General features: G+C 50.9%; 1 protein-coding gene across 6 annotated transcripts; it reads right to left on the bottom strand.

Moving 5' to 3' along the window:
• Positions 1-18,368: 18,368 nt before the first annotated feature.
• On the bottom strand, positions 18,369-57,219 carry MEF2D (myocyte enhancer factor 2D). 6 transcript variants are annotated; one of them, XM_065901962.1, is made up of 12 exons: positions 56,998-57,219; positions 34,385-34,575; positions 33,570-33,773; positions 32,096-32,233; positions 30,871-31,081; positions 30,599-30,655; positions 28,857-29,047; positions 28,355-28,375; positions 27,066-27,195; positions 23,310-23,529; positions 22,553-22,859; positions 18,369-22,219 (listed from the first exon to the last, which is right to left on the bottom strand). In XM_065901962.1, the coding sequence occupies exons 2-12, from the start codon at positions 34,436-34,438 to the stop codon at positions 22,208-22,210; spliced, it is 1,545 nt and encodes a 514-aa protein (XP_065758034.1). In that variant the 5' UTR covers positions 34,439-34,575; positions 56,998-57,219; the 3' UTR covers positions 18,369-22,207. The 6 variants fall into 6 exon arrangements, with proteins under 6 accessions (XP_065758034.1, XP_065758027.1, XP_065758043.1 ...); XM_065901955.1 differs by lacking the exon at positions 56,998-57,219 and adding an exon at positions 52,892-52,981; XM_065901971.1 differs by lacking the exons at positions 32,096-32,233; positions 56,998-57,219 and adding exons at positions 31,904-32,038; positions 50,880-51,208.
• Positions 57,220-70,886: the final 13,667 nt, after the last annotated feature.

The raw sequence follows: 70,886 nt of genomic DNA, 5'->3' as shown, positions 1-70,886 counted from the left end.
AGGAATAAGGATAAAAAGTTTATGGAAGTTTCCTGAAGGGAGAGACTGACTGTGGGGGAAACTGGGTCTTGTTCTCATGGGCGGGGCCATGCTCAGTATATCTTTAATCCAATTTTCTGTTGATGGGCGGGGCTGTGTTCCCTCCCTATTGTTTGACCTGAGACCAAACTATGGTGGCGGTAATGAAGATAATGGCAACCTTCTTCAAAAGGTCCCATGCACTCACCACCGCATTCAGGGCCCCCAGCCCTGTAGCAGGCCACCGCCGACCCATGGCTCTGCTGGAGACTCCTGGGCACTCACAGGCAAGTCTGGGTCAGTCTCCTATGGGGTCACTGCTCCTTTCTCCTGGCTCCTGGTACACACAAGGTTCTGTTTGTGCCCTCCCAGAGTCTGTTTTCCCAGTCCTGTGTAAGTTCTGTAATCAAATCCCACTGGCCTCCAAGTCAAATTCCCTGGGGGTTCTCAGTCCCTTTGCGAGATCCCCAGGTTGGGAAATCTGTTGTGGGTCCCAGACCTTTCTTAACAGTGCAAGAATTTCTTTGGTATAATTGTTCTGCAGTTTGTGGGTCATCTGCTCGGGAGCTCTGTGGTGGGGTTAATGGTGACCTCCTCCAAGAGGGCTTGTGCCACACCCAGGACTGCTGCACCCAGAGCCCCTGCCCCTGCGCAGGCCACTGCTGACCCGGACCTCCTCAGGAGACACTCAGACACTCCAAGGCAGGTCTGGCTCAGTCTCTGTGGGGTCTCCTGGCGTGCACAAGGTTTTGTTTGAGCCCTCTGAGCGTCTCTGGTGGGTATGGGGTTTGATTCTAAATGCAACTTTCACCCCTCCTATCGTCTTGCTGGGGCTTCTCCTTTGCCCTTGGACATGGGGTATCTTTTTTCAGTGGGATCCAACATTCTCCTATCGATGGTAGTTCAGCAGTGAGTTGTAATTTTGGAGTTCTCACAGGAGAAGATGAGCGCACATCCTTCTACTCCATTATATCAGACAATAAGGAATCCCTGGTCAGGGAACTAAATCTCACATGTTGCGATTAAGACCCACAGCAGCCAAACAAATAAATAAATAGAAAATAAATGTTCTTTAAAAAAAGAGAATGGATCAAATGCTTATTCAATTGGTTCAAATCGGCCAAACTAAAATTTACACACAGCACATGACTACTTAGGACACCACCGAGTGTGAGGGGCAGAGGAAAAGGTGGGAGATACATCTAAGAAATAGTCCATAGCCTTTGAGAATGTAAAAGACTAGTTGGGAAGAGAAGCATTTACAAAAATGTTTCCGAGACAAGGGAAAATATGATGAAGAAAAGCAAAAACTACTGAGTGCGGACTGTCAGAGGTAGAGTTAAATGTCTCCTTAGGGGATCCGAAAGGGTTTTAGGTAGGAGGTGGGCTTCCCTGGTGGATCAGGTGGTGAAGAATCCACTTGCAATGCAGGAGACCTGGGTTCAATTCCTGGGTCAGGAAGATCCCCTGGAGAAGAGAATGGCTACCCACTCCAGCGTTCTTGGCTGGAGAATTCCATGGACAGAGGGACCTGGCAGGGTACAATCCATGGGGCTGCAGAGTCAGGCACAAATGAGCAACTAACACTTTCAACTTTACAATTTAGGTGGGAGATGGCATCTGAAATGGGCTTTAAGTGTGATTGGATTTTAACAGACCCATATGAGAGGGGAGTTTAGATAAAAAGAAAAGGAATTGAAGAGGAAAGCAGTAACATGAACAAAGACTGGGTTGGGGGGGGCGGTGCAAGGCACGTTGAAAGCTCGTGTTCTTGGTTAGATGGAACAGAAGTTCACAAAGAGCACTGATAGGATAAAAGGCTGGCATTAGAGGGTGGAGAGCCATGGATTCCAAACTAAAGAGTTGGAACCTTATTCAGCACCAAGAGCCATTTTTACTTACAAGGGGTGATATGTTTAAGTTTTATTTACTTATGGCTGCACGAGTCCTCATTGCTATGTGTTAGCTTTCTCTGGTTGTGGTGCACAGGCTTCTCACTGCAGTGGCTTCTCTTGTTGCAGAGCACGTGTTCTAGGCATGCTGGCTCAGCAGTTATGGTGCATGGGCTTAGTTGTCCCTCAGCATGTGGGATCTTCCTGGACCAGGGATCGAACCTGTGTCCCCTGCATTGGCAGGCGGATTCTTCACCACTGGACCCCCAGGGAAGTCCAGGAGTGATATGTTTAAAGCTATGCTTTAGAATGAAATCTGTCAGTGATAGTTGAAGAGGGTTTGCTGATTTCCAGGCAAAAGGAACAAAGGTTGACTGAAGAAGTTGGTGCAGAGACAAAGAAGGGAGAGATGTACAGTGAACATGCAGAAATTCAGGCAACCTGGAAACTGGATGAATGTAATGGACGAGCAGGAAGATATTATGTGGTGGAATATCACACAGAGACTTCAGCACTAACTAGACTCACTGAGCACCACCTCTTTCTAGTAGTTTCCTCATCTATAACAATCGGAATAGTACACCAATAATACATAAATACTGTAAGAGGACTGGACTTGACGGTGTAGGGAAAGAAACTGGCATATAGTAGGTATTAAATGCATGGTAGCTATTAGATTGGAGAAGGCAATGGCACCCCACTCCAGTACTCTTGCCTGGAAAATCCCATGGACGGAGGGGCCTGGTAGGCTGCAGTCCATGGGGTCACTAAGAGTTGGACACGACTGAGTGACTTCACTTTCACTTTTCACTGTCATGCACTGGAGAAGGAAATGGCAACCCACTCCAGTGTTCTTGCCTGGAGAATCCCAGGGACGGGAGAGCCTGGTGGGCTGCCGTCTATGGGGTCGCACAGAGTTGGACACGACTGAAGCGACTTAGCAGCAGCAGCATTGGATTATGATTTCGAACATGATGACTGAAAGTACAGTGACAGCATTGACTGAAATGGGAGACAGAGTGGGAGAGCAGGTTTTCCTATGTGGGGAGGGCAGAGGGTCGTTGTCTCACAGGTTCATTTTAGGACTTGTGGAATCTGAGCAGTCACATCCAAGTAGAGCTGTCTAGCAGTCATTTGGGTCTAGAATTCAAGAGAAAGACTGAATCATCAATGTAAAAAGATTATTGAAGCCACAGAAGTATGTGAAAAAACCCAAACAGAGAGGGAAGAGATAGAAAAGAGTTGAGGCACACAAACATCTAGAGGGAATGAAGAATCACAGATGTTCTCTTGGAGAGGAGAACTAGGAGAGGACAGAACAACAGCCAGAAGATGGCCTCAGGATGGAGGCCATGGTTCTGCATCACAAGCTACCAAGAAGTGAAGGAAGAGAACAGAGACCAAGACTTCCAATATAGCCTTGAGATTGTTTGGGACCTCAAAGACTGCTGCCGTTTCAGGAGAAAAAAGAGGCTGGAACACATAATTCAAGGAGTGAGAGGTAAATAAGAGTCAAAAGACAGCCTTCTCTAGTGGTACAGTGGGTAAGAAATCTGTCAACGCAGGGGACACAGGTTCGATCCCTGGTCCAGGAAGATTCCACATGCTGCAGAACAATAAGCCTGTGTGCCACAACTGCTAAGCCTGTGTTCTAGGGCCCATGAGTCACAACGACTGAACCTGCATGCTATGACCACTGAAGCCTGTGCACCTAGAGATTATGCCCTGCAAGGAGAGAAGCCACCACAAAGAGGAGCCCAAGCTCCACAGTGAAGAGGAGCCCCCTCTCTCCACAACCAGAGAAAGCCCAGGCGCAGCAACCAAGACCCAGTGCAACCAAAATAAACACATTTTTAAAAAAAGAGCCAAAAGACTCTTTGGAAAAGTTTTGATGATGAAAAGAGGAGAAAAGAGCGTAGAAGTTTGAGAAAGGAAAAAGGTTAATGGAACTCTTTTCTTTCTTTCTGTTTTTTTTAAACTCTTTTCTTGTGTAGGAGAGATTTAAGTATATTTGCTGGCAGAGGAAATACATTAATACTCTATTGATGGGAGATATTGCTAAAATAAAGCAAAAGTTCTAGGGGAAGAGGGAAAGGCAGGGGTGCTTTGGAAGGGTCAGCCTTCAAGAAGGAGAAAAAAGAACTTCTTAGAGGCAACAATTTAGCAAAAGAGGGAGATAAAAGAAAACACTGAAGAGTTACCAAAAACATATTTTGGGAAATCATATGGAATAGCCTAGAAACCACTGTGCACAAGAGCAGCAAAAGTCAGGCTAGAGACTCAAAGAAAGGGCGGACAGTTGAGAATTATCTCTATGGGAGATTTGGTGTAACTTTCCCCATTGGTTTTTCAAGTGAGTTGTGTATTTCAGGAGAGTTGTGAGAAGGAAAGGATAAATGATCTGGGGGAAAGACAAGGGCTGAGAATTGGAGGGCCAAATATAATCTATTAAGTCAGCAAAACTTAAAGGTGTTAACATCCAATGTTAGCAGAGGTACAGGCAAATAAATGCTACCATATACTTCTAGCACAACTTTTCCTGAAGGCCATGTGGCAATATGCGTTAAAAGCTTTTCAAACACACTCTTTGGCCGTCCATCTTCAGTTCTAAGTATTAAATCTAAGGAAATAAAATATGCACATATGTATCCAGTGCTATTTATAATCGAATGGGGGTGGTCTCTGGTGGCTCAGATGGTGCAATTCAGGAGACCTGGGTTCAATCCCTGAGTGGGGAAGATCCCCTGGAGAAGGGAATGGCAACCCATTCCAGTATTCTTGCCGGAGAATAATAATAGAATAAAGGAGACAGAATTTTCAGTGGGGTAGTAGAATACAGTATAGGAGATAATACTAGGCCGGCACTAAAAATTTAGAAAAGCATTTACTGACATGATAAAATAATCATGACATTAGTAAGTGGAAAAAAAATACACAAAATATATGTGTTCCTAGTCTTTTAAATGTTTATCTACCTACACACACACTTGGAGAAAGAGAGAGAAGGAGAGGGAGAAATGGAGAGAAAGAGAGAGATGACATGTATCTGGCTTGGGCAGCAGAGAAAGTGCTGTGATTATTAGCTATGATAAGCAACTTAGGAGAAATTAAAATTTCAGTCCTGGAGATACTGAGCTCCTGTTCAGTTTTTTTAAATTGTTTTATTTTATTTATTGGACACACAGCATGTGGAATCTTAGTTCCCCAACCAGGGATCAAACCCATGCTCCCTCCATTGGGAGCTCAGAGTCTTAACCACTGGACTACCAGAGAATCCCCCCTCCTGTTCAGTTTAATCAGTGAAATTCCTCAGCAATATGTTATATAGGTAGCTGGATACATAGATCTGAAGCTCAAGAGAGAGATTTAAGCTACTAACCTAGACTGGAAGTCATCAGATTTAGGTGGTTGCTTAAACCTCAGGAGTAGATGATATTTTCCTGTGAAGGAGTAAAGAAAGAGCAGCTAAAGACTAGTCCCCAACCCCCCAAGAAACAATACACAGTGAGCAAAGGGAGTATAGCCAGTAAAGAATAATGTCTGCAGGATCGCCAACCATCTGTAGCTCTGCTACCCCACCCCATTAGTGAAGACATGGAACCTTGCTTCCATCCTACTGATAAAATCCACAGAAGCACTCCGATATCACCATTCCCACCTCAAGTGTCTGTATATAATTATGACCTGTCCCTTTAACACTTCTGGCTACTTCAGAGGAGGAGAATTCCCACTTCCTTGCAAAGGCCAACCAGTCTCTTCAATTAGCTGATTTCTCAACTCTCTCTCATCCCCTCCGATGATACATGCTCAAGTGTTCCATTTCTCAAGCATTTTCAACATCTCCCAAGTTGTTGGTTTTGTCCCCTTTACCTACAAATATGCCACAACAGAATCTTCTCACTCTTAGGAACTCCAACTGGTACTATTTCTCCAATATTTCCTGCTTGATTTTTCTTCCCTGCAGGGCCAAACTTCTCTGCAAGATTTATACTCTCTGTCATTGCTTCACAAGCTCTTTTGTTCATAAACCATAGCAATACATCTACCGATTCCCTCTGTTGAAACTATCCTCTCAAAAGTTACCAATAATCTCCTTACCTTAAAATCTAATGGGTTTCATTTGGCCAACATAGTTTTTGAACTTTTTGTGAGTTTGATGATGCTGACTATCCTTTTTTGTCCTTTTTTCTCTTTTTGACTGTTTATTCTGGTGTCTACTTCCATAGTTTTATTTATTTTTAAACATTTATTTATTTGACTGCACCAGGTCTTAGCTGTGGCATGTGAGGTCTAGTTCCCTGCCCAGGGATCGAGATCCCTGCCCATGCTCCCCTGTATTGGGAGCATGCAGTCTTAACCACTGGACCACCAGGGAATTCCTTGTTGTTGTTGTTCCTTGCAAACATCACTGCTGGAGTGCTCTATCCTGCTCTGGACTTCAGAGGTCTGCCACACATCAGTTGTCCTAAGACTTCTTCTAGCTCATCCTCAGAAATGCCTTCACTCCACTCCTATGTTATAAACCTTGTTTCCAGGACACCTTGCCTACTTCTCTCTTGGAGAATCTTCTGTCTTTAGAGAAGGTCATCCTTCAGGAGCTTCCTAAAAAGTGACCATTATTCTTTGTTGAAAACAGTTCCTAGTTTAGTTCAGTAAGTATTGATGAACATCTGGTAGTTCAGTGCTAAGGATAATAACTGATCTCTGAGGAGTTTAGCCCAGATGGAGCATTTAAATGAATTTCACAACAGACTTTTGCCCTGGTCAGAAAGGCTTCAGTGGAGTGTGGAGGCTGACCTCAGACTATAGTGAATTGAAGAGTGAAGCCAACTTATAATGAGAAATAGAGAACAAAAATAAGAAATGCAATTAATTCTGTTAAGACATTTGTTGGAGAAGAAAAAAGTACCTAGATGGAATTATAAGACAGTGGAGCAGTGGAGAGACTTAAGCATGTTCTTAGACTGAAGGAAAGATGCAAGTAGAAAGGGAAAAGTTGAAATCAGAAGAAGACAAGGGGATAACTGATGGGGCAACACCCTGGAAGTACCAAGAAAGTTGGGAACTAGTATGAACAGGAGCCTCTTCCACTAAAATTATACTTAAGCATGTAATGAAATAGCCATCATAGTCAACAAAAAAGTCCAAAATGCAGTAGTTGGATGCAATCTCAAAAACGACAGAATGATCTCTGTTTGTTTCCAAGGCAAACCATTCAGTATTGCAGTAATCCATGTCTATGCCCCGATCAGTAATGCTAACAAAGCTGAAGTTGAACGGTTCTATGAAGACATACAAGACCTTCTAGAACTAACATCTACAAAAGATGTCCTTTTCATTATAGGGGACTGGAATGCAAAAGTAGGAAGTCAAGAAATACCTGAAGTAACACCAAATTTGGCCTTGGAATACAGAATGAAGCAGGGCAAAGGCTAATAGAGTGTTGCCAAGAGAACGCACCAGTCATAAAGCAAACACCCTCTTCCAGCACAAGAGAAGACTACACATGGACATCACCAGATGGTCAACACCAAAATCAGACTAATTATATTCTTTGCAGCCAAAGATGGAGAAGCTCTATACAGTCAGCAAAAATAAGACTGGGAGCTGACTGTGGCTCAGATCATGAACTCCTTATTGGCAAATTCAGACTTAAATTGAAGAAAGTAGGGAAAACCACTAGACCATTCAGGTATGACCTAAATCAAAACCCTTATGATTATGCAGTGGAAGTGACAAATAGATTCAAGGGATTATATCTGATAGACAGAGGGCCTGAAGAGCTATGGATGGAGGTTCATGACACTGCACAAGAGGCAGTGATCAAGACCATCTCCAAGAAAAAGAAATGCAAAAAGGCAAAATGTCTGTCTGAGGAGGCCTTACAAATAGCTGTGAAAAGAAGAGAAGCGAAAAGGCAAAGGAGAAAAGGAACGATATACCCATTTGAATGCAGAGTTCCAAAGAATAGCAAGGAGAGATAAGAAAGCCCTCCTCAGTGATCAATGCAAAGAAATAGAGGAAAACAATAGAATGGGAAAGACTAGAGATCTCTTCAAGAAAATTAGAGATACCAAGCGAACACTTCATGCAAAGATGAGCACAATAAAGGACAGAAATGGTATGGACCTAAGAGAAGCAGAAGATATTAAGAAGAGGTGGCAAGAATACACAGAAGAACTATACAAAAAAGATCTTCATGACCCAGACAACCACAATGGTGTGATCACTCACCTAGAACCAGACATCCTGGAATGCACAGTCAAGTTGGCCTTAGGAAGCATCACTACGAACAAAGCTAGTGGAGGTGATGGAATCCCAGTTCAGCTATTTCAAATCCTGAAAGATGATGCTGTGAAAGTGCTGCACTCAATATGCCAACAAGTTTGGAAAACTCGGCAGTGGCCACAGGACTGGAAAAGGTCAGTTTTCATTCCAATCCCAAAGAAAGGCAATGCCAAAGAATGTTCAAGCTACTGCATAATTACTCATCTCACACGCTAGCAAAGTAATGCTCAAAATTCTCCAAGTCAGGCTTCAACAGTACATGAACCGTGAACTTCCAGATGTTCAAGCTGGATTTAGAAAAGGCAGAGAAACCAGAGATCAAATTGCCAACACCCATTGGATCATCAAAAAAGCAAGAGTTCCAGAAAAACATCTACTTCTGCTTTATTGACTACACCAAAGCCTTTGACTGTGGGGATTACAACAAACTGTGAAAAATCCTTTAAGAGATGGGAATACCAGACCACCTGACCTGCCTCTTGAGAAATCTGTATGCAGATCAAGAAGAAAGAGTTAGAACGAGACGTGGAACAACAGACTGGTTCCAAATCCGGAAAGAAGTATGTCAAGGTTGTATACTGTCACCCTGCTTATTTAACATATGCAGAGTACATCATGAGAAATACTGGGCTGGATGAAGCACAAGTTGGAATCAAGATTGCCGGGAGAAATAACAATAACCTCAGATATGCAGATAACACTGCCCTTATGGCAGAAAGTGAAGAACTAAAGAGCCTCTTGATGAAAGTGAAAGAGGAGAGTGAAAAAGTTGGCTTAAAACCAAATATTCAGAAAACTAAGATCATGGCATCCTGTCCCATCACTTCATGGCAAATAGACGGGGAAGCAATGGAAACAGTGAGAGACTTTATTTTCTTGGGCTCCAAAATCACTGCAGATGGTGACTGCAGCCATGAAATTAAAAGATGCTTGCTCCTTGGAAGAAAAGTTATGATCAGCCTAGATGGCATATTAAAAAGCAGAGACATTATTTTGCCAACAAAGGTCCGTCTAGTCAAAGATATGGTTTTTCCAGTAGTCATGTATGGATTTGAGAGTTGGACTATAAAGAAAACTGAAGAAAAAAAAAAAAGAAAGAAAGAAAACTGAGCACTGAAGAATTGATGCTTTTGAACTGAGGTGTTGGAGAAGACTCTTGAGAGTCCCTTGGACAGCAAGAAGATCCAACCAGTCCATCCTAAAGGAAATCTGTCCTGACTATTCATTGGAAGGACAGATGCTGAAACTCCAATACTTTGGCCACCTTATGTGAAGAACTGACTCATTGGAAAAGACCCTGATGCTGGGAAATAGTGAAGGAGGAAAGAGAAGGGGACGACAGAGGATGAGATGGTTTAGAGCATCACAGACTTGATGGACATGAGTTTGAGTAGGCTCTGGGTGTTGGTGTTGGACAGGGAGGCCTGGCATGCTACAGTCCACGGGGTCGCAAAGAGTCGGACACGACTGAGCGACTGAATTGAATTGATGTATGATTTGAGGGTAGGAAGAGTCCTTCCTTGGTATTATACTACAGTGGCTAATGACTGGTGGCCCAACAAATCTGGCCTACAGATGCTTGTGTGTGTATGTTTACCTGCATAGAGTTTCAAAATAATCTGAATTGGTTGTCCACATTTAAAAATCATGAAATTTCAGAGACTTCCCTGGTGGTCCAGTGGCTAAGACTCCATGCTTCCAATGTAGGGGGCTGCATTCCATCCCTGGTCAGGGAACTAGATCCCACATACTGCAACTAAAGATCTTACATGCCACAACGAAGATCAAAGTTCCTGTGTGCAGCAACCCAGCACAGCTAAATAAATAAAACTAAATATATATTTATTTAAATCAAGAGATTTCAAACAAAAATTTGAAAGCTTCATCTAAAAAACTGGAAGAGGTGGCAATGCAAGCATTGGTAACCAGAGACTGCTGACTTCTTTAGATGGGCTGTGGCCTCTCCAGTCCCCACCACTTCCTTAGACTTACCACAGGACCACTTCACTTCTTTATGCTATCTGCCTGGCTCCTCCAGGCATCTGAACTTGTCATCCCTGCTATGATTCTCTCTCCTACTTCTGAGGCTGATCTATGTCACTTTCAATGGTTTCTCTTTCTTGCATCGGATAACTGGGTGTTGCTTCTGTTCTCAACCTTCTTCTACACATTTTCCCTTTGAGAATGTGTTTAACTATCACTTCTGGGTGGATGACTTGTAAATCAATATTATAAAATCTTTGAATTTTGAAGTTGGGAAGGAATTTAGAAATTGGGTAGCTCAATCTTCCCAGTCCATAGAACACAGTTGGTTAACAGACTTTTATCATTCAAAAGAACTTTAAAGATGAACAAGCTTAGGGACTTCCCTGGTGGTCCAGTGGTCCAGTGGTTAAGAATGTGTCTTGCAGCCTGGATGGGAGAGGAGTTGGGGGGAGAATAGATACATGTGTATGTATGGTTGAGTCCCTTTGCTTTTCATCTGAAACTATCACAGTTTCAGTTAATTGGCTAAACCCCAATATAAAATTAAAAGTGTTTTTTTTTTTTTTTTTTTTTTAAAGAATCCATTGTGCAATGCAAGGGACAATCCCTGGTCAGGGAAATAAGATGCCACAAGCCACAGAGCAATTAAGCCCTCGAACCTCAAGGAAGACCACTACTGAGCCTAAGCATCACAACGAAGATCCTGCATGCAGCCACTAAGACACGACTCAGCCAAAAAAAAAAGATGAATTAGCTTAATTTACAAATTAGGACCTTGAGGTCTCACAGAGATTAAACATTGCTCTTTCTACTTACCATATAACTCTGTGCAGTTCAAGACACATCTACTACTTTGTGCAAGACACTAGTGGGGAACGTAAACTTGAATGAGATAGAGTTCCTTCTCTCAGGGAACTCACTTCTAGCACACACATATGAAATAAAATGTGGCAAGTCCTATAATGGAGAAAGAACATATTAATGGGCAACAGATGACAGCAAAGCTTCAATGATGGCTATCTGTATATTTAACTATATGCATAGATTAAACTTTGAGAAGGGGATAGGGCACATTCTTCTTATTAGTTCTTGATTTGTGTATATGTTCCTTAGTATATGAGAATATAAACTCAGATGGATTAAGTAACTTGTCCAAGGTGACTCTGGTAGTTAAAGGCAGGCCACGTTTAGAATTGAGGTCTCCTAACTCAAATTCTAGTGCTCTTTCTCTTACATTTCAGTATGTCTTCAACTCATTTCTCCTGAGCTGTATTATCAACTGTCTGCTAGGCATTTCTAAATGAAGGTCTACTTCCTTGCTTTTCTTAGTAGAGCAAGTATTTATCCAGTTGATATGGGTCAACATCTGTAGCTACACACAACAATACACATAACAACAACTACAACACACCTCACACTTCTTCTGGCAAAAGGTCCTATTAATTTGTCCTTCAAAATGTCTCCTTTTGACACTGAATATTTAGCTGCACAAGGCTCCCCACAGGCTTTCTGCATTCCACTATTTGTTTCACTTCCTTTGTTCACTGGCCTCAAGAACTTTCAGCTGAGTTTCTTCGCCTCAAACATGGACCTAATAACACCTATCTCAGAGCGTTTCTGTGAAGATCAGCTGTGTAGACTTGCTCTGGTAACCAAGTGTGATATAGGTAAGGCAGCCCTGTCCCCAGTCTCCAATTGTACATTGTATTTTACGGTGGTGGGTAGTGGTGGTGATCTCACTATCATCTATTAAATCATATTTTATACATACAAAAGAATAGTTGTTGCATGTGTGTTATAACATAAAATATAATGAATACCCGCAAATCTACCATTTAACTCAATAATTAGAACATTACCAGCTAGGTTTTTTCCCCAGCCCATCCATAAACTCTTTCCAAGGTAACTACTAATGAATTTTGTTATCATACCTCTGCTTTTTAAAACATGTGTGTATACCCAAACAATATATTGCTTAATTTTCCTTGGTTTTGAAATTTATGAAAATTGTTTCAAATATTTGCAGTATTTGAAAATAATAAATCTGGGATTTATTATTCAATAGTAGGTTCTTAAGATGTAGTCAATTATATATACTTTTTTAAAAAATATATTTCTAATTATACATACTTTGAAACTTCATCCCCTTGACGCAGACACATCTTTCCCACTCTGAACGCCTCTAGTAGTCACTGTCTGTTTTTAAAATGGATTGAAATTGTACCATCACTTTTCCTATATCTTAAGTGGCATCACCTCAACTAGACATAACTTCCTTGGAGAGCAGGGAGGTGGCTTACCATGGTAGGCGAGTACTGCATGGGTGGGTCTGGGTTTCAGTCCCGGTGTCACCCTCATAAGGCAGTGTCCTCGGCCTCATCCCTTCGCCTTCCTGAGCCTCCACTTCTTTCTTTAACCTAACTGGAGGGGAGTTTGTTTGTGTTTGTTTTGTGAGGAACTCCTGAGACAGTGGAAACAACGCTCTTGGTAAACTTCGCTCTTGGTCAAATTAATATTGACATCACTGTTGGCCCCCAGTTTCCAGAAGGGCCTCTACAAACAGGGCTCTTTGGCTGTGTTTGGGGACGGCCGTGTCACCCCCGAGGGCAGGGACCAGGATTCGTCTTTTCTTCGGGAACCTCCAGGCAGTGCCAGATCTGGCCGAACTGCAGACGGAGGCTAAACAGCCGGGAAAACGGCCAGAGGGCGCTCCCTTCCCCTTGAATTGGGCAAGACGACAGGCAGTTAAATTCACGCCTGCGCACCTCTTCCTCGAGGCTTTGATGAGGCCCAGCCAAAATTGGTTCTCTCCGCTCGGGTTTTTTCCTTACAGGGCCTGAATCTTTTGTGTACGCATGCGTCTTGTCTAGGCTGCGGTTGGCTAACGGCCCCATCCGTCATTGGACGAGCCAATGGAGTGAGCCCCAAAACCCACTTCCCGCCCTTCGGTGGAGGCGGGGCCTAGGAGTGGCTCTGGGTCTTTGTCCGCACCCGTCTGCCAGTGTGTACAAACTGAGGAGTGTCTGGGCCCGGGCAGCAAGCTTGGGTCACCCGCTGCCAAACGACTGCCTTGGCGTGGGTGAATGAGGGAGTCGGTGTAAAGGGAGACAGAGGCAGCGCAGCTTCCGGCAGCACCCGAGGGGCAGTTGCTAGTCACTCATTTGTTGAGCACCCACTGTATGCCAGACGCTGCCCGAGGCGCTTTGGAACGGCGATCGCTGCCTCCCTGGGAACTTACAGCCCAGTGGGACAGGTTAAACAAGTGCCTTTATTGCTGCGCTCCTCCCTTCTTCACCTTCGCCTTAGATGGAGATTCTCCTCTTCCCGAATCCTGAATCACTCATGGTCCCACCCAGCACTGACTGGCAGCGCTGGGATTGGGCACCTAGGCACCGGGGCCAGCCTCCGCTCGCAGCTGAGGGCGGTGAGGACTGGCGCCGCGGTCACGTGATGGCGGGGGTTTGGCGGGCGCGTGACCTCCCTGTAGGCGGAGTCCTTCCCCTTCCTCTTCCCTTTTGGGTCCTCGGCGTCGTCACCAGCTTTTATTGGGCACGTGGCGGCTGATGCGCAGTAAATGGGAGTGACTCTGCGCAGCCACGCTGCGAAGGCGGGGACCTCACTTTACGAGAGGCCAAACTGCCCGAGTGAGGCCAAGGAGCTGTAAACACGTGGAAACGAGTACAAAGCAAAGGGGACGGGGGTAAATGTAAATCAACCCAACTGCAAGCCGTATATAGCCTGGGCTCAAGCGAATTATACCTGGGAACTGTGTGAGGCGCTGTGGAAAGAACTTGAGAGCCGGGTTTTATTTGTATGTTTGTTTGTTTTTAATTTTGGGCCTAGGGCTTACCAGCTGTGAAATAAGAGCTGGGGACTGGACGTGCCCCTTAGACGGGCAGTGATACCGAAGATTTTAAGTTTGGAATCAGAAACAAGCCATCTCTATGAGCTCGGTAGGAACCGCTTCAGAGCCTGGGGTGGGGTCGCCTTACCTCCCTTTCACATCTGCTTGCTGTTCCTGTAACAAGTTTCCACAATCACAAGGCTGGAAAAGTTACTCAGCCCATGGGACTGAGGGGTGAGTCACAAGAACATGAGCTACAGGGAACTGCTTGGCCTCCTTGGCTGGAACAGATACCACCCTTTGCTTTCCACCTCCCAAGAGTCACCTCTTTGGGGTAGGAGCCCACTGGGTTCTCATTCTAAAGTGGAGTGATAACTAGAAGAAACGAGTCTACATTCCTCGGCCCCATTGGGTCTGGTGCTGGAAAATAGAGAAGCTGCAGAGAGTCACCACGCCCTTTAGGGGGAAAAAAATTATTTGTAGTTGGTAGCACTACAGTTTTTATGAAGTGCACTTTCACATGCATTATCTCATTTTAGTCTGACTGAACACATACTCTGTGCCAGGCACTGAGCCAGACACAAAAATGGGTGAGGCAGTGAATTTTTAAGAGGCGCTTTCAGTCCAGCTGTAGAGAGAAAATAGAGGCTACTACCTACAGTTTCAGGTAGAATGGTAGGAGCTATAAAGAAGGGGCAGATTCCTAAGACATTTCCTAAGACAAGGATATCATAGCCAGCTGGGTAGGATGGGGGAAATCAGCAAAAGGTTAATGGAGGGAAAATTGTAGGAGTAAAAGCTTGAATGATAGGAAAGTTTTCAAAGACATAAGGATGTAGAGCAGGACTGGTTTTTTTTTTTCCCTCCATAGAAACTCTTCTTACCCAAGTAAGCGCATCTATTTTCATGTCTTTACAGGTGGCAGTAATAAACATAATAACACTGACAGAGCACTTATTATGGATCAGGAATGGGTCTTAAGTGATTAATATGTAATATTTATGTAAATCTCACAGCAACCCATTTTACACATGAAGTGACTGAGTCATGAAGAAGTTAAAGTACTTTTTAGGCTCATGTCTCACAGGGCTTTTCTTGTCTCTGGCCTAACCCTTGTCCTGAGCCCTGGCTTCATCCATCCAGGTAGTTACTTCTGAACATCCACTAGGTAGCTAGGAAAGAAGTGCCATCTTCTCTTATCAAAAGAAAACCAATGACCTCTAGGGTTGTACTGGGTCTGCCACACCTGACCCTGCAATTACCCCTGAGCAGTAAAACACTCCTCCCTAACTTCGATGCCCCGAAGAAGACACCAGTGAGCTTTCCCTTGTTCAAGAGTAGCAGAAGTGAGTCAAGGGACTTCTCTGAATGTCCAGTGGTTAAGACTCCACATTTCCACTGCAGGGTGCATGGGTTCAATCCCTGATCAGGGAACTAAGATCCTGATGTGATATGGACCAAAAAAAAAAAAAAGACTAGTGAGTCAAGCAGGCCTATAGTGAAGTTAGGAGATCACAGATAGGCAATACATTTCTGGTTCATCTGATATATACAATGCAAACCCTTATGCTGCTTGAGGCCCTGTATGAATGTCTCCTTGCCCCACCCTCCAGTCTTCTTCCATGGTCTTTGGAGTTCCCATGTCCCAAGGACAGCTTCACGGGTGACCAACACTATGAATAGCTTACCTCTTCATTACTGTGAGAGGGAGCGCTGGTACTGGCAGGAAGCTTTCTAAAATGCAAATCTGATCAAGTTCCTCCTCTCCTTTAAATCCTTTGATGACCAAATATCTCCAGAATAAAACCCAAATTATGGCAATCAAGGCCCTTCAAAACAAGGTTTCCGCCTCCCTCTTCAGTTTTATCTGCTATACCTTTGACCCATACCATAGTATCTGATTTCCTGAATGCACCATTCTCCCTCCATAACTTACATGCTATTCCTGCAGGTGGGAATGCCTTCCCTGCCCTCATTTGTACATGTCTTCAAAATCCAGTTCAAATACCTCCTGTGGGAAGCCTCCTCTGATGCCACAGCCTACTTACATCCTTCCTATATGCCATTTAACACAGCCTGCTGACTCAAGAGTTAACTGTTGGTTCACTTGTCTCTTGTCCCCACATAACTTGAGTTGAGAGGCAGGAGCACCTAACAAAGAGTTTCACACCGAGCAGGTGCTTAATAAGTGTTTGCTGCATTTCAAAGGATAGCGTGAGGGAAGACACAAAAGGGTCTGTCAAGGAATGGACTGCACTGCCTGGTTGGCCTAGAGTCCAAGGGATGTATGTACAGTGGAGACGCATGGACTAACTCTGGAAAAGAGGTTGTGTCAGTTCTTTGAAGGCCCTGGGAGCCCTGCCCAGGAGTTTGGACTTATCTGGTGGGCAGTGGAGAACCATGAGATGCTGGATGATTGGTGGTGTGCCAAAGTTGGTAGGATGGGTGGGAGAAGATGAAGGCTGGGGTTAGAGAAGACAGGCAGCTGTTAGCTCTGTATTCCAGTTTATGACACTGTCACTTGGGCGGAAGATGATTACTCTAGGTCACTCAGCTGGTAAGCAGCAGAACTAGGAGCTGAACTAGTTCTAGACTGTGCCACATCCAGAGATCTTTGTACTACCACACCATAGCAGGTATGCAGTAGATGGGGCTTCAAGGCTGTCCCAGTGTGAATGGATACTCCATTAATCAGGACAGGATAGGTTATATGGCAGACGCAATAAAATCTCTGTGGCTTAATACACTTATTTTTGATTAACGCAAAAGTCCACTGTGGTGCCGGACAACACCTTAAGGCAGCTGAGTCACCAGGCTGCTTTGATGTGTTTCTACAGCTCCCACAATAGGCAAAGAGCACTCAGAGAATCACCTACCAGCTTGACTTTGAAAGTGACACACATTACTTCCAGTGTAATCCATTGGCCAGAACTAGTTTGATGACCTCACTTGACTACACAGGGACTGGGAAACAGTCTTCTAGTGCCTAGGAAGGGAAGAGGACAGGAGATATTCGTGAGCAACAGTAATGCCCACCCAGGACATCAGGGGCCTGTGACTATAGATGGGGCAGGCCAAATAGCCTAAGGAACAGACATGGGATATACAAAGCTTTGCTCAGGATTTGTGTGAGGTCAAGGCTGTTCTTGTCATAGCCAGCCAGCAGGGGAGCCTCATCTGAAAGACAGTACCTTCTAATCCCTTTCCTGCTCAGCATTGTTCACCTCTGCCCCGGCTGAGGAAGAGAGGCAAAATCTGTAATGACCCTGAGAGGGAGGTAGGACTGGTACAGATCACCGTAGTTTTCAGATGAGGAACCCAAGGAATGAAAACATTCTGTGGTGCCTGCAATTGCAGCAACCAAAGCATGAAAACCACGGTTTGTGGGTCTTAGGCATTTGCAGGCCCGTCTCCACCGTAGTATATGAGCCCTTCACACTCCATCTTTGCCTCTGCAGCACCTAATGTGAGCCTGGTACAGAGGAGTGGCCAAACCCCGTTAGTAGTGAGCCAAGCCCTCCCTGTGGCTTCCCTGGTGGCTCGGTGGTAAAGAACCTGCCTGCCAATGCAGGAGATGTGGGTTCGATCCCTGGGTGGGAAAGATCCCCTGGTGAAGGAAATGGCAACCCACTCCAGTATTCTTGCCTGGGAAATCCCATGGGCAGAGGAGCCTGGTGGGCCACAGTCCATGGGATGGCAAGTGACTTAGTAACTTAACAACAAGCCCACCAGATGCACTCTCCTCCACAGCCCCTGCATCTGCCCCACCGCTTGGCTGTGCAGGGCATGGGGCTGCCAGAGTAAGAGCTACCAGCCTCTGCAGAAAGGCAGATGGGGAAGCCCTTTGGGGTAGTGAGGAGGGCAGAGAGAGGCTCCACCTCACTGTTAAAAGCACTTCAAAAGGGGTGGGGCAGCGGCCCCTGCTGGAGGGAACTCTGTGGGTGCTGTGAACGCGGAATCCATCTGTGCCTAACATAGTGCCTGGGTAAGTTGCTCCTGTGGAAGAATTTTCAGTAGGTGAAGGTCCTCTACCCCACTACTCCTCCACCACACACACTCCAATCATTCCTGACTTGGCCTTGAGCAGTACTTGTTCTTCCCTTCCCTGCTTCTAACCAGACAACCCTCCTTAGTCCTTGGGCTGCCTCTGCTTCTGACAGAGCATCTGGAAGAAATTCTCACCTGAAACCCCCACCTCAGATATGCTGAGTACCAGGCAGGCTAACCACCATTCTTTCCTGCCAAGGGGAAGCTATGTTCTCTCACCGTGACAGGGCCACTCAGCCCTTCCTTCCCCTCCTCAGCCGACCGCACCAAAGAAACCAGAACCCAGGCCGAAGTATCAGAAACGTGTATTCTTTTTCTTTTAATAGTAAACCTCTTTACAACAAATATAGTGAAAGAGTTTTCAAACAAAACTCATAAGAATCTCGAGGACTTTGTCTTTTCTTATTGTGTAGAATACTAAGAAAGCATCACCATACAGCACGAAAAGAAATATTGAAAACAAATCAACAGCCACACACTTGGACTCGCCCTGCCCAGGACCCAGGAGGAGCCCCAGGAGTGTGGGTGATTGTCGGGTTTGGGGGTGGGGCACCTCCACGGCCTGTCTCCCCCTCCCTCTGCCTCCCCGCCTTCCTTCCGGAACTTGAGTGGGGAAGACAGAGAGAATCCAGATTCTCCATATAACATTCCAGCCCCTCCTCCCCCCATACAAATCCCATTCCTTCTACCAACTGCTCAGGGGATGGAGAGAGGTGGTAAGAGGGGAGATGAGGCGTTCCCAGGCTCCATGTCGCCTCTCCTCCATGAAAGCCTAACTGCACCCCCCACCCCACCCCAGGGGATTCCAAAGAAGTCAGTTAAAAATATATAGATATAGATATTTCTAGATACACTTTTACATCATTTCTGTCTCTCCAAACAAATAAATAATCAGCAAGAGAAGGTGCATTACTTCCTTCCTGTTCAAGGTGGGAAGGGCTGGATAAAGGTCAGGGGTCAGTCTCGCTGCATTGAGTGCACTGCCGGGGGATGGGGGGAGGAGAAATGGTGTGTTCCATTGTGGGGGGGGTGTGTGTCGAAGGGGGGGTCCTCTTGCCCACTATCCCTGAAAGCTGTGGGAAACCTGGGGAGCGGAGGGGCAATGGATGACTCCAGTGATTACTTTGGCAAGTGCCCAGTTCTTTGGAGGAAGGAGTGGGTGGAGGCAAATTTGGCTTGTGAGAGGAAGAAGAAATGAAGTCTCTACTTGAGATCTGGGTTCTCAGGACCAGCTCATTGGGCCGGCCAGGAGCCCACTACCCCCAAGAGAAACTTTGGGATACTGACTTGCAGAAATGTCACATATTCAATCACATCAGCTCCTGCCCCCAGGGATAGAAAGAAAAGGACACATACACATCCACACATGGTAATCAAAAGCCAGGTTTGCCATTACAAGGCAGAGGGCAAAACTGGTGAATATTGCACCGTGAACTGCAGGGGCCCTCACCCCCATCCCATGTCTAACAGTGGCCAAGTCCAGCCTAGAAAGGTGGGTGGACTGATGGCGGGAATAGCCTGAGAAGGGAAGGCCAGCCATTCAACGTTTATTGAGCACCTATCATTCACCTTTCACCCACTCATCATTAACTGAGCGCTGGCTGCATGCCAGGCGCTTGGCAAGGCTCTGCGGACGCACACATGCATGCGCTACACCCTGGCTTCTTTCAGGGTCCTGATCAAGTCTCATCTATTCCTGACGGTCCCTCTAGGAACCTGCAGAAAACTGGACATGCTTGTGTGTGCCCAACTGGCAGGTGTTCGGGGGGCAGGTAAGCTATAAGGAAGAATGACTGCCCCAGCAAGGAAAAAGCTTCAGAGAGGAAGAAGAATTTGAGCGTCATCCTAAAAGCAGGATGGGGGTGGGGGAAAGCGAGAACTCCAGGAGAGGGACCTGTGCATAAAGGTGTGGGCACTGGGTGGACAATTGTGCGTGGAGCTGCAGGAGAGGTAGGGTTACAGGGAGAGGCGAAGAGGGCCAATGCCAGATCCCCCTGAACTGAAGTATAAACATTAGAGTTGAGGGTGAGAACAGGTGATGGAGCAGAGAAAAGAGAGTGGGGCTCAGGAAGGAGGGTCACAGAGCAGGAAGCCAGGGCTGTATGGCTGCAAGAGCCATCTGTCCCTCTGTAAACACACACTCAGGCACACACGTGCACATACACAAACACGCGCGTGCGCCCTCAGAGCTCAATTCACACGGAGATTCACATACATGCCCAGACGGGCTCAGAGACACAAAGGAACACCCATGCAATCATACACACACACACATAAATACAAAGGTACACTCAGACATGTAAATGCCAGGTGCCCTCATAAACACGCTCAGGTACCTGTGCGGTCACACGAACCCCTCCGCTTCTGTTTCCTTCCCTGCTCCAAGCGTTGGAATACTGCAAGTGGCTGGATCGCAGAGGCAGGCAGAAACTCACCTGCCACAAAACCAGCCGGGCCTTGCCTAACTCTACCTTCTGCACCCCTTGGGCAGAGCTGGGCTTCTGTCTGCCTGCCACGTCACCCAGGCCAGGCCCTGGAAGGCAGGGGGTGGTGGTGGGTTGCGGGCTGGGGGCCTGCCCCCTCCAGTTTGATCTGTGATCCAGCCTGAGGTCCCTGGACCCCACGCTTTGGCTGCCCCCACTGGGGAGGCAGCGGAGAGGGTGGACTTGGGGGGAGGGGAGGGGAGCAAGAACAACAGCAGAAGAATCTCGTCTGTACAGTACGGGCCGTTTGAGTCATTATTATTACAATATACTTTGACAAAAATAGAATCTCATTTCATATCAATACAACAACAACAAAAAAACAGTTTCCTGGACTGTTACACTGCTAACGTTTTCCAAAGGTTGCTATTTACAATTACAGTAGCCAAGAGGGAAGGTGGGATGCGGCCTGGGGGTGGTGGGGCAGGAGGTAGCGAGACAATGAGGGCGCCAAGAGCAGGGAGGGGGGGTCAGGAGCGGAAGGAGCTGGAGGAGGGCAGGAGGGGGGCAAGGAGGGAAGAAGGGAGGCAGGCCTTCGGACCTCCTGTTCCCGCTCCCACCCTCACACACCACGCCCATGTCCACTCCTCTGGGGATGTGTACGTGCAAGGAAGAGCGAGTCCCCTCACTCACACTAGTCCCTGGATGCAAGGGGTTGCGGTCCTCAGACACCCCAGGGTGCCGGAGGCGTCTCCTGCTAAGCCACCTCCCTCTCCCGGTTCCGTTCTCCCTGCACTTCGTGGCCAGCTTTGCTGGGCTGGTGTCAGCTGAGGGACGGGGAGCTATTGCACTGTATATCTTAGAGAAAACGCTGGGGAAGGGAGGGGGCCCAACTCACCCCCTGCCCCAGCCCTCGGCCCCTCCTCAGCCCTCTGCTCATGGCTCTGTCTCTCTCCTACTGTGCTTCACAGGGGGCCCCACCTCAGACCCCTCCCCGACAGCCCCGGATCCCCAGGCAGCCTTCCAGCCCCAGTGCTCGCTCGGCCAGCACCTCCACACCTTGGAGGCGCAGCTCACGTGAGGATGGGAGAGTGTGTGCGCGTGCACAGGGGCGTTTGGGGCCCAGGCCTGGGTATTCTGCCCCACGTGCCTGTGGCCACAAGAACAGCTCGGAAGCAGAGACTCTTTTCAGAAGCTCTGCCTCACTTTCCCCCTAAAACACAAAACCACTCATTGAGCCGACTTTGGGGTCTCAGTCTATTGTAAGGGGTTTCTGTTGTTTGGTAGTTTTTTTGGTTATTTCCCTCTATCTGGGGGAGGGGGTGGGAGGGCTCCGCATGCAGGGCTCGGCGCCTGTCCTTTCCCAAGGCCTATCGGGCCCCCCACCCCTCCTGCAGCATATGTGTACAACGTGCAAAGTGTCCCCCCCTTCCCGCAAAAAAGAGCCCCTCTCAGCCAGTGAAAATGGCGGGGGGTGCAGAAAGAGGGGATGGGCGCATCCCCCTCTCCAAAGCGAGAATCCAAATTAAAAAAAATATAATAATAATAATAATAATATAATAATTATACACAAATGTAACCGTCAACAGGACACGGAGCACAAGAAAGGAAGTGGGGGGTCGAGCAGGAGGAGCCCAGGACAGGGAGGGGTGGGCGGTGAGATTGTCAACTCTTCATCAGGGAGGCGGAGAGGAGGGGAGTGGGGATCGTCACTTTAATGTCTGTGAAGAGAGGAGATGGAGAAGGGGGTGTGAGGGCGTGACCCAGGCTACGGGCTCTGTGCCCCCCACGCCCCTCTCCCAGTAGGGCCAGGACTCTGGTGGCAAGGCCAGCTCTGAGGGGGAAGTCATCAAGCAGAAGGACTGATGCTGGAGGGCGGGGAGATGGGCCTCTGGCGGGGGGAAAAGGGGTGCCGGTCCTGCGCCGTAAGGGCTGACGGAAGGGCTAGCTGGCCACAAGGCCTCGTGGGTGGGAGACGAGACAGGCTGGGGGGCTGAAGGGGCAGTCCCTGGTGGAGCAGACAACGGCAGACAGGAGGGGCGACGCTACAGTACCCAGGTGTCGAGTCGCATCCTCTTCACAGCTGAGCCCTCAGCCTCAGGCTCTGGGGCTGGGCGCAGCAGGCCCAGTGTGGGCCCGAAGTCCCCCCGTCCATCATCCCGGTCCCCCGTCTCGTAGGAGCCCCCAGCCGGGCTGCTGAGACCGTCGCCGGGCTCAGGGCGGGTAGCCGGAAACACAGCTGGAGGGGGAGGCGCAGGGCTGCGCTCACGGCTCGGGGACACGGGTTCCGACTTGATGCTGATGTGGGGGTGGGTGGTGACTGTGAGGGCGGCACCCACGTGGGGCAAGGGGCTGCCCGGGCTGGGGGGCGGCAGTGGGCGTGGAGTACAGGGGAGAGGAGAGAGGACGTGAGTGACAGGAGGAGCGAGGCGGGTCACAGACAGAGAAAGGACAGAGAATGAGAAGATGGGAGGTGGGGTTGGGTTGGGGACAGGTGGGTGGAGACAAGAGACCAGAAGGGCGGGGGGGTGGCGAGAAGGGAAAAGAAGGAAGATAAATCGCGTTAGTTTTCTTTCTAATCCACGTCATCTTCTGCAGCCTGGGGGGCCCCCCCACCCCGGGTTGGCTAGGGGCAAGGCTCAGGTGGGTCTCCCAGGCCTACACCAGGGATGCCAGGGCTGCCACCTTAGAGGCTCCCGTGCTGTCCACTGACAACAACCCTGAAGGGATCTCAGGTCTCTGAAGGCCTCTCCTCTTCCCGCCCGTCACTCTCCCGCCACAGACGCCGGCAGGGCGGCCCCCAGGACTCACATTAGGTTGCTGAGAGACACGGGGACCAGGTGGGGCTGCTGCTGAGGTGGCTGTTGTGGCTGCTGGGGCGGCTGGGGCGGCTGCGGCTGCGGCTGCTGCGGAGGCTGCGGCTGGGGTGGCTGCTGCGGCTGCTGCCAGGCAGTGACGTTGCTGAGCGACAGCCCCCCAGGTGAGCTGAAGGCTGGTAAGGAGGAGAGCTCTGCACTGGTCAGCTGGTAATCTGCACAGCGTGAGGGAGGAAAGTGAGGGGGAGCCTCCCACTGTGGGAAAGAGGACAGAGGCTCCCACGCCCTGGGAGCCGCCTCCAGGAGTTCTATCAGGGTGGGGGGGAGTTGTTCATGATAGCTGTGAATAATTAAATCAGCCCATCTGAACTCAGTGAAGACAGCACTCAACGAAACACCAATCTTAACCACAAGGTGCTGCTTTTTAACAGAATGTAAAAGAGAGGTGGTTTTTTAAAACAAGTGTTGAGCTTTTTTTTTTCCCAGCCATGTGGAGGTATCACTTTTAGAATGCCAATTTTAAAAAAGAAGGGGAAAAAGGTAGGTAGGGAAAGTCTAATATATGTCTAACTGTCATCTCTTCGACTGCCAAGTTCCAAGTGCCTTTCTGGGACAGAGGGGAGTCGAGGGAAAGGCTAAGTGAATGGCACATCTGAAATGAACGACTAGAACCACCATTCCTCTGTGTGCCCCCAACACACAGAACAGGTGGCAGCAAGGGTTCCAGCTGCTGCACCCACAAACTCAAGAGGATGCACCTCTGCTGCCCAGGAGGGCCTGTGAGGGAAATAGGCCTGTGGGACAACCGCCTGGGGTCTGGTGGATTTCCCCATGAGGTGGCATGTCTTGTTTTCCAAAATGTCTCTGTCTCAGTGAAGAAACTGTGATGTTTGCACTGTCACAGAGCAAACAGAACCGTGAAATGTTTCACAATTTACACAGCCCTGCTGTATTTCATGCTGCAGCCTGTTTGGGATTGTTGAGAAAACGTCTTCCCTGAGGAACAGGGCCGAGGGCACTGTGGCTGATGAGGAGGACGTACCGACCAGCCGGCCCCCCGCCACACCACCTGAAGGCTGTCTGCTCCAGCCCTCGGGAGCAGGGAAGACAGGATTATCTGTGCAATGGAGCAGAGAGGAGCAGGACGCGAGCCATGGGGTCAAACTTCCTGGCCACCTCTATGTACAGGCCATGTGACTTCGGTGAACTAACTGACTGTAAACCGGAGGCAATGAACCTGCCTGCCTCACACAGCTGCTTTGAGGACTGAGCGAGTTAATGCATATAAAGCTTAGAGAACAGTGTCTGGCACATAGTAAATATTCACAAGATTTACCTGCTGTTATTATTCATTCACCAATGAGGCAACTGCAGCCTCCAAGTTTGAGGAACTTTCCCAAGGTCACAGTGCAGAGCTCAGACAAGACCCCAGGCTTCTTTATTTCTTTAAATCTAACTCTAGAGATGGTCCATGCTTGCCTCTGGTCTTACAACAATGTTAGCCAGGAGTGTTGAGACAGTTAAATTTAAAAGGCAGACCAAGGGCAGACAAGAGCCCGGAGGACCAACTCTTTAAAACACTCATTTCAGAAACAAGGAAACCAACTCTGAGGAGCGTGGTGCCTTGCCCGACGCCCCCAGCCAGTGAATGGTAGGGACGCCACACCCAGTCCTGCACTCTCCCACCACACTCCCGCCCTGTCTACCTACAGACTTGACTCCCCGCCTGACCCCTTGGTCTGCTCCTAGAAGGACCACAACCAGACCTCTGCAGCCAGTGTCAACAAGGGGCCAGGCCTGTCCCTTACCCGTGATATTACCAGAGGCAGATCACCCCAGCTGGAGTCTGGACTGGGGCCAGGGACTGTAAACAGTGAACAGGTAAACAGCAGTGTGTTCACTGGGCTTTTGTTTATATACAGAGCGTCACCTGAAAACACCTGCTGTTTAAACTGAGATCTACTTAACTACTCCTGCAGCAGGAGGAACTGGAGCCCCTGGTTTTCGGGAGGATGTGAGAAAGCCCAAACACTTCTCAGCAGGGCTCCGAGGGCAGCCCAGGGTCAGAATCTGCTTTCTCACCAGACTGACAAGTAGAGTCTAAAGTCTGGCTTTGCTGAGTGTCTGTTCCAGGTTCACGGACACCGACTAAGCTCCCTCCTGCTGCACAGAGACTGGTGAAGGACCCGAGAAGATGGCAGGACACCACCACCATGCGATTCTCGAGTAAACAGCAGCTCCTGAGCGCTGCCCTCTAGCAACCGCCCCGGCTGACAGGGCTAAAAGGGCCTCAGAGACCCCTGTCCACCCACAGCTCACTGGTGAGAACTCCTACTGGCCTCCAAGGGTACAACCATCTGAAGCAGTCCTCTCTAAAGCTGCCCAAGAACACGGTAACGTAGGAGTGCGTACACACACAGGAGCACATACAAGGGACAAGACTTCGCAGACACCCAGGTGATAAACTCTGGACCCCAACACGCATGCCAGGGTCCCTCCAGCTCTCTCACCTGCCCTAAGGGCCTTTCCTACACACAGGGCTGGGTTCTGGATTTTCACACACAGGGAAGAGGTGGGATTCTGTGGCTCTCTGTACTGGTGTCTGGGACCTTACCTAGTATGACTCAACTCTGGAATGGGGGCTTGGAGAGTGGGGAGAAGTTTAGCGGTCTTTGGTCTAGTCTGATTTTACTGCAGAACAGCCCTGATGCAAGTCACTCATAGCTGAGAGAAGCTGAGGAACATGAGAGGCTTGCCTCAGTGAGAAAAACAGACCAGGGTCCCAGCCACACAGATGCTCTGAAGCAAGGTGACACGGCATTTCTGCACTGGGAAGTCCTTCCTGACACAGCACCTTGGAATGCAGGCGAGGATGTTCCGTCACAGACTGTTCCTGGGAGGGTGTGAGTGGGTGACAGAGGCCAGGATAGCCTGGGGACCCAAGACAGTCTAAGCACTGGGTGTCCTTTCTGAATTCTACCCAGAGACCTCTCTCATGTCACCAAGTGACATGTCACCTTCAGACCCCCTCCCCCACCTTCATCAGACTTCCTCCTCCCTTACCCCGGCGTCATTCCACCAAGCCAACATCAGGCTGAGAGCCCGCTTCTTCCTCCTCCACCTTGCCCTGGAGTCCCTACTTGGCTTTCCCAGGAAGCTGGATACATCTTCCTAACCATGCTTCCTCTCGGGCCTCCACCACCTCCCTTTCTCTCATTTCTTCATCCTCCTCCTCCCAGACCTGGACATGCTTCCCTCCCCACTCCCTGACCTGGTCAGCCTGAGTCACCCAGCTGCTCAGCCCACCTCAGATGGGAGCTGCCCAAGGACAGGGCTCTCCTCCATCAGGTCCTATGTAAAAATAAGGGACACTCACATAGACTTGATTTTTCAGACGAAACAATGAATAATTTTTCTGTAAGTATGTCTTGGAGACAGTTCCAGGAACACCATCACCATGTGAATGGCATCTGATGTTGCTATTTGCTAAATCTGGCAACCTTAATTAGGTGGTGTGCTTTGCGTGTGTGTGTGCTCATTCATGCCAGGGGCTTAGCCCACCAGGCTCCTCTGTCCATGGGATTTTCCAGGCAAGAATACTGGAATGGGGTGCGACTTTCTGGGGGCTCCCCCAAATCGACAGCCTTCCTCAGATTGGAGCAGCCCCCAGAGAATACACTGTGTTCCCTTTGTGGTCCCACCCCTAGCCCAAGACCAACTGCACCAAGCTACATGTAACATGAACACTCACCTGTATTGTAGGCGGTGGGCATGGAAGAGAAGGGGAGGCCCTGGCTGAGTAAACTCGGTGTTGCCACGGAAACCACTGGGGTGGTGAGCGAGTGCGTAGACTGGGAGACCCCGAGGCGCTGGGCATTGTTCTGCAGGAGAAAACAGTCTGTCAGAGGTGGCAGATGGGTGGGCTGCTTTATCCTGGCCCCCCATTCCAAAGCCCAGCTGGGCAACTCAAGGCCCAGGTGGGATGCCTCAACGTGGAGGCCCCAGAGATACACACACACAAGGCTGCGCACAGAGACGCTGAAATCCACGGAGAGAAACATGCGCACACAGATGCACGCCCACCTACACATGCCGGCCCTATGGCCCCAATGCCCGCCCGGGCCCCATCTCCACTGCTCTCCTGGCTGGTCCTCCGTCCGTCATGCTGCAGCACACAACCTGCTAGAAGCACGCTGGCATGTGTGAAGGGAATGCGGGGCCTGGCGTGGCGTGTGCCTGCGTGTACGCACACACGTGTGTGGGGCTGTCAGCTCCATCTGCCGCTGAGTCACTTGTTTATTCCAACTCCACACTGGGGCCGAAACTGCCGCCGTGTTGGCCGCCAAAGCCTGCCTGCCTTTTCCAGCCTCTCTGGCCTCCCGTCAGGGAGCTGGGGAGGGAGGAGCCCCCGCCCCACTCCGGCTGAGGGTGAGTATGTAAGTGTGTACACGTGTGAGAGAGAAAGAGTGGCTGTGTGCGCCTCTGAGTGCCTGTAAGACGGGCTGTGTGCAGGAAGGAGCACAGAGACGGGGACGCAGGGAAGCCCACGACCAAGGACAACTCTGGCCTTGCCTGGCCTCAGTTTCCCCTAGAAAGCCGATTTTCCTGTCTGGCTGGCACTCCACTGGAGGGCCCTGTCCAGGGTGGGCCTGAGTAGTCAGAGGGCAGAGGCCTAATGCAGGCATTCTGGGACACAACGAGATGGGACTTCTGAGGTCTGAGGCCTGGGGCAGGCCCACTCGCCTCTCGCGCACATGTGCACGCACACGCAGAGAGGTGAGTGCACGAACGCAACATCACATGAAGATGGCCACAGACACTCAGGTACACACACGTGCATGTGTAACCCCTTGCCCCCGCCCCATTCACTTCTGTATCCCATCTGGCACTGAGCACAACTCCTGGCAGATAACCAAACAACAGGCGCACACACACAGGTGAAAGGACAAAGGCACACACACACTCCATGCGAGGGGACCGCAGAGCAATGGGCGGGCCCAGGATTCAAAGCCGCAGCAGACATCTCCCCGCCTCACTTACCAGATCTAAATGGTCCTCAGTCTGGGAGCAGAAATAAAACCAAGGGGATGGTTCAGTCTCTGTCCTCTGCCCTTCCCTCATAGCCCTGCCCCCATGGCCATCCCATCTACCTCTCTGGCCCAGAATGACAGGACTCTTCACCGTCCTGACTGATCTCCAAAGATGCTATATCCCAGAGCCCACCAGTGAGGAAATCCTCACAGGCTAACCCGCATCCCTCTGCTGTGACGGCAAGTCCCCCTCTCATCCTCCTGTTATCATCAGGGAACCTCTCTCCCACCTTGTGTCCTGTTTCACCCCCCGTGAGGCTGGTAATTCTGTGTTCCAGCCTCTCGTAAGGCCCTTTGGGAGGAAGAGCTCATAAAAAGCCACGATTCCACATTCTCTTGGGAGGTCCTACCTGCTGCTTAACTTTCATCTCTTCTGTTGGAGGTCAGCTTTGTCCTCCCTCCCCACTCTCCATTCCTCAGCCCCTGCCCCTTGGTTCAAACACCCTACTCACCAAGTGATGCATTAACCCCTTTCCTCCCTGGGAAGTGATGACCCTCAGGTCAGGCTTGCGGCTGGGGGCTCCAAGCTGGGCGCTGTGGGTGGGTGGGGGTGGAGACTTGGCGGGGATGACCTTGTTTAGGCTGTTGCCGTTGGCCACGGGGAGGAGGCCAGGGGAAGCCCGAGCACTGACATAGCCATTCCCTGGAGAGGTGAAGAGAAAGGGGCAAAAGGAAAAACATGGACCTACCACTTATCCTTATTAACTGCGCCAGAAGGTCTGTTACCCAGAACTTCTCAGAATCATGCTCAGGTTTTGAGTAGGGGCAGAGTTCTCCAATTTCCCCCTAAAACCACCTTGTCTTGGCAATAGGGGGAGAACACCCCTTACTCCTCAATCATCAGGTTCATCCCCATGCCTCCAAGCTACATGTGATGGGGCTGGGTGGTAGGAGCTGGTCACTGATGGCAGAAGTCCAGCACTTGCCCCCAGCCGGGCCCATAAAGACACAGGTTGTACAAGGGCGGCAGCCTGAAAGCTAAGACTCAGTGAGGATCCTGGTCATAAGATCAAATCAATATTCAGACTGCTCCCCTTGCCTTGAGTTGGGAATGCCAGGAAAGACACACCATGAACTCGTCGTGGTGGTGTTACTGGAACTAGCGGGCTGGTGACATAGCTGCCCGCATAATTAGACTGGTAATAACAAGCAGAATAACCATCTTTTATACTTGTTCCACACTCCATAACCAACACAGGGCCTTCACATACATCTCAGCGTATTTAATCCTCACACTAACCCTGCAAGACAGACAGGACATGTATCATTAGCCATATTTACAGAGGCAGAAACAAAGCCTGCTTGGCAGAGGTGTGATATGTCCGGAGCCACAAAACCACGTTCTATTGCTGTGCTTGAGAGTCTATAAGGATCACTGTTCCCTTAAGGTCTGCAGACATTTCTCTGGCCCTTTCTTTGCGGGGGGAGCGGTATTCACCCATCTCCTGCCCCATACACAACTACTGCCAAGGAGGCAGCACATGGTGCCTGCAGAATTCTAGACCCCAGAGATGTGGGAGTGACCACAATCACAAGTGTCACCTTGCTCTGTCTCCTGAGAGCACACTGCTTCCCTGGAAGTGTGTGGCTGCCTCCATCCCAATTCCCGGATCACTCTGGGAATGGCAGGAATGTCATGGTGACGTCAATGGTGACATTCGAAGTCACAGTCGCCAGCGGACAACGGCACAGGGAGGGAGGGGCTGTCAGCTGCTAGGGGCGGGGGGGCATGGAGGGAGCAGTCTTTCTTCTGTGGTTCATAGACGTGTGCTCACAAGTGCACACCTATTGTCTGGATATTCCCTAAGAGTGAGAATGTTTGTGTGTGAGAGTGTATGTGAGTCCATGCCTCTATTGTCGGCAACGTCAGACATTCGTATCCTCCAGACCCCAACCAGACACCCCTAACTCAACTGGAAAACCCTGGAATCTCTCCTCCAGCTGGAAACGTCGATGAGTTCTCAGTTTGCCCAGAAATCCCTAAGCCTACATCTTTGTTGATCATCTGCACCCATCACTGCTACAGACAAAAAAAATCCAGGGGCTTAAAAGTCCTCAGACTCTGTATACAACCAACTCAGGTCCTGGGATCTTTCTCTCCTCTGACCTAGGTCCCTCCTGGTCCCTGGACACCTGAAGCCACTGAGCAGGCAGACTCTGGCCCACTCCCAGACAGAAGAGCAGCTTTACTCACCGACAGGGCTGGGGCAGGCTCCGTTAGCACTGCTGAGGTCTCCCCCCAGCATGGCCCCTGGAGGAAAAAGAACCATGAGCTGACAGGATGCCCTCTTCCAGGGTGCGTCCTGGGAACTGAACAGGGAGTGGAGCCGCAGTCCCTTCCCTCAGGAGCCAGGTACATGGTAGAGTGCTGCGGTGGGGGGTGTGGGACGGTCACCGCGGAAAACGGAGTCCCCACGTGCTCACCACCTCACTGCCACCTCTCCTGCCCGCCATCGGACCACTCACCTGCACTGGCTGGCCGCTGCGGCAGGCCGGGAGACACACTGTTCCTCTGTAGTGCTGGCTGCTGGGGGGACAGGAGCCGTGGGTCCGTGAGGGATGACGTCACCAGGGAAGGGGTGACCAGGGAGCCGCTGGGGTTGCTGAACTGCAGGGAGCTCTGATTGGACACGGGCACCGTGACGGGCATGGCAAAGTTGGGGGCCGGGACAGCTGACTAGACAGAAGATGGAGAGGCAGGGTCAGGCCAGGGTGACCCCTTAGCCTGGGAGGGCAGGCCGGGGTTCCTCTATAGTCTCTGGGCTGTGTGTCCTACGGCCAGCAGCAGCTCGATCTCTGCTCTGGGCCCCCCTGGAATCATGCCTGCCCCTCCCACCAAGGAAGGACACAGGATGGAATGCTTTGGGATCCAGTTCTGGCCCAGAGAATGAGAAGAAGACTCTGCTCACTGCAGATGGACCCGGGACACCTAGAACCCCCCTAGTGGAGGTGGGTTAGTCCTCAGCCAGGCAGGACACACGGAGAGCAGGTTAGAGGCCCTGAGTATAGACCCCAACTCACACACAGAGCTGTCAAGGACGAGCGCGTGGATAGGGACGTCACCTCATAGTCAGCTCTCATCCGTCCACCTGCTACAGAGGGTGTTCACCCACCTCACCTTCTTCCCCTTCAGCAGTCTCTGCCTCCCCTCAACAGTGCGACTGAGTATCTTGGGTTGGGGTGTCAGAGCAGACCGAGAGGGGCCTCTCCCCAAACAGATCTGGACAAAGAGCACATTCTCTACTTTCTAGTCATCTAAGGATCTCAGGCCATCTACACACTTCCTGCTGGTGAGGGGGACACTCCAGGCCTCTCCCAGTTTATGCTCCATGACAAGGGTCACGGGTTTATCACAACCAAGGTCAGAGGGTCCTCAGTGGTCACCAGCAGCCCCACACGGCTCAGAGCAGAACATCCACCAGAGGCAGCCGAGGGCCGGGGCGGGGCGCAAAGCCACACCATGCACCACAGGGAGGCTCTCCTCCATGCGACTACTCACGGCCAGTCTATAACTCTGCATCATTTTATCAAATTCCTCGTCTATCTTTTTATATTTCTCCTCCGTCTGGGGGGTCAGGGCAAACACCTCGTCCACCTCAGGGCTCTCACATTCCCTGTGCTTCTTGTGCAGCGCCTGGGGGGGAAGGGGCCGGGAGGGGGGGCCAACAGAGAGAGAGTGAGTGGGGCTCACCCCATAGCGCCGGAAGAGCCCGTCCAGCTCCTCGCTGGCGCGCCGGTACTTGTCCTCCAGCAGGGGGCTCTGTTCCAGCGAGTCCTCCCCGTCGGGCTCCGGGCTGTCGCAGCCGTTGAAGCCCTTCTTCCTCAGGGTCTGTAACCGCACCACTACCATCAGCAGGGGTCAGGGTCCTCCCCTGCCCGCCCTCTGGCGCTCCTTCCGGCCCCTCCCTAAGACTCCCCTACTGTCTGCCCACCTCAGGGTCCCCAGCCCCCGCCCCCAGGGTGACCCCCCACCAAGGGCACGGTGTGACTGCGGCTGGTGGTGGAGAGTGCTTCCCAGGAGGCAGGGGGGGGCGGGGCATTTCTGGGGGGTGGGTTGAGGGAGCAGGGTGCCTGTGCACCCTTAGGTGGGCCCCGGCCAGAAGGCACACAGGGCTCCCCAGGAGAAGGCAGCTCCGGGGCTGACTGCCTGACTCCATTCCTGGGCTCTGTTTAAAAAAAGAAGGGAAGAGAGAAGTAGAGGGAGACAGAGAGGGAGAATAAGAGGGAGAAAGGCAAAATCTTCCTCTGCATTCACTGAGTTCCCACCACGCCCCAGCTTGTGCACGGTCCATGACCCACGGCTCCCGCTTCCCTCGTGAAATCACACAAAGCAGGGCAGGCGGGCACGCCCGGTACAGAGGAGACCCCCGGGCTGCCCTCTGCATGCTCAGCACACCTTCACAGATGCTTGTTTTCTCTTGGAAATGAAAGTCAATTTTACTTTCTAGTCTAGAGTAAATCTGTTTTCTCTAATATAAAAATAAAGGAATTTCCTCCATATCTGTTGAAATAAAGTTTTGCTCCAGGAAGGCAGGCCTGTGGCTTCCTAGGCACCCTCTTCATCGGCACAGGTCCTGAACCCCCAGTGTGAGAAGCAGACACTGGGCTGTCTCTCGATTCACAACACTCTTCAAAGCAGGCACTGGCTCCATTTCGTGGGGGTGGGCACCAAGGCTTGGGGAAGCTAAACCACCTGCCCAAGGTCACACAGCCAGTAAAGGCCAGAACTGGATTCCAAAGCCCATGTCCCTTAACGGTTCATCAGGTCGGCTTGCTCTGAAACAGCAACAGAGCCACAGGGACCCACAAAGGGACAAAGAGCAGGAGAGATGGAGACAAAAGAACGAGACAGAGAAAGGGAGAGTCAGATGCCGGGGCACATCAAAAGACAGGGAAAGAAGGGAAAAGAGAGAGAATCTGAGAGAAGACAGAGCAGAGATGCCATGTTACACCTGACAGATGTGAGGAAAATGGCTCAGAGAGTGCTGGGTGGGCGTGGGCCGGGTGGGCAGCCCCAGCTGACAGCTACCTTGCTGCCCGCCCTCCTTCTCGGGCCAGGGCTTGTGTGAGAGGATGTGGGTTTGTGTGTGCGCACACAGGTGAGGGGCTTCCAGGGGCGGGGTACACGTGTGTGCACGCTGTGGGGGGTCTGCGCGCGGGCCCACCTCGATGATGTCGGCGTTGGTGCGGCTCTCGTGCGGCTCGTTGTACTCCGTGTACTTGAGCAGCACCTTGTCCATGTCCGTGCTGGCGTACTGGAACAGCTTGTTGGAGTGGTTGAAGATGATGAGCGCGATCTCGCAGTCACAGAGCACGCTCAGCTCGTATGCCTTCTTCATCAGCCCGAACTTCCGCTTGGTGAACGTCACCTGGAGATGGGTGGGTGGGCGGCCAGGTATGGCTCAGTCAAGGGCTGCCAGAAGTCCCACCCGCAGGCAGCTGGACAGAGCCCCTGCCTCAGGGTAACACAGCCCTGTTCTTAGGAGCCCTTGTCTGGGAAAGGAACAGGTCAGCACCTCTCTGCCAACACATGGCCAAGACATAGCCCGGAGCCAATCCACTGAAGGCAGAGAATTCAGATGGACAGAACTCCACACCTCTGGGCTGGAGGCTATGAAGAGGTTAGGGAAGGAGAAGACAAGGGCTTCCAGGCTCTTCCCTTGGGATAGGAGGAGGGAATGGATTCATCCTGTGAAAGGGGAAGTGCCTGGGCATGTTCTGAGGCCTGGACGTTGAATATGGGAGGGACACAGGTCTGCCTGGCCGCAGCGGCAGGTGAGTCCTAGGGTTCTAGGACCCAAGATTCTAAGAGATGCAGGGAGATGGGGGTTCCTCTTCTCCCAACTCAGCCCTTGCCCTTCGATAATAGATTCCAGAGCCCTCTTATTCCAGGAAGGCTTCTTAGAGTGGCTAGAAAGAGTGGAGGCAGAGGTCAGCTCCCTGCCCACAACCACTCTGTGGGGCTCCAGGATCCCCTCACCTGTCGGTTCCGCTCATCGGTGATTCGCTGGATCTGAATCTTTTTCCTCCCCATCTTTTCTGGGGATCCTCAGTGCCAGGAAAGGGAGGGGATTGCTGGGTGGCGGGTCTCGGCACACCTTACACTGTGCTCATGAACGGTCTGGACCAGCGCTCAGTTCATGGTCTGCAGGACACCTTCTGCACAGCCTCCTGGGTGGGGAGGGTTACAAGAGGACTGTCAGCCGTGGCAACCCGCAGCCCAGTTCCCTGGGCACACCAGTAAGGCTCACAGCCCAGTTCCTCAGGCACACCGGCCAGGTTCACAGCACCCCTGTGAGAGGCTGCCAGCATCGGAGCCCCATCCAGAAACCGAGGAAATGGTGGCGACCTGAGGCGATGGCATGCCACAGCCAAGCACAAGCTAGAATTCACTCAGGCCCAGGACTCTGCTAAAGGCTTTACCCACATCATCACTGCTGCCCTCAGGTTTTAGGTCAGACAGAATACAATCAGAAAGCTCCCTGACTTCTAAGGGTCAGGGTCTTAGAGAATGCCTCAGGCCCTCCTTTCTTCCCAGAGCTCACCCAGAGCAGAGACACCCTGGGATCCCCGGCTGCCCCACTGGCCAAGGATGGAGGTTCCCGGATGGAGCCTGGTGCAGAGAATAGGCCGAGTGAACACATGCCAAGAGTGTGAACAGCTCACATGGGGTACCTCCTACCAGAATGCCAGTGTGTCTGGGCCCCCGGCTCAAGAACATAACAGTCCAGGTCCAGAGCAGTGGTCTTCACACCTGACTCAGAGCCCTGGAGCCTGGAGACCCAGAGTAGGGCTCAGGCTGCAGAAGCCCTATCTCCCTTCAACCAGGGCTCCTGGACACCAATCTGTTCTACTCAGTGAGCCTTGGTCTAAATTTCAGGCTTGAAGAAAGGATTCTGCTGCTTTAAACAAATAAACAAACCCTCTAGACCAGAGGTCTGTGAATTTTTTTCTTTAAAAAGCTAAATCGTAAGTATTTCAGGCTTCGCAGGCCATATAGTCTCCATTGAGACGACTCAAATCTGCCATTGCAGCGTGAATGCAGTTGTGGACAACACAATTAAAGGAATGAGTGTGGCTGTGCCCCCAATAAAACTAGATTTTTAAGAACAGGCGGCATGGGCAGATTTGGCCCATGGGTCATAGTTTGCACACTCCTGCTCTAGAGGAATGGGCCATGTCTAGAACCCAAGTTCAGACTGAGAGCAGTGCCCCCCAACCTTGCTCAACTTGAAGCAGCAGAGAAAATGAAAGATCAGTGCCATACAGGAAAGAGGCTGCTGGCAGCCAGTGGGACACGGACACAGGCACCGGCTGGAGGGATCCCCTTCTCAGTCCACCTGTAAACCCAGCACGGCCCACTGCCTGAAGAGCTCCAACTCCAGAGCCAGGAAGGGAAACGGGCCCCACCCTGAGCAACATGAGGTAACGGGATGGAAGGAGGCACAGAGATGGCAGCCATGCTCGAGCCAGAAAAGGTGCATGCTCAGGGGTGGACAGCACTCTAATAGGCCGGTGGGGTGGGGTGGTGGGGACAGGAAGGGCCCAGGATGGAGGCACAAGATGACCCCAGGGCCCTGCCGGCTCTGTGATTCCAGAGATGGAATAGTGGGGGACGGTGGCAGGGGGCCCATGCCTCCTAAAGCCACTCTGAAAGGGTCCTGGGAGGAGTCCCAGCCACATGCCAGCCCTCCTCCAGAGTTCCCCTTCTGCAGAGTCCCTGTGGGAGAGCCACCAGTGTCCAGGGGGGTGGGCTCTCACCTCCCCCACCCAACCCGGACAGAGGTGTCACTGGAACCCCCTCCCCAGCCCCCATTTCAGTGGTTGCTGAGTTTCTCTGGAGCCTTTACATATCCACTAAACTGTGCCCCCCTGGGTTCCACAGCAGATGCCGAAGTTCAGCCTTGGCCATAGAGGGGAGCAGAGAGGGCCGGCAGGGACTCTGTGGACTTGGAAGGAGCCAGGAATATCCCTCCCCACTCTCTCCCATTACCAGGACTTTCCCTCAGGCCTTCCCTTGCTCAGCTAGCTGGGAAGAGCACTTCTGCTGAGTACAGGTATCTCTGGAAAACAATGCAGCTCCCTCTCCACTCCAGGAAGGAACCTCCACCCCTCCCTCTGTCTTCCCAGGGAGAAATCCCCAAACACGCTTTCCTTCTCTCCTACCCTCAGGGTGCTCCATGGGCCCTGGACCTTCTACTGTCCACCTTCACGCATGCCCTAGGACATCACCAACAGCCCAGTCAACTCTGAGCTGGCTGAGCTGACATCTGGACCCAGAACCAGCTCCAGCCATCCCATCCCTTGCCTGTGACCCCAACCTCTGCCAAACACTGTAAAGGTTCTACTCCAAGGATTTCAGCTCCTCTGCCTTCCAGTGCAACCCAAAGGCTGTATTTTCCAGAGTTTCAGTAGTATGGGCTTGGCAGGGAAGGCGGGGAGGAAATACTGAGGGCAAGGGAGGGCTAAGAAAGGGCTATCTTAAAATTTAATTTTTCAAGAAGAGGGCTTTTAAAACAGGATTCTCTGGCCTAGCCTTGAAAACCCCAATCTAGACTGGTAAATGCAGTCACCATAACCCTACTCTGGTTTATAGCATCTACCTCTGTCCCTCTCCTATTTTATACTACCTCATTCTTGCTACCTTTTGTTCATCAGCAAATTTTTGCTGAGATATAACCACTCTCAGCTTATGGCCCATGCTCTCTTTGCTCTCATGATCCTCAGAAGAGTCACTCCTACAATCTAACTTCTTTCTTTAGGCCCTCCCAAAATTACTGACTCTCACAGTATTTTAATCTTTTCTTTCTAGCACTTATCATGAATGTGTGTGTGAAAGTTGCTCAGTTGTGTACAACTCTTTGCGACTCCATGGAATCCTCCAGGCCAGAATACTGGAGTGGGGAGCCATTTCCTTCTTCAGGGGATCTTCCCAACCCAGGGATGGAACCCAGGTCTCTCCCATTGCAGCCGGATTCTTTACCAGCTGAACCACCAGGGAAGCCCAAAAATGCTGCAGTGGGTAGCCTATCCCTTTTCCAGCGGATCTTGACCCAGGGATCAAACTGGGGTCTCCCGCATTGTGAGCGGAGTCTTCACCAGCTGAGCCACCAGGGAACCCTACCATGAATGTAAATAATCATAATTCCGTGCTTCTGTTTAATGCCTGGCTCCCATATTGGACTGAAGCTTTATGAGAGAGCAGGAACTACATCTGTATTCTTCACCACTCTATCCCCTGTGAAGATGAATTCAAGAAATGTCTGTTGAAAGGAAGGGCGGGCTGTTTTTTTGACCCTGTGAGAAGTTCTTCCTGAGGTCTAACTTCCATTAGTCCTGCTGTAGGACCAGCTCCCCTCACTCTGTGCTCTGTGGAAACACAACTCTTCCTCTCCCAGATGCACCAACAGCTTGCCTGTTTGGACACCATCTCCCCTCCAACCACCCCTGCCACTTCAGTCCTCAACCCTCCCTACCCTCAGGTTGGTTGGTACAGAGGGTGAGACTCTGAAGTCTTCTAAGGAGCAGCCCTGAGCACATGGAGATGGAGAGGATGGGGTTGCTTAGGCAACTGTCGCCTGGCAACCAGCTCCCTGGCTGATCTCCTACACCGCCCCCCCCACCCCCGCCTCATGCTGGGGGAGCTGGGATGCAAGAGGGATCAGGACTGAGAAGACAGGGAAGGCACAGAGACCCACTGAGCCTCCGCTGACAGAGGAAGGTCAGGGTTAAAAGGGCCAGGCCTCACCTAGCCCCACTCCCTGCCAAGGTAGCCCAAAGCACTTTTTATAACTCCAGGCTCCCGTGGCGCCTTCCCCACTGCTACTCCTACCTCTGTGCCAACACTGCCCAAGGAGAAGATGCCCCTACCTCGGGCAGTCCTTCTTCCTAACCAGGAGCCGTCCCAGAAAGCAGGCTCAGTCTGTACTCCCCTCTTTCCCCTTCTGCTATCCAGCCATTCTACGTTGCTGCAGAGTCTTGGAAAGCTTGGGGGCAAAAACATGAACTCAGCCCTTACTTTGGTAAAAGGGCTGGCTGGGGCCTGGGTGGGCACGATGAACCCTAAACTGACCCTATCCAAGGTATGGAGGCCTACCTTGTCCAAGCTTCCCTGCTAGCCAATTAGGGAAATTTTAATGAACACCTGGACCTCCTTAATTAGCCCTCTGCCTAATTACCTAACCAACTGCCAGCAGCCAGAGGCCTGAGCATCTGTTATCCAGATGTGAGCCTTTTCCTCCTGGCCTGGCCCAGCCCCATTCCTCTTGCCCTCTCTAGTCACTCCTCCTCTAGGAAGCCCTCCCAGATGACCTGGCTTTTGGCTGCTTCTCCTGGAGGCCAAAGGCTCAGGAGGCTGGAAAGCTGCCATGGAGACAGGGGGTTGTCCAGAATGGTCTTTCTGCTCCGATGGCCCCAGGGCCCACCCAGTCCCGACCTCAGGCCACAGCTATGATTCGTTCGGGCTGGCACCATCGCTGTCACTGAAAGTCCCCCCTCAAAGGCTCCAGCTGACTCTGATTCACCTACTCTGGGTAGTGCTGGGAGGACAGGACTGGGGAGTAAGTGGGAGCAGACAGAGGGAGGGCCTCGCCCCACGGAGACAGAAGGAGCGAAGGACGAGGGGGATGGCAGCTGAGCTGAGCCCCAGGGAGGCAGGCGAGGACCCACTGTGGAGGAGGGTGGCTGCAGAGAAGCCTTTGCTAGTGGAGTGCAAAGAGGGCAGGAGGCTTCTCTCACAACACTCTTGACAAGGAGGAGAGGCTGAGTGAGGGAACCAGACAGGGTGGGGTTCCAGGAGGACCCCACGGACAACCAGTTTTCTCTGCTGGGCCACAGACCCAACAAGAACATGTGGGTTGTACTGACTAGCAAAGGAGGTGCAAATAATAGATGAAGTGTACCCTAAAGGGGGTCTTGGAGGGGGCATGGGAGAAGTAACAGGTCCCTGCCTCCCCCAATGTAACACCTCTTGGTACCTGAGCAATATTCAAACCATTCTCGGGTTTCAGAATGATGCTATCTCAGTTCCTGTGTGAGGGTGGCCTGGGGCCAGCTGGAGGAGTGGGGGGAGCGGTCAGGGCAGCCTCTCAGAGCTGGAGCTGCTGTTGCAGCAGGGCTGCCCTTCCTGGGGGAGCTGCAGGACAGGCACCTTCCAAAGGTAACCCCAGCCTCCTCTCTCCTGCTGCTGTCAGGGGACCACCCACCTCCCCGCTCCCCTTCCACCAAGATCCATCCTCTGTCCCAGTGGCCCAGAGGCTCGAGGCACTGCAGAGCATCTGCTTTCAGAGCTGCCACACCGGCGCAAGTCAAAATGGAGCAGCTGCCCAGAGAGGCTGAGTGAGCAGCCCCGTCACAGAGCAACGGGCTTCAAACCCCTGCTCTTCCACAGTGAGAAAGGCAACTCTCATTAAGCAGGCCCTTCATCCCTTCCTCCCAGGCTGCTCAGGGCTGCAGGCTGTGGACTGGAAGGGAAGGCAAGAGGCGCTGGAGACAGCTGTCATCCCTCCTCCCGCCCCTTCCCTGTGGCTGGGCTGCAGGGCATGAAATAAGCAGCAGGCGCTGGGGGAGGGGGTGACAATCCAATCCACCTGTCACCCCCACAGTCAGGCGGCCTCAAGCAGCCTGCTCACTAACAAGGGAGGAGGCGTGGGTGAGGCAGACACAGAGGGGGGTGGCAAAGGGGGACAGACGCACAGACGCAGGAAAAGAGACACAGAAAAAGAAGTAGAGTCCAAGAGGAAGGCAGAGTGAGGGGCAGAGGTGGACAGGGAGAGAGAGAAAGCCAGAGGAGAGAGGGAGAGGCAGGAGACCAGAGACAAAGATTCAGAGAGAGGTGGGTAGAGAACAAGAGGCAGGTTCAACAACTGCTTGCAGCACCCTGAGCTAGGCTGGGCATGGGGGCATAACTCCATCCCCGCCCCGAAAACCTGCAGTCTCGCCAAGAGACAGACAAGGGTAGGGCAGGGAGAGCCAGGGAGACCTTCAGGGGCCAGGACTGGGCCCAGTCCTGGCCTGGGACAGAGCATCTCAGCTCTTGGGGCTCTGGCTAGGTCTAGGCTTGAGGGCAGGCAGGCCATCAGAGTGGGTGGATGGAGGTAAGCGTAAGGCCCAGGAGCCCTCTCAACACCCTGGGCACTGCCTCCATTCCCGCCCCACTCCAGGGCTCATGACCTTTCAAGCCACTCTCTCTAAGCACAGACACAGGCTGGGTGGGGGCTCTGGAAGATGGGTGGGCAGGTGAGCTCAGGGACCACTGAGAGGTGGGGCCCAGGCAGGAGTCATGGGGTTTGCAGCCTCAGGGGTATGCAGAGCCCTTTCTTCACAAATGCTGTACTAGGCCTGGAGCTGGGGGCATTCCCCTCCCCTCAAAGTCTGGGCCAAGGCAGGGCCCCTCGCCCTGACCCCGCACAGTCCAATTCTCACACGCCCAGCCACCTCCCCACCCACAGCTCCCCGGCCCCCCTCTGCCCCTCTCTGCTCCCCCTCCCACGCACTTGCCCTGGAGTTCTAGGGTCTGCTCTCAAAGGCACAGCCAGCCCCGTCCCCATCCTCCTCCTCCTCCCTTCAACGCAGTTTGGCAGCCTCACTCCCCAAACCCCTGGTTCCCACCGTCGTCCCCTCCCTCGGGGACTCCCCTCCCCCAGCCCTGCAGCCTCAGGGCTGGGCAGGGGCTATTTTTAGTCTGGGCACTGAGCTAATTTTAACTCACCGACAGGGGACCTGGGGGCGGGCTGTCGGGCTGGGGGGAGGGAGAGAAGGACCAGTCCAAGAAAGCTGGACGTGGGGCAAGGGGGGGGTCTTAGGTCCCAGGCGCCCTAAGTGGAGGCAGGCACTACAGCCCCAGTTGAAGGCACAGGAATCGACCTGCCAAAAGGAGTACCCAGTGTGGGGAGAAGGGCTAGGGGCCCTCCCTCCAGCTTCCGCTGGACAACTCTCCCGAGCCCCACCCTAGGCTTCCCGCCCTCTTCTCCTTGGCAAGTCTCCTGGGATGGGTCATCCTGTTCTCTGCCCAGGAGATGCCTCTCTCGTGAGGGTCTGTCTCCTGAGCCTCCTCCACTACTTCCCCACCCCAGCTTGTCCTTCCTGTAGTCTAGCTCTCATCCTTCCTGTAGCAGCTCAGAGGCCCAATGGCTCCCTACAGAGGCAGCTGTCGACCCCCACCGCCAACCTCTAGCTCTTCCCACCCAGCTCTGGCCTTCCATTAGTGGCCTCTGGGCTGGCTCCCAGGACCTACCCTAGTCCCCACAGGTTCCGGAGCCACGCTACTGACCTCAGAAAGAAGTTGGGGCGGGGGGGAGTAACAGGAGATTGAGTTCTAGTAGAAAAGGGAGAGGTGAAGAAGGGCAATGAACAGCCCAGGGAAATACCGGGACTGTGGGGAGGGATTCTGGGTGCATGGGTTCAAGTCCCTGCCCCCTCCAGGGTTCACCCCCCTCCCCCGGCCAGTACAATGGGTAGGTGGCATGGACCAGGTACCCTAGTGCCCTTCCAGCCTAGACATTCTGTTCCTATGCTCTTTATAGAGCCCCAAAGAAAGGGAGGCCAGGACTCTGGTGACACCATGGAGAGGTAACAGAGGAGACGGCCCGGTGACGTGCCCTGTCCTCCAGCTTAGGAGGGGAGGGCGATGTGGAGGCCAGAAGAGAGAAGGCACAGGCCTGATGGAGAGGGGGTGCTTTCGGAACGATAACCTCCACAACAGATGGTCAAGGTTTGACAGAGGCTCATGGTAGGTCAGGGCAGGTGCCAGGGGGGGCACATAGGCCCCGGTGGCAGAGGTTCTGCCAAACAAATCCCCTCACACACATAGAATGCCTATCCGACCCAGGGCTTGGGGACCTGCTTCCGGTTAGAGCAGTGACTGACCCAAGGTCACTGTCATGGTCATCAGGGCAGCCAGCTCTGGAAGCCGAGCTGGAGCCTTGCTTCATGCTCTAGCTAGCAGGCTGATCAGTAACGACTCACTACTTCTCATCTGCATGGGCATTTGCATAGTGTATTTGATCTTATTCCATCAACGTCTACTTCCCATTCCAGGACCTGGGATACCCCCACCCAGCATCCCAAGGCACTTAGGGACCCCAAATGGAGTTCCTCGAACCTCAGATCTCCCATCTCAGACTGCTCCAGAAACCATCCCTCACTTGATCCAGTGGTACTGCCTAGAGCTCTCAATCCAACAGGGTCCTCCACTCTTGTCGAGGTCCCCTGTCCAGAAAGGGATGTGAGGGGAAAAGGTGTGATTATAAGGAACAACTGAGCACTGGAGCTAGAGGCATTTTATAAGATTCATGAGGTAAAGCATGATCTTTCCCCAACGGCCTGGGGTTCCTCCGGAGAAAAGCCCTGGTCCCCTCTTTAGTGACAAGGCTGGGGCAGTGGTAGGACAGGGGTGGACCGTCCTTTACTTCTTTTTTTTAAATTTTATTTTATTATTATTTTTTCGTCCTTTACTTCTGTCTCCATGTCTAAATTCCACTCTCAAGAGTGCGAAGTGAGAGGAAATAGCCTAGTACAGTGTGCAAGACAGATGTTAAGACTACAGAGAGGACTTTCCAGGGCTGTCTTTGAACACAGTCATCTCTGGGGCTAAAATTTGCTTTGTTAGACGTTACTCGACAAAGCATGGGCAGCTGGTAACACCTGGGCGGGGATGATGGCCACAGCATTACAGTCCAACCATGGGAGCTAGAAGACAAGCGATCCCTTGCCTATCTTGAAGAGGTCAAACTGACCTCTGTCTGTCCAGTTAGAATACCTACGCTTCCAGCCATAGCCCCTGAAACAATGAAGCCAAGCAGCGGTCGCCTATCCCAGCAAGTCCTTCCTGCTATCTAACCACCACCCCTCCCACCACAGCCAACCCTCCCCAGGCTCACTCCACTCGTCTTGATCAGAGTGGTGGACAGGGGCCCCTGGCCATTGAGGCCTTGGCTGAGGAGAGGTGGGGCGGTTGGGACGGTTACTGTGTCACCTTCCACCTCCCCACCCAACTTCCCTCTGGGGTCTCAGGAGACAGAAGTGAAAGTGGCAGCTGGGGCCTTGGGGGCGGGTCAGCTTGAGAGCCGTTGGGGTGAGCATAATGCCACCAGTGCTGGGTCTGGGCTGCCTGCCGTTGCAGCAGGTGGGCTGATGGTTAGATCCGGAGAGGGACTGCCCAGGGAAATGAGGGATTGGGAAAACTATGATGTGTGGGCCCCTGGCCACAGGAAGAGCAAGCTGAAGAAGAAAAAGTGGAGAGAAGCAGGCAGTACAGACTCAGAAGGGAACTCTCTTCCAGGGCAGTGGTCTGTTCCCTTGTTTAAAGCAGCAGGATCCTTTTTTACCACCCATAGAACAGGGGCAAGGCTGCTCAGGCTGAAGCAGATGAAGGGATTGCATGTCCTGACTGCTGAGACAGGACAGCAAGGAGAGAAGGGAGGGGCCTGAGGCCAGGCCCTCACACGGGACAGCACCAATTCCAATGGAAGAGAAGGTAGAGGAGCAGAATGCAAAGTGTTCACCTACTATTCCCACCAGCTCCCCCACCCCAAAGAGGCCAATCCAATCAGGGAGAGCAAATCCTCCTAGAGACATCAAGACCGCGGGAAGCCACCGAGGATTTAAAGGGGCCGCTCAGGGTGGCAGCTGGATCTCCTTCTGACTAGAAGGACAGTCCTCTAAGCCCCTGGCAAGGGAGGGCAGGCAGTGCGGCTGCGTGGGCCTGCTGAGGCGGCCAGCCAGGCAGCTCTTACAGGATTAGCTTGCTGCTTTCAGGAAAGGTGCCAGGTGAGGCTAAGATGCCCAGCCAGATGGAGCACCCCCCACCCCGACGGCAGACAGTGGGGGGGGGGGGGGAGTACCTGCACAGATCTGTGCAAACACTTGCTCCCAGATTTGATCCACGCCCTTCACCAATACGCATTTTTTCACCCTTTCTTGAAGATAGTGTACAAAGACCCTTCTGATTACTGACAATGAGGATCCCTGTGTACCCAGCTTTCTCTGCCATTTCTACCATTAAGAGCTACCCTTCGTCTAAGGAGGAAGTCCAGTCTATTGTCTCCTCTCAAACCTTCTGCTACACTTTACAACCAGGGCCCCACCCCAGCGAGCAGGTGAGGAGGCCAAGAGGTCCCTCCTCTCTGCTCCCTGTCAGCTCCCCACCCTCTGGGCTGACAGGTGGGGGAGACAACAGCGAACAGCTGGGCCAGGACACCTGTCCCCACCCAGTCAGCCTGGGCCCCACAGGCCTGCCACGGGGCATGCATAGGGGAGTCAGCAGAGAGGGGCGGGCGGCTGTGGGGGGTGGAGGGAAGGGGCTCAGAGGTCCAGAGACGTGACTGGGAAGGCCTGAGGCAACACTTTCAAAACCAGCCTTTCCTCCAGGTCTACCCCCAACCACCAATACACACAGGCTCTAAACGTTTGAGGTCATCGGCCCCATCCCCTTGCCTCCGTGTTACTTGATCCAACTGGAGCGGGGAGACTCCACAAAGAGACCAACCCTCCTCTTCCCCACCCACACCCACTCCTGCAGTCGGTCTTCCCTTGAGGTCTGAGCATCAGCTCTCTCTTATTCCTCTCGTTCTCCCAACCCTCAGTCCCAAGTATTTGCTGGCAGGGGTGGGGGCAGGGAAATCATGAGAGATAAGTAAGCGTGCAGCCAGAGGGATCTGCTAGGACTCTGGGGTGAAATGAGGAGGGGACAGTTCTGAGACAAGGAGATGCTGGATGGGGAGGGCAGAACTGGGCTCAGCTCCCCAAGCCCACCCCTGGGTCTTCTCGGGGCCCTCCTCAGCCCCCCTCACACCAAGCTCCTTCCTGGGACACAGTGCGCCTCTGCCCCACCTTCTGGACCACGGCCTTAGCAGGCAAGTCCAGAGCCAGGCTGGAGCTGACGTCTGGAAGAAAGGATACAGTCACTTTCCAAGCACCCACTCTGTGTTGAGTGCCACACGTTTTCCCATGGAACCTTCTAACCTTTTTTTTTTCCAGGGGAGGCATCTCTGTTTCATAGAAATGGAAACCAACTCAGAGATGGGCAGGGACTTGCCCAAGGTCACCAGGAGTAAGGGGCAGAGGTGGGCCGGCTGCTGAGCGTGGCGCTGCCCTGCACAGCTTGGGCTGAGAGCAGGCAGGGTCTCCCTTCCTGGGAGCAACAGCACATTCCTTCCGGGGCAGAGTCCCTACCATCGGGCTCAAGTCAGCCATGCCTCTCGCCCTGCGCACAAGCCCAGGACTCTTGTGGCTCAAGTCTTTCCTGATCTAGTCTCTCTCCTCAGTCATCTCACGTGGCAGCTTTAGAAGGTACTAACCAGTACCCAGGAGGGGTCTGAGCTCACCTGTTCCTGCTTACATACCCCTGCTTTGGGAACCTTACCCCGTGACAGTCAATCAGAAGACAACACCTTCTCCGGGAACCAAAGCATGTCCCCCCCGCCCCCCAACCTGCCACCAGATCCTAATCCTCTGCCTTCCTGTCAGGGAATCCTACTGGGTTGGTCCTTCCCTTCAGGGTATCTTCCTCCTACCCCCAGGTATCCCTGGGCCTTCCCTTCCATTGCCCTTCCTGTGGGCAGGATCCTTCCCTTAATCTTAGACAAAAGCCCTTAGCAACTCCTAACTGGGAAAACTTAAGCAAGTCACTTAAATCTCTTACTCAGTTTCCCTAATTACCAAGGAAAAAACAAATTAAATAGTGTATGAGAAATAAATGAATCTTCCTATGTTTCCACGCCCAGCACAGAGCTTGGCACACAGGGACACGACAAATGGAAGTTTCCTTCCTCCAGTCCCCGGGGATCTCAAAAGTTTTAGTTTTTGGTCTCCAAAGCATATTGGACAACAGGGTGAGTGGGGTACTGCCTGAGGGTAAAGTGCTCATGACCATTGAGCAAAACAAGCTCCCTCTCTATATGCTTCCCGGGCCTTTCTAACTCCTCAGGGAGTGGCCAGAGCACCACGCCAAGGTCAGTGACCAGGCCTAGAGCCTGAAGCCTCCTGGGAGGCTGGGAGGGTAAGTTTAAATGAGTAAATATGGTCCCGCCTGGGTGAGGCCAGCAACAGGCTAGAGCTCCAGACAAGTCCCTCTCCTCCCAGCCTACAACAGAGAAGAGAGAGACCAGACAGAAGGCACAACTGTCATCCCCCAATCCCAAGCTCTCAGGGTCTTGTGCAGTCAGTGAACGCATCGCCCAGCTCCACACTAGAGAGGATCAGCCAAAAGCATGGCTAGGCTCCCAGGAAGGGGAGGTTGTGGCCACAGCCTCAAGAAATGGGAAAATCAGATGCAAAGGGCCCTGGGGATCACCCCAAAATGCCTGAGGGCTCAGATGTAACCCTGATACCTCGGACTGGCCTTGCTTATCTGGGTGGGTGGGGAGTGCGACAGAGACCAGTCACAAACCACCAAAACACCCAGGTGCTCTGCTCACCACAAAGCTAGGTGAAACTCCTGTACATCTGCTGATGGACTCACCCAAAGACACACGGGCAGCATGAGGGGCCAAGGCAGGCTGAGCCAGGGCCACAGAGGGATGAATGGTGGCGGGGATGGAGTGCTGGGCAAGGGGCAGTGATGGAAGTCAGCCAGGGCTCCCCAACTCACACGCCATGCTCTAGCTCTAAAGTCAATTGCTTGAGCTCCCTCAACACTCCTCTCTTTAGGGTTCTCCATGCCTCTGCCTTCTTGCCTCCAGTCCCCTCACCCTGTTCCCAGTCTCTGATTTTCTGGTTATCTTTGCCTTTCAGTACCCCCACCCCCGACAGGATGCAGTGGCTCCGGGGGTGTGGACACACCCATGTGTATGTTGTGCACACCTCCATGCACCTGCGCCACTAAACGCTATGGACCTGCCAGATGTATCCGGGCATGCTGGTTTCCATAGGACCCCCACTCAGCCCCCTGCCAGGGGAAAGGGGCCCAAAGGCTACCATCCCACAGGTCCACGACAAACTCTCCTCAGGATACTTGCAGTCCCAGGCAGCACGGGAGAAGAGAAGATAAATATTCCAGGAGCCAAACAGCACCATCCACACTAGGCCAAAGTTCAAGGCCTTTCAGCAGAGGCACCAAGAGCCACTGGAGAAGAAAGTACTCTGAGATCCGTCTTTCTCCAGCCAAGCTGGAGCTCGCTCTCTCCCTCGTCTACCTCCACTGTTCGGCCCTTCCTGAAGTCTAAGCTCCATTCTGCCTGCTGAAGTTTCGGACAGACGGGGACATCAACCACCACACAGAAAGGGGTTCAGCTCCCAGGACTACTAGCACCTGACACCTCCCCCTCAGCCCATGAGTAAGTCACCAAATGGGGACAGAAGGACAGACGGTTGGCCGGACTCCGGCCCCATGACTGGCTCATAAAAGCCACTAGCGATTACAGTGATGCTAAGGCTACGCTGGCCCCGCCACCATCTCTTCCTTCCCTCTAAAAGGGAGATAATTGCCTCAAACCAGTAGGCTTGAGAGCCTGGAGAGTCCCAGCCCTGATCCCAAGGGGTGGGGCGCACCTGTCAGCACAGTGCCACAAGACCCAGAACCTGAGCTGAGGTTCTAGGGCCATGTCTGATCCTCAGACCCACTTCCAGAACCCGGGTGAACACCAGCTATGACCTGTTCCCGAGAGCTGAGGTCTCTATTACCCATCCCCCCCAACTCCCCTTCTCCAGTAAGGCCACCATCCTCTGGACTAAATAGACAAGGAAGCAGGAGGCCTGACCCTCAACACAACTAGGGAAGAAATGCTGGACCCACCCATTTGTTTCTGGCTCCTCTTGCCCCCATAGAGGTCCACAAGTAGGTGGCAAAGTGTCCCACACAGGGTTCCATCCACACCAGGCCAGGGTAAGCATTGAGATTCTGGACCAAAGCCAAATGGGGAGCGCAGGGGGCCTGGCTGGCCAGAAGATGGTTGACAGGAGGAGCAGAGACGCAGGCCTCTCTGGGGGCACAAGGGCCCGGAAAATCCACAGCACAGAGACATTCCCAGGGCAGAGTCGGGGAGGAGGAGGGGCTAGGCCACAATCAGTGAGGGCCTAACCCCAAGGCTGCTTCTTTCCTATCCTTCTGGGAGGCCAGGAGGCCTCCTCCAGCCTCCTGACTATCGGTTCTCCAGCCCCAACCTGAACAGTCCACCCTCTGCCTTCTCCCCTCATCACACCTCCCAGGAAAAGCCCAGGAAAGATTTAAAAAAAAAAAAAAACCACCTTCTGGAGAGATTATGTAACAAGCAGCCAGAAAGACTATCATATCTCCCAGCCTACGAGAAGAGCCAGGAGCCAAGAGGGGCAGAGTTGGGAAGCCCAGGCTCCTCCAGTCCAGGGACAGCTGATACAGAGTAGGGGGGACAACGGGCAGCCCCTGGCACACTCCCAAGTCCCCCATTACTCTGTTCCAGGCACTGGGTACAGCAGACACAACCTCCCACGCCCATCCCCCATTACAAGGGTCCTGCTTCTCCCCTTGGACCAGGGCCTCCAAGGGGAAGGACCATGTCCTCCTTCCTGTGGTCTCTCCCTGCTGTGAAGCCACGCCTGAGAGAGTGGTGGCCGGACTAAAGCACTGACACGGATTTGCTGTGTGACCTCAGATTTTAAAAACAACCCCTCTGGCCTCTAAAGGAGTGTAAGTAAAAGCTCCCCCTTCCCACAGAGAAATCCGAAACCCTTCCCTTTACAAATGTACACACACACAAATATACAAACACATACCAACACTGTTGGGAGAGGAGTGGCATGGAAGTTACAACAAAGAGAATATGACCACTGAGACCCAAGGGTCCGTATGTCTGCTGGGAAAAGTGGGGAAAGACTTACCATGAACTCCAGTGATTCCCCAATCACTCTATACAAACGGGTACTCAGCCACCTTCACACTGATCCCACCCCACCCCCATCTTCTGCCCAACACACTGGGAAACCACAGGAAGGAAATTCATTCCCAGGCATGCCGTGGGAGCTGGGACAGCCAGGCTAAGTCCTGGGGCGGGTGTGACCCGGCGGCCACAGGCGGGTGGACATCTGTGAACACTGACATGTGCTTTTTTCAACACTCTCCTTGACTACTAAGACTTCCCTGTTGGGGGTTTGGAGGGGAGTGGGAGGTGGACAGCTCCCTAACTTCAAAACACCCAATCTCCTGCTGGCCTGGGCTCCCCTGCTATCTCGAGGCCAGAGCAGCCCAAGGTCACCGCCCCAGACGTTAAACTTCCCATAGTCCAGGCTGGGCCCTGAATTGCCTAGAAGACCCACAGAGGGAGTGGGGGGAAGGGGTGGGGAGGACCACTCCCCCAAACCAAAGAAACCAGAGCTGCAGAGACCTCAAAAGGGGGCTGGGCACTGAAAAGGGGGACACAGGGCCCACCCACTGTACCCTCCCCCAACCCATCAACAATGAGCTGCTTAAAGGGAAGCAGAGAAAGCCTCCCACTCAAAGGACAAACCTGGGATAACCTAGTCAGTGGTTCCAAGGGTGCCCATATTCAGGAGCCCTCCCTTCACTAGGGAGAGACCTCAGGAGGCCTTTGAGAGATTAGCTTGAATCACTAGGGGAAAGGAGACCCTGCCTGTAAGACCAAACCGCTGGAGTGAAAGACCAGATGCATCTCAGCCTCCTCGGCTCTCCGTACCCCAAAGCCCCCCAACACTCACTGGACCTCCACTCCCAGCCCAGCTCAGCCTGCCATAGGTGAAGAAAGCGACTGGAGAACTCTCGCCCAGATGTTTAACAGCTGCAAACTTCTGGCCGGGGGTTCTCCAGTTGGGTCTACTGAAAAAACCAGACCAGGGGTCTCGCGGAGAGGGCGAGGAGGTCCCAAGGAAAGGCCCTGCGTGCCCACCTCCGCGGTGACTCCGCGTCCCAACTCCACAGGCACCGGGCAAGCCCGGGCCCCGGACACACACACATACACACACACTCACACCCCAACCCACCACCCCGGTGTCATCTGAACAACATCCCCCCTCCCTCCCCCGCTTCCCAAACAGCTGCGGCTCCCCCCGCCCCCACCCTCCCGCCGCCCTCCCAGGCCCCCTTCTGCACCATTTCGGGCCAAGGAGGAGGGAACAGGCGGCGCGAGGAGGGAGAGGGAGGGAGGGCCGGCTGTTAAAATGTCAGTCGCTCCCGGCTGTCACCGGAGACCCCTTCTGAGGATGGCGCCCCTTCCCAGACCACTGGGGGATCCACCGTAACCCCGGGACACCTACAGACCGGCGCTCCCCCAAGCCGTCCGTCCCCACCCCGATCCCAACACCCAAGGGAATTACAGCACACTCCACTTGTCCCCGTCAGCCGACTCCCTCACCCAAACAGTCCCCCATGTAATCTCCCACCAACGCCACACGAAAAGAGCCCGCTCTGCGAGTTCCTCCCAGCCCAGGAGGCCACCCCATCCCACCCCTCAGGGGGACGGTCTTAGACCACCCTCCACCCCAACCTCAGGACAGGGTGGGGGAGGGGGCCTCTTAAAGCGGCAGGCGCATTATTTTTCTTTACTCACCGGCCCCGCTGGGGGAAGGGAGGGTGTCACGGCCGGGAGGGGGTAGCTCTCGCCCCTAGTCCCGGGGCTCTTCAGCACCTGGAAGCCGCAGCTCCGGGCGGGGGGAATAATTAGTGAGGCTGGCGTCCGCGCGGGCCCTGGGCGGCGCCGGGGGGCCTGGGCCCCCGTCGTGGGCGCGCGGGCGGGCAGGCAGACGGGGGACCGGGGCCGACCGCCCGAGCCGCCTCGGCTGTTGTTGATATTTTGCTTCCTTCCTCCTTTCGGGCTCCAAAGGTAACTCCTCCAGCCCCCGGGAGTCGAGGCCGACGTAGGCACAGCTCAGCCTAGCTTGAGGGGTGGGGGGAACGGGGGTGATGGACAGGCGGGGGGGCCAATGGGAGGAACCCGTGGGGGCGGAGGGGCGGGGCCGGAGCAGGGGCGGTCCCGGAGACGCGGCCCCGCCCCTCGCTTCCCTCGGGCCGGCCGGGCCGGGCAGGGTCGGCCCCCACCCCACCGCCCTTCCAAGCTAGGCTGCGGCGCCGGCAGCGGCAGATCCCTCCGCCTGCCGGGAGGGAGGGAGGGAGGAAGCGACAGAGCGAGGCAAAGTGGAGTGGCAAGACCCAGAGGCCTCTAAAGGGATCAGCCCTTGCCCGTGGTGCCGGCTTTAGCCGGCGGGACGGCCGCCTAGCACTGCTGCCACCATGCGCTTGAGGAGGTCCTTTCCGGGGAGGTTCAACGAACTGTGCGCATACTCTCCCATGCACTCACGCTATATCGACAACTCCCCCCAACCCCCAAGCCCCGAGAGAGTTGGGAGGTGGGAGTCTTAGTAGATAAATTAAGGGTAGATGCTAGGTGTTAAGCAGATTCCATCTCGCTTACTTAGGGTGTGCCGAAGCCCCACTTAAAGAGACAGGTGCATTTCTAGGGGGTTACCTGGCGAGCTCGTTTGCTCCCTCTACCTGTGACAGGCCCCCTCCCTTCCCGCGACCCGACTCGGCTGACGCCCAGCAATTTAAAGCGACAGCTCATAGTTCCTGGGTGACCTAATCCCGGGTGCCTGCGGGTCCCAGAACACTTACAGCCGAGGGGGGCAATTTAAAGGGGTGTGACCTTAATTTCCCCCAGCACAGGAAACGCCCAAAAGCATCTTATTAAAGAAGCAATAGTAGCTGTTTTAAAAAGTTCATAATTCCTGTTTGCTCCAGGGTGTGGTGAATCCTCTCCTGCCTTGCAACAGAAGTGTGGGTGCCATGTCTACTGGACAACTGACCCTGTCAGACTTACTCCCCGTTATTCCAATGTCAGCTTCCTAGCATGAGCTTGACGAAATGATAGAATCTGCCATTTCCATAGATCGGAAAGAACCTTGCAGAACAGAAGGACACTCAGTTCTTCACATACTCTAATTTCTACTGGGTCTGATTTACTGGACAAAAACTCAATTCTAGGTTAAGGGTTGAAAAGATAAATATATCCCTGAAAGGGGCTGCATGTTATGGTGATTAGAGGCATCAACTTTGGGGGAGTCAAGCTACCTTGGTTCAAATCCTTATTCTACCATTTATTAACTGGGAACACAGGCACATTATTTAACTTCCCTGTACCCCATGGGTAAAATAGAGATGATGATAATAGTACCTAACTCATAAATTGGTGTGAAGATTAAATTAGTTCATACAAGTAGATTGCTTTGAACAGTAGCCCATGCTGCTTTATAATAAACTCAAGGGCTGGACTGTCAAGACCCCTTTAGGCCCATTACCCCACAGGAGCCTCAGAGGAGGCAAGTTCAGTGGAATTGCTTTGCAAATAGGTTGGAGGCTTGTCTGTGTTTTAAGAGAGAAAGCCAGCAGGCTATTTCCTTGGCCTCAGTTTCCATCTCTTCCACCTGACCACTCCTTCTGGAAACCTGATTTAAACTGTCACACTTTGTCCCCAAAAGTAGCTCCTTAGTTCCCCCATTAGATTTAGGAGTTGGGGCCCCAGCACCAGAAGATGTCTGTCTTCCCTACCAGGCACAGCTGGCTTACCTGAAGAACCTCAGGGTAGGCAGGGGGAGCCCATCTGCCTGGTCCCCAAGGACTCTGAGAAGAACAGAGCCTTGTACCAGGCCTGGGGCTGTGGCAATAGCACGATGGGAAAGTGCCCCCCCCCTCAACTGGGGAACCTCCCCTCACTTGTGGCCTCTATTTTTAGTGCTTCCCCAGGCTCTAGCTGGAGAAACCGTTTAGTCATCAGGGTGTTTATTTTCCGGCTGTTTCCGACGTCGGGAAAGCAGAATGTTGAGACTGGAGAGATCCAGGGCTCCTGGAAAAGACTTCTTAGGGACGGGCCTGGGAACTCAGCCTTCAGACCACTGGGTCCCAGATCACAGGAAAAAATTAAAGTGGGGAGGGGGCATCCAGGTCCCAGGAGACCAAGAGAACTGGGTCAGTCAGCCTGCCTTCAGTTTCTCGAGGCTCTCCCAGCTGAAGACCCCTCTGGCCCCAGTCCTAGTTGAAGGATTCTCTCCCAAAACATTAACAGTCCCAGTACAAATTCTTTCCCAGAGCTGATTCCCAGAACCCCCCTCCCCAATATCCTATATATCTGCGTGGTGAGCCTCCTGCCAGCTGCAGCTCAGCCAATCTCAAGCCTGAGGCAGGCTTGTCAGGGCTGTGATTGGCCAGTTGGTCCTCCCCGCCTTGGAATGTTGGGTCCTAAACAAAGGAATGAGGAAGGAAGGTAGGTGAGTCACCTGGGAGGGTGATAAAGGGCCAGGAAGAGCAGGATAGAGAAAGGAAGGGAGGGATAAGCTCAGTAGAGGAGACGGAGTATCCTGGACCCTGAGATGCTGAAATGGTAATCCAGTAGAAAGCAGAGTAGGAAAGAGTAGAACAGGCTAACGTTACAAGTGGAATAGAATTTACGTATACACTTATTTATAGAGAGAACTTCATAGGAAAGGAAAAGCAACAAACATGAGGTCTTGATTTCCATAGAGAACTAAGAAAGGATCTAGGGAGTACTGCTGCGAGTTAGACTATAATAAACACTTCCGGAAAATGACTCAGTATATCTTTTTCTTATAGCCCCTGGACTACTCATCCCAGGATGCACTAGGTGAAAAGTGCCTAGACAGGTTCAGATGCCTGGGTCTCCCTTATATTTCTCTCCCTTTACCAATTCATCTTTCTTAGAGGAAAGTCACCTAATGTTGCCATAAAATCCCCTATGAGTTAGACAAATGCCCACCAAGGTTCAAGTGTGTAAACTCCTCTATACAGTATCATCTTCATTTATTTATATGGCAAAGGGACCTCAGCAGCTCCCTTGATTCGTGCTTCCCCAAACACCCCTGTACAACTTAATTTGGAAAGGTCTGCCTCATCCACAAGGGCTGCTGCTCTCCTGACTGTTGTCCTGACTATGGAACTCTGGGACGCCATTACCACCGTTTCAGCCTCTGTCTGGCTGTTTTGTTACCCCTCTTGCCTTCACAGCCATCTGGACAATCTCCATCCTCACCTCCATCCATGTCATCCTTTCCATTGGGCTGATCATTCTTCCTCCCAGTTTTCCAGTAATCCCAGCAAAGGTCCCCAATCTCTCCCCACATCTTCCACCTTGCTTGTGTCATCAGCACACGTAATATACTGGTGATTCTTCTGTGTACACATTTTCCATGTGAACTTGTGTTTTCCTGTACCTCTGTATAGTGTACTCTCTGTATCTACCTCATCAGTACACAATGCATTGTACTGGCATTCTTGGTTTCTAATTTACTGTCTTTCACTAATTTTGAGCTCCTTGAGGGCATCAGTTTAACTCGACTTTGAGCTTTGCAGGGGCTGGCATGGTATGCGCTCAGCATTCTGTTGCATGAATCTCTGTATGTGTTTGTAGCTGTGTAACTAAGATTACAAAAAACTTAATTGAACACCTCTATTTGTCTATTGATAACTGTGCTAGGCCAGGGATGGGGCTCTGATCTGGGACCGATCAAGTCCCATTCTGGGCTGGGGGTAGGGCGCGGGGAGGAGTCAGGCAGAGAGATGACCAAGACTGTTGGCAGAGCTGTGCCCCAAGCTCAGTGCCAGGGTGCCTGGGGCCAGGCCTGGGGCAAAGGGCAGACGCCCCACCCTGGAACTGAAGGGGGCAGGGACGGGGTGCCTAAGCCGGGTCCTGGGTCAGTGCCCCCCAACACGAGTTCCCTGCCCCCGGCTGGGCAGGATGTGGTGGCAGCTGCAGGAGGGTGGGCAGGATGTGGGGGTGGGGGCAGCTGAAACCAAGCCTGACAGTCGACTCCCCAGCTCCTCCCTTTTTCCCTCTCCCCCCCCCCCACCGCCCCCTCCAGGTCACGTGGTTCCAGCCCAGGCACCGAGGGACTATTTCCCTCTTTCCGCGGAAGGACATAATCGACAGAGCAAACTCTAGTCACGACAGACTTTAGCTGTATCACGCCTTTTTCTTGCCTCGTAGCGCAAGACGGAAAGTTTTCCAAATACACAAATGTTTAAAGCCTTGAGCGCTAACCCTGGAGTGGCCCCTTTAAATGCAAATAAACCGCCCTCTGGTTTTCGCCCCCCCACCCCCATCCCAACTCCGCTCCTCGTGCCCAGACTCCGCCAGCTGCCATTGACGTCACGCGTGCGTCAGCGTCGCCAGCCCAACCAGACGGCACGTGGGGGGAAGAAGGTGGCCTTAAAGGGCCAGACGCTTTCGTCCTGCCGGGTTACTGCTGTGAGGTTTGGCCTTGAAAAAGAGAAATGAAATGCGAGGTGGGGAAATCTATTGGAACAGAAAGAAACGCTGGATAGACGTTAGGAAGGACTTCCCAGAGTAGGACGGCCGGGCCTTTCCTCTAGATTACCCATTTGGGTATTTGTCCCTGGGAGAGAACAAAACAACTGTGAGGGGAAATTCAACTTGGCTCCACGACTCACCCAATTATACTTTCAGCCTTTTTTCTATCCCTGCAGAGCATGTCCACAGCGCAAGGACTTCGGTCACTTCAGAATCCTCGCCACCAAGAGCAAAGGACGGAGTATCTAGATACTCAGTTTAAGAATTTGTAGAATGAATGAAGTACAGGGCAAAAACACATCTTTCCCTGATTGCCCCACCCAACCACGCATAGCACATATCCAAAGCTAAAGACAATCTCGCTCTCTTAAATATCCACGGCATTTAATGAACTTACATCTTTCTTCCATGTATTAGCCACCACAAACAAGTGCACTGGTTAAGAGCACAGAACTTGGAATCACGGGCACACAGGTTCCATCCAATTCCATTTACAAGCTGAGTGACTTTGGACTGATCTCTTCTTGGTTCTACTAACTGTCAAATGGGGGTAATGCTGCTTAGACCACAGACTTGTTAGAGGATTAAATGGGACAATTTCTGCGAAGTTCCTATATGGTATCTAATTCATAGTAAGCGCTCAAAAATGGTGGAGAGTAGGTTTTAAGATGGCCGTCTTCCCTACTAAATTTCAGGCTTCTTGAGAGCAAGGAGCTTGCCATACTAATTTATTCCCAGCACAAACACAAGGCAAGACTTACAGTTGGTGCTTTTGAAATGTTTGTTGAATGAATAAACACGAATGAATGAGTATAAGTATTTCAGTATTTCCTGAAATCTGACCTCCAAACCCACCCCTGAAATTGTTATCTAAAGGGAGAAAACGTGACAAGTGCCCCCTCTGTGCCCCAGGTTTTTAAAGCCTCAGGGTAGAGTTGGGGTGAGGCCCTAATCTCTGCGGTTGAACCAAAAGTATTATGCAAACAAGCCACAAATGATTGGTCTGTAGTGGAGAACTGAGGGGGCCCTTCCCACCACTCCCCATCCCCAGCTCAGCTGTTAAAGCTCTGTCCCAGCAAACCCAGGCTGGGCATGTGCCAGGAACACAGGACACCAGGGAGCTAGAAGAGGAGAGCTTCTTGCCTCTTCAGAGTTTCTCAGCCCCGACACTAAAAAGCTTTGGTCTTTTCTTCTCTGGAGCCTAGTTCGCCACCCCCTCCCCCAACATACACCCTCAATTCTTCTCTCCCGCCCTGCCTCCCATCCTCCAAGCCAGCCCTCATTCCCCCCAAGGCTTCCCAACAGTTATATGGGGAGTGGGGATGGAGAGGGACACAAGACCTCCTATCACCTGATTCCAGCTCCTTGGCCAGAGGAGCTGTAGCCACCTTCTCCTGATTCAGTCTGTCTTGAAGCTGCTTATCGATCTGATTTTCAATATCTGTCACCATCTCTGAAGTAGAAGGCTGACAGACAACAGAAGGGACTTCCTGCCAGGGGTGGAGCTATGAGCAGAAGGCCGAGAGAGTCCTCTCCTTCCTTGAAGACCAGGAAGAAGCGGTGAGACCCTCCTCTGGCTGACAGCAAACCTGTTACCCCAAGGAACCCTGGGGGATGCGGGTGGGTTTCCCCCACAGGAATCTCCCATCGGCCTTCATGCTGGCTCCGCCCCCTACAGGGGTGGGGTGCTGCCCAGGAGCACTCTGTGTTCTAGAAAACCCGAAAATAACCCGCCTTAGCTGTCCGGCTGCTATTTCTGTCCATCTTGTTTAATTATTCAAACCCAAGTTGGGGAGTGAACTATAAAAAGCTCTCCCACTTGGGGACCCAGGAGAGCTGGGAGACTCGCCAGGTTGCAATAGCAGCAGACCACAGGGTTTGGGTGAGGTCACTCGGTCCGGCCTCCTGCCTGAAAGTTCCATCTGCTGTTTGCTGGCTTCCTCTGCTAGAAGGCAGAATCCAGGCCTCCCTCCCTTAATCTCTCTCATGCCCTCATTTCAGCATCCCTCCAACCCAACCCTGCCTAGGAGCTGGGCTCCACCCCATCTTCCTTTACTCTGGAAGTATTTTCTCAGCCATCTCTTTGCTGACTGCTCCCTAGTCCTGGTTCTTAACCCACAGATGATATCGTCAGACCCGAGCCTCGGGAACTGAGGGAGACGGGGTAGGTAAAGAGATCAAGCCAAGTGACACAGACAGGGGGATGGACACCATGCCCTGGGAAGGCACTCTGTCAGCTGGGGCAGCGCTAGGCAACACTGTTCTGGGTGGGTGGGTTCCTGCCCACTACAGGTGCTGAACCTCTGCAAGGGCTTCTCTCAGGGATTCTGACATTATAGCTGATGAGATGGAGGGAGAGCAGCAGAGAGGACTTGCTTTTCTGGAGCTAGTCCTCTTCTGGTTGGCCAGAAGTCCAATGTCAGTTTCCATTGAACCTGAAATGGGGGCTGGCTGAGTGCAGAAAGCCTGGGGGTCATTTCTGTGAGGCGCCTCCCACCACAGACTTTTCCTGGAAAGGTGAAAACAAGGGGTGTGGTCATGGTTGCTAAGGCAACATGGGGTCATCACAGTGATCAGTTTTTGGAGGTGGGGAGTGAGGGGATTAGTGTTAGTGAAGGGGAGACAGACAGTTACTCATTCTAGGTAGGAGGGGCCTAAAGAGAGCCTGGGACAACCACAGAGACCCCAGAGATAGACACCCATGGATGTGGAGTTACAGGATTACAAGGGATTACAAGGGGCCTTGAACCTCAAAAAAGGAACAGATCACATGGGGCAGATCAAGAGACCCAGGGCAGAGACAGCACAGCAGTGGGGCAAGCTGTCCAGTTGGGAGGGGGAATCAGCAGCCTGGCAGAAGTTGGGAGCAAGGGAGGGTGGCAGGACTTTCTGAGAGTCAGTGTGAAACATGAATGTTAAAAAAGAACCTGGGCCTATCTGGGGACTTGTTTCCACACATTCCCTAGCAGCAGCAGCAGCAGCCCCTGTCAGGTCCAGCCTGGCTCTCCCTGCTGTGGCTGATACTGAAGCTACTGGAGAGGTTGCTGAGATAGGGAGAAGAGGCACGCCGTTGCTAAGCAACCAGAGGCTGAGTACCTGGCAGCATAGGAGGGGGCCCTGGCACCGTTTGTAGGGGGCAGGGCAGGCAGGGAGACAGTAAGGGAACAGGGGGACAGGACTCAAGGCTCCCTCTCCCATCCTCCTCATGAGTTACAGAAGAGAGAGGTACTTGTCAGTCCACATGTCAATGAGTGTGTAAGTGTGTGTTCCTTCTCCAGGGTGCTGTGACTGTGTGTGCACTTGCCTGTGATATACTCCTCAGACTGTCTCTTGAGAGCAGTCAGCTGTGGGGATGTGAGCTAGGGGACAAAAGACCAGGTTAAGCATCAGGTGACAGAAGGGGTCAGATACTTGCCCCATCCGCTAAAAGGAGTTTCTGTGGAAATGCATAGGCCAGAGGGTAGAAACTTGGCAGGAGTTGGAATGGAGAGTCTGGTGGAAACTGTGTCCACCTCCCAAGTCTGATGGAGGCTCCATAAAGGAGAGGCAGTGTGGTAGTGGGGTCGCTCACTCGTCCCGCAAATTTGTGTTCTCAAAACTGAAGATCTCCAGTGTATTTCATTATTTTCATCCTGTTACTTAAAATTTGTTTTCAAGTTGGCTGGAGTTTGACAGAAGCAACCATCAATAGGAAAAAGTTTATTCTTTCTCCTTTGAGCCCTGTCACTCATTCAACCGCACCTCTAACAAGTCTGTCAGGAAGTAGCTCAGGCCTTATGCGGTGTTGACTCAGGACTCACCACTCTTCTGGCGCTGCCTCCATGGGCTCAGTCAGCCCCTGTCCCCAAAGAGCACCTTCCTTTAACGATTGTTCATTGAGCACCTGTGACAGGGCACTGGGGAAGTGATGAGGGGTGGCCACCGTGGCGGTTCTTGCTCGGCACCCCCTCTGGAGCGCCAGCCTGCCCGCTGGTGTCTTGCCAAACTCTGGTTCTCCCCCTTGCCCTCCACTCACACATGTTGCACATACTGGTTAATAACTTCCTGAGGTCTGTCCCAGTATGGTTGCCAAATTCCGTGGGGAACAGGGTGTGCTTCAGCCCTCTCTTGCTCTCAGTTCTTACTTGTTGTTGTGTGCGTATTCTGTGTCTGACTCTTTGTGACCCCATGGACTGTAGCCCACCAGGCTCCTCTGTCCATGGGATTCTCCAGGCAAGAATACTGGAGTGGGTTGCCATGCCATCCTCCAGGGGATGATGCTCCCTCCCAACCTAGGGATCAAACCCACGCCTCCTGCATTTCCTGCATTGGCAGGCAGATTCTTTACCACTGCTCCCCCTGGGAAGACACTCCCCTACCCCCCAAACATCCACTCCCCCATGTCCCCCACCCCCCGCTCTCAGTAAGAGCTGGGAAATCGCTCCATCTCACACACTCCCCACTTGCCCCTGGAAGGCTGCGTTGCTGGGAAGACTCAGGGGCCAATAAGAGGCTGTCTTAGTCCTGATCCATGAGAAAGTTTAAAAATCAAGAATAGAAAGGGTATAAGCTTTGTTTTGTTTTCATTCCTGTCTGATGTCAAGCACTCTGAAAGGCATTAGATGCCCTCTTCTCATCATCCTACAATAGCTCATCTGACATACTATTATCATCCTTATTTTACAGAGGATGAAACTGAAGTCCAGAGAGTTTAAGGAATGTGTGCATATTCGTCCAAGAGGTGGCTGTGGGATTCCAACCCAGGCCCGTCTGTGCCCAGTCAAGGGTCAGAGGGAAAATGGTTTCACTGTTGCCAAAAGAAGGAACACTGGAGGGGCCCAGGACTCCACACAGAGGGGAGACCTCAGAGAGTAATTGGAACTGTACTCTCATGAATTCAGTGTTGCAGCTGCTAATGAGGAAGAAAAGGGCACTGAGAGACCCAGCGCGGTCACACAGGGACCTCGGAATTGCTCAGATTTCTGGGGAGAAAACCTGGGGAGAAGGCTGAGTCAGGCAGATCTGAGATCCAATCCCAGCTAGTCATTTCTAGCAGTGTGACCTTAGATGAGTCACTGACCCTCTTTGAACTTCAGTTTCCTCAGTGATAACATGAGGGTGATACTCATAAACTAACTGCGAAGATTACAATACATAATGTAAATGTACCTTGCTACAAAGCCCCTCTCCTTCCATCCCCTACAGAAGGAGAGGATCATGTGTAACCGAGGCCAGATACCAGAGTGGTGCAAATCTGTTGGTATAATACCAGGATACTCAAAGCATGGCAGAGGTTTGTGTAACATGTTAGAGGTTTCTCTCTCTCTCTCTTTCATGGCAGGGTGGAGGAAGGTCGTGTTTAGAACAAAAGTGTCAAGAAAGGGCCAAAAAAGAGTCCTCTACTGGAAAAGACGGAATAACGATGACATATGACAGAGGGAACACCATTCCCAGCACCTGTTCTCTACCCATTTCTCTCCTAAAGCAGATTTTTAAAGTGGAAACGAAAGCACTGAAGTTCTGGAAAAGTGAGAATCACATCTATAGCCCATTCATTCAGTGACTTCCGGTCTCCACCCCATGAAGTTCAGCATCGAGGGACCTTGCATAGATGGTGTGGTAGCATGGCCCCCGGTCTGCGAGGAATCCTGGAGAACAGAAGGGAGGCAAAGGAGCTATTTTAACAAACAGGAGCTTCCAGTCTTTAGGAGGAGGGAAAGATCAGTTTTCAAAACTCCAGGCCTGAACCCCACCCCCCACCACCTTGGAAGGTGAGCAAGGAAAGCAAGGGTCATCAGGAGCTAGCTGAGGTTTGGTAACCCCTGACTCAGTGGGCACGGGCATCACCTGGGAGACGGTCAGCACTGCTGAGGAGGTCAGCCCACTCCAGAACGACTCATCACAACGTTCATTTTAACAAGATTTCGGGAGTGATTTGAAAAAAACTTCTCTTCACAAGAGAAAATTGGAACTACATGAGATCATGGATTGTGTTGGTCCTTTCACAATATATACAAATATTGAATCATTATTATGTTGTACGCCTGAAACTAATACAATGTTATATGTCCATTGTACCTTAAAAAGAGAGAGAGAGAATTAAAAAAACAAAAAAACAACAGATACCTGTATGGGAAAGGAATCTAAAAAAAAAGTGGATATATGTGTGTGTTTAACTGATTCATTTGTTGTACACTTGAAACTAACACAGCATTTTAAATCAACTGGGCTATGCTGTACTTAGTGATGTCCAACTCTTTGGGCCCCCATGGACTGTAGCCCGCCAAGCTCCTCTTTGCATGGGATTCTCCAGGCAAGAATACTGGAGTGGGTTGCCATTTCTTTCTCCAGGGGATCTCCCCAACCCAGGGATGGATTGAACCCAGGTCTCCCTCACTGCAGGCAGATTCTTTACCATCTGAGCTACCAGGGAAGTCCAGATCAACTATTCTCCAATATAAATTAAAGCAAAACAAACAGATGGAGAAGCACTGCTTGACCTATCCTTGGACCCTCTACAAGGTGATTGATTTGTAAATGTCATCGAAAGCTAGGAGTCTCTTCAGGGGCATCTCCCTGTATGGAGGTTAGTGAGGAGAGGCACTGGCTGGGACCAGTAGCTTATTTGACTTGTTTTAAACCGTGAGTTTCCAGGAACTCTTTCCCTTTGAAGAGGCAGGCCACAGCTAAAGATGTTTGAAAATTCTCTATGCTCTGTTATGGAATATCTATGCTATGGAATGCTGCACAGCCTTACAAAATATTGAATGGATCTGAGCCCACGGACACACAACAGCCTCAGAAATCGCTCAGTGATAAAAGCAAGCCTTGGACTTCCTTGGTGGTCCAGTGGTTAAGACTCTGCCCTTCCATTGCAGGGGGCACAGGTTCAGTGGATCCCTGGTTGGGGAACTAAGATCCCACAAAAAAACAAGTCTCACTTATGGACGTGGTGCCAGGGGAGGAAGGAGAGGGGGAGACGTACTGAGTAATAAAGAAACATACATTACCATATGTAAAATAGATAACCAATGGGAATTTGCTGTATGACGCAGGAAACTCAATTGTAACAACCTAGAGGGATGGGATGGGGAGGGAGGTGGGAGAGAGGTTCAAGAGGCAGGGGTCATACGTATGTATAACTGTGGTGGATTCATGTTGATGTTGGCAGAAACCTGCACAATACTGTAAAGCAATTATCCTTCAGTTAAAAATAAATATATTAAAAAAAAAAACAAGTCTCAGAGACATCAGTGTAATAGCAGGTCATTTATGCAAATTAGCTTGTATAGATATATATATATTAATCAATTACCTGATGGTTAGTGGCATTTTCATTCAAGTCTCACGCTGTCCTACTCTGACAGGGGTTAGGATGAAAGTTTCCTCACCTGTCTGGCACCTGGGGTGGGAACACTCAGGCAGGTGGGGTTCAGAAAAGCTATGATCTTTTCTTTCTCTAGTCTATCTTTGTGATCTTTCTGGCATGGGGGCTTCAGGGTAGCCAGACTTCTTACGGTGTGGCTTACAGCTCTAGAAGTACGTGTCCTAACACAGACAGCCAAGAGGAATCAATATTGTTTCTTATGATAAGCCTTGGGTGTCACCTCGCATCACTTTTGTCACACCTTAATGAGGCAGGCAGAGAGGCATGCTCAGGCTGTAGGACAGAGGACAGAACCTCCACCTGATGGGGTGTGGCAAGGTTTTGAAGGTTTTGAGCACGTGGGATGGGAAATGTTGTCACGACCATTTTTGGAAAATACATTCTGCCACAAAAAGTTCGTATCCATGAATGCAAATATATAGAAAGAAGATCTGGAAGAAGCCATACCAAGCTATCAGTAAACCTATCTCTAGGGAAAATGGGATGCAAATATATTTTAGCTTACCTTCACATGTATTATGCTTGTTTAGTCGCTAACTCTTATCCAACTCTCTGAGACCCCATGGACTGTAGCCCAGCAGGCTCCACTGTCCATGGGATTTCCCAGGCAAGAATACTGGAGTGGGTTGCCATTTTCTTCTCCAGGGGTTCTTCCCAACCCAGGATCAAACCCGAGGCTCTAGCATCTCCTGCCCACTCCAGTATTCTTGCCTAGAGAATCTCATGGACAGAGGAGTCTAGTAGGCTACAATCCATAGGGTCGAAAAGAGTCAGACATGACTGAGTGATTGAGCATCCATGCAATATACATTATTTTATTCATTTAATGAAAAGGAAACTAAAGAAAAGGAAAAAGTAAAACTTTGCTGTAAGCCTTTTAAAATAAAAATATTTAACAGGTTGGTATTTCTAGGGAATGTTGTATAATGCATCTGAATTTCATGAAAACATTGAATTAAATTGATTATAATATATTTAAACAAGGTACAGAAATATGGGCATTATTTTTATTCTCTTTATTGAGCTATAATGACATATAATATTGTACAAGTTTAAGGTATACAATGCAATGATTTGATAATTGTGTATTGCAAAACGATTATCCAATAAGGTTAGTTAACACCACCAACAACCTCACATAATTATCATGTGTGTGTGTGTGTGTGTGTTTTGTGAGAACAAACACACACTTTTCTCCTAGGAGAAAAGTCTCCTAGCAACTCTCAGGTGTAAGAATACGGTGTTGTTAAATATAGTCACCATGCTATACAATAGATCCCAGATTTACTCCTCTTGTTACTAAGCCTGTACCGTTTGACCATTATCTCCCCATCTCCCCACCTTCTATGGATAAGAATATTTATTAATTTAACAAATATTTACTGAATGCCTGTGTGAGTTAATTGAACAGCTATTCTGAGAACATTTTTGTTCTGAGTCCATTCTGAGGGACATCTTTGGTAGTTTCATCCATTGCCTCATCCTTTTTCACACAGTCATCTGGAAAGGGAAAAGGCAGGCTTGGTATCTTCATGTAAAAAGGCTTCACTATATTAGGTAAGAATGATGAAAGTGTTCAGCCTCACTCTTGTAGTTATCTATCGCTATGTAACAAACCACCTTAAAACTTAGTGGTTTTGAGGGACTTCCCTGGTAGTCCAGTGGCTAAGAGACTGTGCGTCAAATGCAGAGGGCCCAGGTTTGATCCCTATTCGGGGAACTAGATCCCACATGCTGCAGTTGCTTCCATGCTGCAACAAGGATCGAAGATCTCACGTGCCACAATAAGACCCGGCAGAGCCAAATAAATAAACATTTTCAAAACAACTTAGTGGCTTGTAGAACACATTATGGACACCAAGGGAGGAAAGGGGGATGGGATGGATTGGGAGACTGAGACTGACTTATACACCACTACTAAGTATAAAATAGATAACTAATGAGAACCTACTATTTAGCACAAAGAACTCTGCTCAGTTCTCTGTGGTGACCTAAATGAGAAGAAAATCCAAAACAGAGGGAATATGTGTATATGTATAGGGGATTCACTTTGCTGTACAGTGGAAACTAATACAACGTTGTAAAGCAACTATATTCCAATAAATTTTTTTTTAAAAAAAGAAGAGAAAGGAAAGATAAAAGAAATACAGAAAGTCAATAAACATTTGAGCCGAGCAACCTAATAAACTGTATTAGTCAGGATTCTCCAGAGAAGCAGAACTGATGGGATGTGTGTATACAGAGACCGAGTTTCATTTGTTTCAGAACATCATGTAGAGTTTGGTCTCATTTGTATACAATTGAAGAAGTAAACTGCTATGTTTCCTGGAAAGGACATTTACCAGAATCTTAATTGTAATTTTCTCTGAGAGGTGAAATTTCAGGTAATTTTTGTAACATTTATTGGAGGCATGTTATGTGTCAGGCATTCTTTCAAGTATTTTACATGGATTAAGTTCATTCGATAATCTGAAAAAACAAAACAAAAACAGACCTTAGTGGCTAAAAACTTCCTCCTCCTCCTCCTCACCATCATTATGGTTCTGGGCTTGACTGAGCTCAGCCCAGCAGTTCTGTCGTAGGGTCTCATGAGGTTGCAGACAGACAACGGCAGGAGTCGTCCCGAAGGCCTCCTCGTGTGTATAGTTGTCAGCGAGGACCTCATCTGGGAACGTGAACTGGAACACCCTCACCTGACTCCTCTGTGTCACCTCGGCTTCCTCACAACATGGCAGTGGGCTTCCATGAGCAAATGTTCCATCGAGACAGGATGGAAGCCAGAGCATTTGTTATCGCCTAGATTTAGAAGTCACATAGCTTCATCTTCAGTGTAGTTCTAGGCCTGCCCAGATTCAAGGGAAGGGAACACAGAGGCCACCTCTCAATGGGTGCAGTGCCAATGCCACGGTAAGAAGAGCACGGGGGATGGGAGAATTTGTTATGCCCGTGTTAGAAGACACAATCTGCCCTCAGTTCAGTTCAGTTTAGCTGCTCAGTCGTGTCTGGCTCTTTGTGACCCCATGGACTGCAGCACGCCAGGCTTCCCTGTCCTTCACCATCTCCCGAAGTTTGCTCAGACTCATTTCTCTCGAGTTTGTGATGCCATCTAACCGTCTCATCCTCTGTCGTCCCCTTCTCCTCCTGCCTTCAATCTTTCCCAGCATCAGGGTCTTTTCCAATGAGTCAGTTCTTTGCATCAGGTGGCCAAAGTATTGGAGCTTCAGCTTCAGCATCAGTCCTTTCAATGAATATTCAGGATTGATTTCCTTTAGAATTGACTGGTTTGATCTCCTTTCACTCCAGGGACTCTCAAGAGTCTTCTCCAACACCATAGTTCAAAAGCCACATTCAGTAATTAACAAAGAAATGAAAACTGAATAATCATGCTTGAAGTTTTAAAGAAACAATGGAGTCAGTTAACCCAAAGCCAAGTCCTTCCATGTCAGGCCAGATGGGCTAAGATGTGGTGTAGTGATGACTACTCCCCAAATCTCAGTAGCTTAACATAATAAGTCTTGGTGCCTGTGCCTGGTTATCTCTCCAGGGTGCCACCAACTGGTGACTCAGCTCATGACACGTGTCAAACTGGTTAGTTAGTAGGGGGAGGTTCTGCTCTATGTAGTCACTCAGGAGTGTCCCAGGCTGATGAAGGCTCTATCATCTTGTCACTGCTCTATCTGGACTGCAGACACCAACGAGGGAAAGAAAGACCAGAGAATCACATGTGGGAATTTCATTGCCTGAACCTGGAAGTGACACGCATTACACCTGCACTCACATTTCATTGGTCCAAACTATTCTTACAGACCTGTCTAGCTGCAAGGGGCTGGGGAATGTAGCAGAGGAATTGAGGTTTGGGGTGAGCTTGGTCCATGTCATATCTTGTACAGCCGTCCTTCCACTGTATCTCTCAGACCTTTCCTCCAGACATCCACATGACTTACCTCTTCACCTCCTCAGGTCATTGCTGTGATGTCACCTGCTCAATGAAGCCTCTCTAGATCACCCTATTGAAAATCGTAGCCCACCCCTTATTCTCTCTTCATCTGTGTTGTTCCTTATTCTACTTTTTCCAAAGTAGAATTACTTCTTTTTCTCTTTTCTAAAAAATATTTATTTAATTTAATCTATTTATCTGAAGTGTGCTGGGTCTTACTTGCAGCATGTGGGATCTTCAATCTTTGTTGCAGCTTGCAAACTCTTAGTTATGAAGTGAGATCTAGTTCCCTGACTAGGGATCAAACCTGGGCCTCCTACATTGGGAACTTGGAGTTCTAGTCACTGGACCACCAGGGAAGTCCTTACTTCTTTTTTTTAAACTGAAGTATAGCTGATTTACCTGTTTTGTTAGTTTCAGATGTACAGCAAATTATTCGGTTATACATATGTATATAATCTTTTTTCGATTCTTTTCCATTATAGTTTATCACAAACAACTGAGTATAGTTCCCTGTGCTATATAGTAAATCCTTGTTCAAAGCACTTTTTGCTTCTAACAGACTAAAATATCTGTCTTATTTGCTACAATGTCAACACCATGAGGGCATCGATTTATGTCTGCTTTGTTTAAAGATGGATCCTGAGAACCTAGGATAGTGCCTGGCACATAGACAGTACTTAATAAATATTTGCTGAAAGACTGAATTTTTAAAAATACTTGCTGTTGGCAAGGTTGTGGTAAGACTAACATTTCTATGCCCTCTTAGTGGGACTCTAAATTGGTGTGATACAGTTTTAAATAAACTTTTAATTTTGGAATAGTTTTAAATGTACAGAAAAGTTGCAGAGACAGTACAGAGGGTTCCTGTCATTCCCTACAGCTAACAGTTCACATTGCCATGGTACATTTGCTAAAACCGAGAAACCAACATTAACATATTATTATTAACTGAGCTCTAGACTTTATTCAGTTTAACCAGTTTTCCCATTAATGTCCTATTTTCTATTCCTGGATCCAGTCCAGGGTACCACACTGCATTTGGAAATCCTTATTTTTTATTTTCTTTTTTTTTTTTAAGTTCTATTTATTTGTTTCCCTCAGGTTAAGGCATACAGGCTTAGTTGCTGGGAGGCATGTGGGATCTTAGTTCCCCAACCAGGTTTTGAACCTGCATCCCCTGCATTGCAAGGCAGATTCTTAACCCCTGGACCACCAGGAAAGTCTTGGCAACCTGTATTTTTTTAAAATGTGTGTTCCTTGCAGAGGAAGGGTTCACTGTGCTGCACTGAGAGGTTTCAGAATCCCATGAGGACAGGTTTAGGTTGATTGGCAAAAGTCATGCTGGGCTTCATTCTGGATCCAGGACTCTTGGCCCCAGTAAGGTGTACCAGTTTTCTCTCACTTTCTGTGCCTTCTTTCTTTGTTAATTGATACTGATTTTCTGTAGGACATTAGGTCACATACAAAAAGTGCCTACCCTTCAACGCAGCATCTTTTTTTCTAGGAATATAGTCTGAGAAAATAAATCCAGGCATAAATATTCGGTACTAAGATGAATCAGGAAGGGATCTTTGTAAATAATAAAACATGGCACTGAAGAGCTTGAGCGAGCAGGGACTGGTGGGAGATGCCGAGGGGCACTCAGGGTTGTAAGGGGTTAGATGACTTGTGCTGGGAAAGGTGACACGCTGACCCTTCTGGGGATCCCAGTGCCAGAAACTGGTGACTGTCTCTCCAAGGGGCTGCCAGCTGGTGACTCAGCCACCACTGGCTTCCCTTCCTGGTGCCGCCCTCAGAATTCAAATTCTCATGGCAGAGGGGAAGAGTCTGTGTCTGTTCTAGAACCTTGAGTCCAGTGTCCTGGTCAGTGGGAGGCAGATTCTGCAAATCATTAACCCCACCAGTCATTTGGAGGAAGGGAGGATCAGTTCACTAAAGGAAAAGAACCAGGACTTCCACGGTAGTCTAGTAAAGACTCTGTGCTTCCACTGCAGGGGACACAGGTTTGATCCTTGGTGAGGGAACTAAGATACTAAAAAAAGGAAAAAAAGACCCAGAGAGAACAATGTCAACAGAGCCCCCTACAAGGAATTTGCAACATAGTATTCTTTTATATATCAAAACTTAACCCTCTAGTTCAGTTCAGTTCAGTTCAGTCTCTCAGTCCTGTCTGACTCTTTGCAACCCCATGAATTGCAGCACACCAGGCCTCCCTGTCCATCACCAACTCCTGGAGTCCACCCAAACCCATGTCAATCGAGTAGGTGATGCCATCCAACCATCTCATCCTCTGTCAACCCCTTCTCCTCCTGCCCCCAATCCCTCCCAGCATCAGGGTCTTTTCCAATGAGTCAACTCTTCCCATGAGGTGGCCAGTATTGGTGTTTCAGCTTCAGCATCAGTCCTTCCAATGAACACCCAGGACTGATCTCCTTTAGGATGGACTGGTTGGATCTCCTGGCAGTCCAAGAGACTCTCAAGAGTCTTCTCCAACACCATAGTTCAAAAGCATCAATTCTTCGGTGCTCAACTTTCTTCACAGTCCAACTCTCACATCCATACATGACCACTAGAAAAACCATAGCCTTGACTAGATGGACCTTTGTTGGCAAGGTAATGTCTCTGTTTTTTAATATGCTATCTAGGTTGGTCATAACTTTCCTTCCAAGGAGTAAGCGTCTTTTAATTTCATGGCTGCAATCACCATCTGCAGTGATTTTGGACCCCCCAAAAATAAAGCCTGACACTGTTTCCACTGTTTCCCCATCTATTTCCCATGAAGTGATGGGACCGGATGCCATGATCTTAATTTTCTGAATGTTGAGCTTTAAGCCAGTTTTTTCACTCTCTTCTTTCACTTTCATCAAGAGACTTTTTAGTTCCTCTTCACTTTCTGCCATAAGGGTGGTGTCATCTGCATATCTGAGGTTATTGATATTTCTCCCGGCTATCTTGATTCCAGCTTGTGCTTCATCTAGCCCAGTGTTTCTCATGATGTACTCTGCATAGAAGTTGAATAAGCAGGGTGACAATATACAGCCTTGATGTACTCCTTTCCTATTTGGAACCAGTCTGTTGTTCCACGTCCAGTTCTAACTGTTGCTTCCCTACCTGCATATAGGTTTCTCAAGAGGCAGGTCAGATTGTCTGGTATGCCCATCTCTTTCAGAATTTTCCACAGTTTATTGTGATTCACGCAGTCAAAGGCTTTGGCATAGTCAATAAAGCAGAAATATACATTTTTCTGGAACTCTCTTGCTTTTTCAATGATCCAGGGGATATTGGCAGTTTGATCTCTGGTTCCTCTGCCTTTTCTAAAACCAGCTTGAACATCTGGAAGTTCACAGTTCACGTATTGTTGAAGCCTGGCTTGGAGAATTTTGAGCATTACTTTACTAGCGTGTGAGATGAGTGCAATTGTGCAGTAGTTTGAGCATTTTTTGGCATTGCCTTTCTTTGGGATTGGAATGAAAACTGACCTTTTCCAGTCCTGTGGCCACTGCTGAGTTTTCCAAATTTGCTGGCATATTGAGTACAGCACTTTCACAGCATCATCGTTCAGGATTTGAAATAGCTCAACTGGAATTCCACCACCTCCACTAGCTTTGTTCGTAGTGATGCTTTCTAAGGCACACTTGACTTCACATTCCAGGATGTCTGGCTCTAGGTGAGTGCTCACACCATTGTGATTATCTGGGTCATGGAGATCTTTTTTGTACAGTTCTTCTGTGTATTCTTGCCATATCTTCTGTTTCTGTTAGGTCCATACCATTTCTGTCCTTTATTGAACCCATCTTTGCATGAAATGTTCCCTTGGTATCTCTAATTTTCTTGAAGAGATCTCTAGTCTAACCCTCTAAATGGTTATTTAATAGTGGGTGGATTAAGTAAATTAGGGTGTATCCCATTTGTTTACAGTGTTAAATGGAACAAG

Source organism: Muntiacus reevesi, chromosome 1, assembly GCF_963930625.1.
Source record: "Muntiacus reevesi chromosome 1, mMunRee1.1, whole genome shotgun sequence".
In the NCBI taxonomy this organism is placed as follows: domain Eukaryota; kingdom Metazoa; phylum Chordata; class Mammalia; order Artiodactyla; family Cervidae; genus Muntiacus; species Muntiacus reevesi.
The sequence above is the reverse complement of the archived record's forward strand: the minus strand, read 5'-3'. Positions and strand labels throughout refer to the sequence as shown.

Excerpts from the sequence above, each read along its gene's own strand:
- MEF2D (XM_065901962.1), bottom strand. The coding sequence starts at position 34,438 with ATGGGGAGGAAAAAGATTCAGATCCAGCGAATCACCGATGAGCGGAAC. Across the intron at positions 29,048-30,598 it reads AGCCTGCCCCAGCCCTGTCG|GGAATGGCTATGTCAGTGCT; the intron begins GTGAGTAAAGCT and ends TCACCTCTCCAG. Across the intron at positions 23,530-27,065 it reads GCCCACCGCCTACAATACAG|ATTACCAGCTGACCAGTGCA; the intron begins GTGAGTGTTCAT and ends CACGCTGTGCAG.